Consider the following 72,089-nt stretch of genomic DNA (forward strand, 5'->3'; position numbering starts at 1 on the left):
CGAGGCCTGGAGGAGTTAACATCTCTGGCGTTTGTCATTCTCCAGTCTACGACGTTCCCGCTCAAAGTTCTGAAGAGCATTTGAGGTTGTTGAGCGCCAGCGACTGCGCTCTTCTGCTATGTTCGACCAGTTACTTGGATCGATGTTCAAGTTTTTTTTTAATTTTTCTTATACTGATTCTTATAGCGTTTAAGAGGGGCACCTCGCGGCCTTTTAGACGTGGAAGTCTGACATCTCTCATCCGCTGGACATGCCAAACCAATCTTAGTTGGTGCCCAATAATGAGAGCTTCTATACAATTCATTTTCGCTTTCTCAGGAACGGTGGTATTCGATATATAGTGATCCCATTTCATGTTCATGATCTATCTTAGCTTCTGTTGGTTAAAGCGCTCTAGTTTCTTCAGGTCGCGGCGATATAATGTCCAGGTTTCACATCCGTAGAGCAACCTTGAGATAACAACAGCTTTATACACCACCAGTTTGGTGTATAGTGTTAGGTCTTTAATCAGGAAGACGCGTTTTCTGAGAGGACCAAAAGCATCATGGGCAGCACGTATTCAGTTATCCACGTCTTTTTCAGATGAGCAATTATTTGATAATATGCTTCCTAGATAAAGGAAATGGTCCACTTGTTCCAACGGTGTGTCAGAGATGGATATGCTGAAATCGGGAAGGGAAGAGCCAGGAGCTGGCTGTGGAGCACCTCTGTCTTTTGAATATTGATGGTAAGACCAAATCGTTTGCATGCCTTTCTGATACAAGTAACAGACTCCTGCATCTCTGCAGGTGAATGAGCTGGAGAGGCATTGTCGTCAGCATACAGCAGCTCTGTCACACGAGTGGTACTTGGAGTCTGTATTGGTTAAATAATCCTCCATCGAACCTGTGCTTTAGTTCTAACTCAGCGTTGTTCACAGATGGTTTCTACGCTGGAGTTAAAGAGCTTTATTGACTGATACAAGACATAGTTAAATAACACAGACTTTTCTTATGCAAATAAAGATGACGAATCACCAACTAACATCTTTAGCGGTAACACATACTAAAGTAGACAATTGCAAAGCCTCATCTGACCACGACGAACTACAATTATAGTACATTCTTCAAACGCATGCTAATGTTTTTGACAATATTCCGGGAACCATTAGCGGATTTCCCTTCGAATTTCAAGTGAAACCGCACAATACTTTTTTAGAAATACACTAGCTGACCCGGCGAACTTCGTACCGCCTAACAGTCAATGAATGTCGTGTTACCTTTTAGCTGAACTAATTTAGGCTTTGATGAACGTAATACAATGATACAAAATAATATTAATATAGATAGAAATATAAAAGTATTTTATTTTGATGAATGATGATGAATACATACAGAATGAGAATAAAAATTAAAAAAATAATAATAATTAAGTATTTCAAACACATGTCAGAAAAAAATCATTGAAAACTATGTTGTGCAGGTTGGGATACACTCTGATTAATTCATTAATCGGATTTTCATTCAAGCACCTTGTGGTAACCGACATTCTTTGTTTTTTGGTCAGGCGCAAGAACAAATAATGCGGATGGTTTGCCGACACGTGAGCATGCCACGTACAATTGACCACGAGAAAAACACGCATTTTCTAGATTGAGGCCACAAATAGTCAAGGATTGGCCCTGTGATTTGTTGATCGTCATGGCGAAGGCAAGACGAATCTGGAATTGAATTCGTTTAAACTCAATGGGCATATCTGTTGGGATCATCTGAATCCTTGGAATAAGAACTTCCTCATCTTTAAATTTTCCTTTAAGTATCGACGCGTGAATCACATTGCTCATCAGTTTTCTTATCACCAAACGCGTTCCATTGCACAGTTTTGGTTGGTTTAAATTTCTAGGCATGATGACTACCGAGCCAACCTTCAGTTGTAAATTGTGCGGTGGTAAACCAGGCACATCCAACGAGTTCAAAAACTCAGTTGGATAATTAGTGGCTTCTTCTTCGTTTGTTACACAGTCGATAGATTTGAATGAATACAGAGTACCTACGATTTGATTTTGAATTATAAAATTGAGGTCATCTACATCTTTATTTTTAGCCGCCAAAATTGCTCGCTCACTTGACCATTTAGTATTTTTGTGCTTAGCAATGATATCCGGAAATACTTTGTTGATAAGCTCGTCTTTTGATGAGACGAAATTGCAAAAATTTGGAGGAAATGAAATCAAACCTCTCGATTCGTCAACAGGAACACGGCCATTACCGATAGTCAGCAATTGCTTCGAGAAATCATCAGCAGATAGATCGTTCAACAATGCAACTCTCATATTTACAGACAGTTGAAGTTTGTTTACATATCGCCACAGATTTGATGCTTTGAGGCAAGCGTTTATTTCGTCGGCAGCAGTAGATCTTAGAATTACTGGTAGTGTTTGTCGGAAATCGCCAGATAATAAAATCATTGAACCACCAAAACATCTCGAGTCATTGCGCAGATCTTTTAATGTTCGGTCTAGTGCTTCCAATGCGCGTTTGTGCGCCATTGTGCATTCATCCCATATGATGATTTTTGATGCTACTAAAACTTTGGCCATTGCGGAGTGTTTCGAAATGTTACATGTCGGTTGTTCAGTAGTTTGAAGGTTTAATGGCAATTTTAACGCTGAGTGAGCCGTACGGCATCCGTCTAACAATGTGGCCGCTATTCCAGAAGAAGCAATTGCTACCGCAATTTCGGATCTCGCACGTACAGTGGCCAAAATCAATGTCATGAGGAATGTCTTCCCAGTTCCACCGGGGGCATAAAAAAAAAAAAAAAAAAAAAAATAAGCCACCATTTCCATCATCAATTGCATTAATCAGTGTATCATAGACTTCATTCTGCTTAGGATTCAACAGTGGTACATTCGTTTGAACTGATTGGATTTAGTTCATGTGGATCATATTCACGTTCACGTTCCAATTCTCTATTAAATGCGTCATTCATTCCGTGATCTGGCGCTGGCTTTCCTAACCTAACTAACAAACTGCCGCACATGAGGTAACACATATCTTCGATCAAGAGCAAAGCCTGGTTATGCATCTCCTCATTCGCCTCAAGATCGGGATTTCTTGAGCTGACACGAATTCGATATAAAATGTCTTCTGAGATGTTATCTTTGTATTTGTTCCACAGGTCACGTGGGTTCGATGGGAAGCATGTCGAAATGATGATAGCAAATAATGTGCGTATCTGACTTGGAGATGCAGAAATAATTGCTTCAGTGATTGTCGTGTCCCAATGAGTATCGTTTTCAAGCAAATTCAGCTCTTGACATGCTGCACGAAATGTGGGGCACACTATACCATTAACAGTTCGTAGTGATTCAAATGATGTTGGCCCTCGAACATGTACCAGCAACAACCGCAAATAGAAACATTCATCATTCTTCGGATGAACTGTGTAAATACGACCAAGAGCATCAGCAGAACGCATATCTGGATGACCAGGAACTGCATCGCCTTTCTTCCGACGTTGAAATTTCTTCGATTTAGCGTTCCAAGTGTAATAACGTGGCATTTCCGAGTAAAGCAACGTTCGTGCGAACGGATCGTTTTGACAAATCGCAAAGAAACTGGTCAGTGTTGTCGCTGGAGGTGTTTCGGCACGTTGAGCAGCATTCGACGCTGTGAAATATACTCTCTGACCGTTCTCTAGATGCACCCCCAAATGTACAACAGTGGGATAACGTTCGTGAATAGGGAATGAGAATATACGCCAAATTGCTTCATTGCAGTTCACATATCTACCAACTTGATAGCGCCTGATTTCATCGTTGATATTGGATGTTTGGATACCAAAAACCGCCATGTCGCTCCCTTTCGTGACATATTTGCAAATGTATTTAATAGATTTGACCGAATTGCAATACTCAACATTACAATGTGCCTTGAATGTTTTGGAAAGAAGTGGCGAATATGGAACAATCCAACTGTTGTCAACTATGAAATCGTTTCCTTTCACTTTAGTTGTGATAGTTCTACCATTATCATCGGGCGATCGACGCCGATACAATGGATAACCATCGTTGCCTGTAATGGTCTCTGCCGTGAATTTTCGCGGATACCGTTTGGAACACTTGCCGTCGACCATGCACGGTGATTGGCGGTTGATAGTGCCACATGGTCCATGAATCATATTCGTGATTACAACATCATGTAGGTCTGGATCGGTTTCAGGAGCAGGAATCTCCGCACATATGTTGTCATCTATGTATTTGATCTGGCCGAATTCTGTCTACTAACCAAATTAGAATGTGAGCATGCGGTAGGCCTCGTTTTTGCCATTCGACTGAATACATCCAGCATCGAGTAATCCCAAAGACGTGTTGCTTAACAATGTAATTTATTAGTGACCGAATTCTTTGCTTGAAAACCCGTGCGGTGATGTCGTGTCGATCACTTGATGTTTGTCCGGGAAGCAGCAATTGAATAATTTCCATCCATTTCGGATTACATGTAAATGTAATCAATAGATCTGGCCGACCATAATGACGAACATATGTCATTGCATCTTGCGCATATTCATGCGTATGACGCGGGCTACCTGTGTATGTCGCTGGTAAAATAGTCAATCGACCAACATTTTCTGAATCTCCTTCTGTGCTTATTGCATCGCGTAAATGAATATACTCTTCCGAACGCAATTTAGCTTGATTCAACCGGATGCAAGTCAGGCGCTCCGTTTCGATTTTAACGTACATGTCAACGCAGTATTGTTGAAGCAGTCGACGAAATCGCAACAAATAATTGTCAGAATTTTCACGAATCATCAAACGATATGCGTAATAATTCATCGAACTAACCTTCTTGGTAGTTTCCTCACCTGAAACAAATACAGTAAAAATTGTATTTTAGAACCCCTAATAGGTTAACGACTCTTACAGCTACTCTCTACTAAATTAGGAGTGACAACTTTTTTTGTGTGCCAAAAGCAAACAGAATAAAATGTATATCAAGTTAAAATGAAAACAATGATATTGATCTTACCATTCAATGGATTAATCATTTTGATATTAAAGTGATATCCATCGTCTCCTTGCCAAAACATCAGCGGGTATTGTAACGCGTCATATGAACGGTGTGTTTCGTATATTCTTTGTAGTTGCCCAGTATTGCGTCCTGTAAGCACAATATCACGTGTTTCCAAGTTTTCACCAACAATCAGGATTGCCACTTCATCGATTGTTGGAGCATTAAATGTGCGTTCATGTGTTCCAGCTGGTCTTTTATCTGCTCTGATTACAACTTTATAGTCATCACTTGGCATGCGCTCTAAAGCAGTCTTGAACAGCCTGACCATTGCATGATGTTCATGAAGCATTTGCTGCAAATCTTGGAGAATTGCTCTTTTTGTAGCTGTGTTGATCCCTTGACGCCGGTCAAGTTGTTCTTCCATATTGCCCATGAAGTATATTTGCAAGAATTTGTGCCGTGCACCTTCAATAGGTTGCAATGATCCAATGCGATGGCAAATCTGGCTTTGAATCTGTAAATTCAAAGCCATAGTTATAGTTAGATTTACAAACACTTTTTTTTTCAAATAATAACATACTATTTTTATTTTAGAGACAAATACAGAAACCTAACAAACTACATTCCAAATTTTTTTTTACAATCATAGAAAATAAAGTTTTTAACGTAAATTACCTTAAATGTCGGATTATATCCGTGTTCTTCGATAATTTCCGCCCCAAATGAAGTCATTTGGAAACAGACATTGTATTTTTGAGTGTTCGCTAGAAAATGTCGTGATTCTAGTGTTTCGCCATAAAGCAGGGAACGCAATGGCTCTGGTGGCGGGACCACTAATGGCAATGTCACTTTACCACTAAGGCAGCACAAACCAGGCGTTTCACCAGCAAACTTCAATGCGCCACAATGCTGGCAAACAACGTCCATTGGACCAATGCAAACTAATGCAAGCTGTAGTCGATGGTGCAATCATATCGAAACGCTGCTCGATTCAAATCAATACTTGAACCATTTCTTCTTGCACTTCGAAGATTATTCCTCTGTTCATCTGTACGATAAGCTCGACGATTTCTCGTTTCTAATCTAGCCGTTTCACGGGCTGCCTCTCTTTGCTCTTGTGTTTGAGAAACACGAATTAAGGCCCTTCTTTGCTCCATCCTAACGCGGCGCTCTTCTCGGGCAATTTCTCGTTCTTCGTCAGATAATTGACTCGCGATATTCCGTTGCCTAATTGCATTACGGCTCCGCTGGGAAAGATTAGATCTTCTAGGACGCGGCATTTTTATTAATAGTAATACTGAATATGCACTCGCACAAAACCACATAAAACAATCGAGACATAGATAATAGCTTATCAAGAAAAATCATAGACAACCTATGAAAAGACATTTACACTTTTGTTAACCTGTACAATAAATCTTTAATTAATTTAATAAATAATTTACACAAATTAATGTCTAAAAGAAACAAATATAACAGTACCTACCTGAACTTTCGAGACATTTACACAAAATAAATTTCTGAACGCACACATAAATAGTTGTTACAGTATTTGACAGGATTGGACAACAAATGTTTGACATGTAATAAACAAATGAGCATGTATTTAAATGATTAAGTATTCGTTACACATTTCTGAACGCACGCGTAATATTTTTCTATCTTTTTTTAAAAAAAATACACATAATAGTTTATTCATCCATTTTAAATAGTTTATGAACGCATGCATAAATGTCAATCATTACTTACAGATTTTGACAAAAAAATTTGACAGCTCCGAAACTAAAGAACTTTTAGGGAAAATAACGCATTTTTCAAGTATTCGTCAATTTTTCATTATTTTTAAGATGTATTCTGCTATTCGGGGCGGAGACAAATCGAACAAATCAAAAACCATGAAAATTTTTATTCGTTAATTTTTCATTATTTTTAAGATGTATTCTGCTATTCGGGGCGGAGACAAATCCAACAAATCAAAAACCATGAAAATTGGTCCAGCAGATCTCGAGTTATAAGTGTTGTAACAAACCCGACTTTGTTTTAAATATATAGATTACACTATTACATTCATTTATAGAGATAAAGTAAAACAGGAGACAGAATCCATGCTTCAGCAGGGCTTCCTTGAAACACCAGCTAGCCCTTACAACAGTCCATTACATGTCGTAGCGAAGAAAGACATATTTCTCAAACTTGTTTTCAATTCGATGCAAACAAATGACAACATTTTATCAGAAACAGACACACCACAAACCTTAGACGAACTGTTACAGAAATTTCATTATATTATCGTATTTCCCACTCTCTATTTGAAGTTCAGTTTTTGGCACTCAGAACTGCATCCCTCCCGTCTCATATACACAGCGTTTCTAAGCTTTAGAAAAACTCCGTTTCGGCATGAATATTTCAGGAGTATTTATCAGAGGATTAAATTTCATCACACCTAAAGAACTGAGGAACAGAATCAGTACATACGTCGATGACATTACAGAAAAACCGTGGCACAAACACAACAGCAGTTTAAGACTCACTGTTAGATTTTTTTTTGAAAACATGGGCTTACATTCATTCTGAACAAATTTGAATTTGGAAAGACTTCAATGAAACTTTTAGGACATATTATTTCAGCTTGTGAGGTTAAACCCGATCCACACGAACTTCAGGCCATTCGAGATATTGTTACACCAACATCTAAAAGCCAATTGACAAGTTTCCGTGCCCTCATAAATTTCTTTTGTCGTTTCATTTATTACAAGGCTCTTGACATTCCATGGTTATGTCAGCTTAATTGTAAAAATACAAACTGGTTCTGAGACGAACGTGTTCAGAAATAGGATGAGATTTTCACTCTGCAGCCGAGTGTGCGCTGATATGAAACTTCATGGTAGATTAAAACTGTGTGCCGGACCAAGACTAGAACTCGGGACCTTTGCCTTTCGCGGGCAAATGCTCTACCGACTTTCCCGCGAAAGGAAAAGGTCCCAAGTTCGAGTCTCGGTCCGGCACACAGTTTTAATATGCCAGGAAGTTTCATGTTCAGAAATAAATTGACACTTTAAATAATACACCATTATTTTCACATCCGACCTTTCTTACGAATTTTGTTTCGCTACTGACAGTTCAAATACGCCCAATTGGTGTATGTCTGTTCCAAGAGAGTGATGAAGATGGTGTAGTTGTTGCTGTAGTCTACAGTTCGCTGAATCGGTATGATGCGGTTCTCCATGCTTCTCTATCCTCTGGGAGCATCTTCGTCCTTGAGTAACTGCTGCAACCTACAACCTTGTGAATCTGCATCTTGTATTCATCTGTTGCTCTCCCTCTACAACTTTTACTTCCTACACTTCCCTCCAACACTAAGTTGGTGAGCCCTTGATGCCACAGTACGTGTCCAATCAACCAACCCCTTCTTGTGGTCAAGTTGTACCATAAATTTCTTCTCTCCCCAATTCTGTTCAGCACCTCCTCATTAGTTACGTGATCTACCCATCTAATCTTCAACATTCTTCTGTACTACTACATCTCGAGAGCTTGTATTCCTTTTTGGTCTAATCTGTTTATCGCCCGTGTTTCACCTCCCTATATGGCTACACTCGAGACAAATACTTCCGGAAAAGATTCCCGAACACTTATATCTATATTCGATGTCAATGAACTTCTCTTTTTCAGACATACTTTTCTTGCCATTGCTACCCTACATTTTATACCATCTCTACTTCGACCATCATCAATTATTGTGCTGCTCAAGTAGCAAAACTCATCTATTGCTTTAAGTGTCTCTTTTCTCAATCTAATTCCATTAGCATCACCTGAGTTAATGCAAAAACTTTGTATTATACTTGTTTTGTTTTTGTTGATGTTCATCTTATGTCCTCCTTTCAAGACACTGCCCAATCCGTTCAACTGCTCTTCCAAGTCCTTTGCTGTCTCTGACAGAATTACAATGTTATCGGCATACCTAAAAGATTTTAATACTTTCCCTGAACCTTAACTCGTACTCCAAATTTTCTTTGTTTTCCTTTGATGCTCGTTCAGTACAGAGACTGAATAACATCTGGAACAGGCTACAACACTGTCTCACTTCCTTCTCAACCACTGCTTTCCTTTTATGCCCCTCGACTCTTATTAATGCCATCTGGTTTCTGTACAAGCTACAAATAGCCTTTCTATCTCTCCATTTTTCCCTGCTACCTTCAGAATGTGAAGGACAGTGTTCCACTCAATAATGGAAAAAATTTTCGCTATGTCTACAAATGCTATAAGCGTAGGTTCGCATTTTCTTAACTTATATTCTAAGATAAGTCTAGGGAATCCGAACTGATCTTCCCAGAGGTCAGCTTCTATCAGTCCTTCCATTCTTCTGCAAAAAATTCATGTTAGTATTTTGCAACCATGACTTATTAAACCGACAGTTCGCTAAGTTTCACACCTGTCAGCACCTGTTTTCTTTGGAGTTGAGATTATTTCATTCTTCTTGAAGTCTGAGGGTGTTTCGCCTATGTCATTCGTCTTGCACACCAAATCGTAGAGTTTTGTTATGGCCGGCTGTCCCGAGCCTATCAGCAGTTCTGGAGGAATATCGTCTACTCCTGGGGCCTTGTATCTACTTAAATCTTTCAGAACTCTCTAAATTCTTCTCGCAGTATCGTATTTCCCACCTCGTCTTCATCTATCTTCATTTCCCTTTCTATAATAATGCCTTTAACTGTATCTCCATTCTAAAATGTTCCATATACTACTTCCACCTTTCAGCTTTCCCTTCTTTGCTCAGGAAGGTGCTTCTCTATTCTCCAAAGGCCTCTTTAATTTTCCTTTAGGCACTATCTATCTTTCCCGTAATGAAATATGCGTTTAAATCATTACATTTTTCTAGCCATTCCTGCCTAGCCACTTTGTACTTAGTGTCAATCAGATTTTTTAAACGTTTGTATTCCTTTTCGCTTACTTTATTTGTGCATTTTTATATCTTCTTCTTTCATCAGCTAAAGTCATATCTCTTGTATTATCCAATAATTTCTAAATGGTCTTGCGTTTTTACCTATTTCATCCTCTGCTGCCTTCAATATTTCTTCTCCTAAAGCTACTCATTCTTCTTCTTCTGAATTCCTTTCCACTGTTCTAATATTCATTTCCTAAGGCTCCATCTGAAACCTTAGCAACCTCCGGTTGTTTCAGCTTATTCAGGTATCATTTACTTAATTTTCTACCTTTCACCAATTTCTTCAGCTTTAATGTACAGTTCATAACCAATAAAAAATTGGTGTCAGAGTCCACAAAGGCCCCCGGAAATGTTTTGCAGTTTAAATGGTTCAAATGGCTTTGAGCACTATGGGACTTAACATCTGAGGTCATCAGTCCCCTAGAACTTAGAACTACTTAAACCGAACTAACCTAAGGAAATCACACACATCCAAGCCCGAGGCAGGATTCGAACCTGCGACCGTAGCGGTGGCGCGGTTCCTGACTGTAGCGCCTAGAACCGCTCGGCCACCCCGGCCGGCTGCAGTTTAAAACCTGGTTTCTAAATTTCTGACTAACAATTATAGAATCAATCTGAGTATATTATCCTCGTGTACAGACTTCTTTTATGATTCTCAAACCAAATGTTACCGATGATTAAATTATGCACTTTGCAGATCTCTACAAGGTGAATACCTCTTTCGTTCCTTTCCCGCAGGCTATGTTCACGTACTGTTTTTCCTTTCCTTTCTCTTACTACTGTCGAACTCCAATCCACTATCATTGTTAAATTTTACCTTCCTTTACTGGCTGAGTAATTTATTTTATAGAGTAGTACATTCCATGAATCTCTTCAGCATCTGCGGAGCCATAACATGTACTACAGTGGTGGGTGTGGACTTCGTGTACAACCTAACAATAACAATACGTTCACTATGCAATTCGTAGCAGCTTACTCGCATTCCTATTTTCTTATTCATTATTAAACCTATTCCTGCATTACCCCTATTTGGTTCTGCACTTAGAACAGTGTATTCACCTGACCAGAAGCGCTATTTCTTCTGCTACAGAACTTCACTAATTCCCATTATATCTAACTTAAGTGGATCGATGTCCGTTTTTAAATTTTCTAACCTGTTTGCCCAATTAAGGATGTAACATTCCACGCTCCGCTCTGTAGAATTTCAGTTTTGTTTCTGCTGTTGATGACATCCCTCTGATCAGTCACCGCCCAGAGATCGGAATGGGGGACTATTTACCCTCTGGAATATTTTCCCCAAAGGGATGCCATCATCCTTTAACTTTGCTGTAGAGTTCCATGCGCTAAAATTACTGCTGTAGTACATGGGGTTATTATTCAAAAAAGTATCGCATTTGCAAATCGAGTATTACCACCTTCCAGCAAGGTTATTCATACATTTTTGCAGCTGTAGGTCTTACATCAAAATTCGTTCCGTTCGCACCATTGAGGAAAGCCACTGTCAAAACTGTCTCAGCGGCATTTGTTATGTCAGTGTGTGGGTGTTACGTTGACAAGTTGTGCAACGGATTGATCTCACAAGTAACCGTTGGCTCTTGCAAGAAGCAATTTCCACCCCACACTACTACAGAAGTCAGACAGACACTCCTAATGTACCAGAAAGAATTGCCTGAAAAACGTTCAGCAATAAATATCTTCTGGAGTCTTCCGCTGTAAGGATAAGACACAAAAATATTCTATTTTCTTACGTAACTAGTGGGATACTTGGGTACTGGAATATTACTAGTTAGTGTAAGAAAAACATTAAGCGAACGGAAAATATTATTTATTGTAAAATTTTAGTAAATCAAGTGTAACTTTTATTTATAAACTGATACACAAATTTCCTGGTTCTTTTCGGATAAGGAGGTTACCTCTTATGGATAGGAATCCTGTTAATGACATTTATATACAAAGTGGGGGAAAGCAAAAATCCCTTTACTCGGCAGAATGGCTGAGAGCCACGCCTACTCAACTTGAATAATTATACGACTGAATTTTTCTAAGTACGGTCAAGGCTGTCACGTGAGAAATGTAATGGAGTGATATGAATGAAGTATGTTATTTCTAATAGAGGAAAGATGGAGCTCGCCTACGATGTATCAGACAATACCGTGACCTGTGATGACTGCTGCCTGCGTCGTTTGCTGCTGAAAAATAACAAATGGCTCTGAGCACTATGGGACTTAAATTCTGAGGTCATCAGACCTCTAGAACTTAGAACTACTTAAACCTAACTAACCTATCACACACATCCATGCCCGAGGCAGGCTTCGAAACTGCGACCGTGGCGGTCGCGCGGTTCCAGACTGTAGCGCCTAGAACCGCTCGGCCGTCCGGCTGGCGAAAAATAACAAAACTATCTCTTTCTCTCTGGAATGACCTTCGCCAATGGAACTCTCACTATGCCTTGATGAATTCAAGGACTCTTATCTGCCCCTAGTCTAACTATTGGCGTAGTACACCTGTCAGATAACCAGTCCACCACAATGGCACTCAATTTTCGCTCGCAGATGCTAACTAATACTCTGTGTTCACACCGCACATTAAGTGTCGTGGCCAACACTGTGAACAAACGCTTAATCACGAGTCACTGACTATATATTATCACTCCGGTTCGCTAGCGACAGAGGCGCTCTCTCAGTACTGTACTGAGTAGAATCTCTGTTCCTCGCTCTCTGCACGCACGAGTACACTCGCTCCGACTACGTGTTCCCTCTACAAGAGCGTCAACGTAACGACTACCCTCCACGCAAAATGTGAAAGAGTATATCATCTGCTGTCTTTCCCTCTGGCTCATTGTGTCAGAAATAGGCCACCCATCAGCGTTACTCTTACAAACGGGAGAATGGATAAGCCAACCAATCCGGGAATATATAGCATCCGTCACAGGCGTTTACTGTCCACTTGTGAGAACTCAGAAACTGCACACTAGGTCCGTCAAAAAAATTTGTATGCTGGGGCTGTCCCAAACAATACAGCGGGTTTTGCTTTTAAGGTGAACTCGCAGGCCATTGTCTCTTTTCTCTGGCATAAACTGTTTTGGTCCGTGGGCAATTGGCTGACCTCTGCAGCTGTGTGCTAACCCACTCTCCTATGGACTTTCCAGCGGGCTGGTTGCCTCCACTGAACAAAAACTCCTGTGCCCGTCTTGTCTTGAATGTTTGTGTGTGCCAGCCTCTACTTTTTAATCTCGGTGCACACTTGCGATTTTTTATTAGATTTGCATAGCGATTAAATGGAAATATGTAAAATTGACTCTACCCTGTCGAGTTTGGGCTCGAATGAAACGTCTTGAAATGAAGGTCATGAGACCACACCACCTTACATATCCCCCCCCCTCCCGTTGTGACAAAATTTTTGTCTTGGGTTTGTCAATTCTGAGGAAAACATTGACAAAGTCAGGCAAAAATTGTTCTTTCAAAATTTTCCAATCAACTTTCTGAGCCATTCTTAACCATTTTTGTAAATATTTTTTATAGTTATTGTTTCTGGTTTCTAATTATACAATTTGTGTTTTGTTGCTAGGCAGAAATGGACTTTACAAAAATTGGTTTTCTTTGCTGATGCCATTATGTGTCTCTGTTTTTCTTTTTCATTTTCAAAACTTGTTGTACAATCCTTTCTTTATCTAAACTCTTTAGTGTACAGTGTATTATGTCTTGGTGTGGTTATCGCTTTTCTTTAGTTAGTCTTTGCATAAATGTTCGCAATGACTCTGCTGTGTAACTTTGTTTTATTAATTTAGGCATTATCTTTTTCTTTTATATGTCACTGTTTTTTTGTGTAAGAATGAAGAAGCGTTTCCTGTTAATTCTATCCTTGGTATTAATATTATTACCCCCAAAAGGTGTTTTTGAGTATTACATAAAGTAGAAAAATCTTGCATAAAACCTTTTCTAATTTTACCTATATGAGAAATAAACAGACTTTCCATGAGTTTGTGAGATTACATAATGATACTAACTAAGTTCCTTTAAAAAGGTTTTAAGGTATCTATAAACTATGGACTTTACATATATAATAAAAATAATTACTTTTACAAAGAAAGAGACGGAAAATATCATATTACAAATGTGTATAATTTTCATTAATCTACACTTCTTTTAGTATAGCGAAAATTTGTTTCTTTATTTATATTTCTTTTAAATAGTCTTTTCGTTTTGTGCTGCTTTGTCAGTTTCTGTGCTCAACGATCCCCATTGTAGTACTAGAAGGCGTCATTTATATGGGTGTCACAAATCATGTGAGAAGTGCTATAGCATGCGATACGGGGCTTATTTGTTGATGTTGTCATCATGAAGTGGTACTTCTAACCAATGGTTGTTGATGACTGTGGTTTACTGAATATACAGTAATGTCCTTGTACTCCCTTACTATCACAGCTGGTGCAGTATGGCAGTTCGATGATTGTAGTAAGTTGATGATTGCCGATGACTGTCACCCATTATATGTGCAGTGTCATCTTAGTACTCCACACCTGGTTCGGTATGGAAGTTTGGTGATGTTGTATGGAGAATGATATTCACTTAGCTTAATCCATTTCTTGATGATGTTTTCTGGGACAAGATGAATATGCTGTTTGGTGTTTGTTCGCTTTCTTTTGACTATGCAAGATTTATATTTTGAGAGATGGCTATAGTGGTTACCATGCCTCAAAGTTTATGGAAAGACATTTGTAATAATTTTTTAGGATAGAAGAGAAAGGTGTCTTGCTCTCTTATACCTTCTTCATCTTGCATCTTCTGGTTTTCTCTTCTTTCTCGCATGCTCCTGTTCTTCTTGGGCTAGGAATACGAGAATTTTAATGTAGGAGAGATATAAGATTTGTAGGACTGATGGCATTTGCCAAATATTATTTGACGAGTGTGTAGATCTTAGTATTTCTTTTACCATCGTTGTAGTCGCGTCATATCATGATTCTCCACAAGCTCGTCCATTGAGTAGCAATGTGGTGACATATGAAATGCCCAGGCTGCATGTTGTCCTCCTGAAGTCCAACCTGGTTGCAACCTGCATTTCCAGTATTGCGTTGGTCTTCATATTGTTATCATTGCTGTAAGTGCTTTCTCAACATGTCTGTACCCTCTCCGCCGATATCTCCAAGCATCTGGTGTTGAAGTAGCTGGCGCTTCATGTTGGTGGCCATGTCCCTCTAATGTGTACATTTTTATCTTGGTTTTACAGACGTTTATTGTTGATATTTGCAAAAACTTATGACTCTACATAACGCAAAAAATTTTTGACAGTTGCAAAATGATAATCTAATTAAAGCATATATATATATATATATATATAAATATATGTTTTTTATAGCCTACCACTCCTTCATTCTTTTATTAGTTGTGTATCATTTATTGTTGGTGTGCATGTTGCAGTGTACTCAATAATACAAGAAAATTTTTAGTATGTTTTCTATCAATCTTTCTTTCTTTTAGTTCATGTGTTAATTTGTTGACTATTTAATTATCTTTTATTTAGTGATTAGTGTAAGATATGAGATTTCTTTTGCCACTTCGTGTCTTTTCTTTTCTTTTACTGTTTCTTTCACGTGGTAGATGCCAATACACTTACCTGTTTTTGGGTTCGTTAGTTCTACGGCATTTTCGTGAGCGATTCTGGAAATTATCATCGGCCCTTTATAGACTGCAAAAAATTCATGGCATTTATTTCGGCTCTTGTGTGAAAGGTAATGAGTGTTTACGAATACTTTCTGGCCCAAGATGAAGCGTTTCTTTGTGTCAGACTTGTCTTGGGTGATATTACATCTCATTGCTGCTGAGTGAATGTTCCATAAGGCGGTAGCGACGACTTATCTGAGTTGCTTTCGGGGAATCATTGGAAATTTAATGATTTCTTTTATTTTTTCTGGTGGATCTATATTTTTTAATACCGTAATTTGTGGATAGGTTGTGGTACTATGCAGTGTCTCATCAATTACATCTTGAAAGTCTAGTAGATATAGGTCTCAAGTACAATGGTTATTTCTACAAAATAGTCTACAAAGTGTTCTCAAATCTTTCATAGTACGTCCAGCAGGATTCCCACTTGGTTGTATTTAGAAATAAAGGGAGTTTTCATTTTGAATTTGTATAACGTGTTTTCCCAATGCACTGATCTGTATTGAGGTCCATTATCTGAAATGATTCCTTTCACTCTCCCAACCTGATGTATGAAATCCTTTTGAGATGATTTACTAATTGTAAATCCAATTGCTTTCTTTAATGCTGTAAGTATGGTGTACTTTGATGCTAGTTCAATTACAACAAATATATAGGTGAGCCTTTTCTTGTTCGTGGGACTGGACTATAGATATCTGTTGCTGCAATCTGTCTTAATTTATCAGGAATAATTGGATACTTTGGTGGTCTGATATGTTACACGTCTTTACTCTATGCGTTTTTTACAACTTTTAAGAACGCGTCGAATATGTCGCTCCATGTTTGGGAAGTGTGCTTTATCTTTCATTTTTAGATACCATTTCTTGGGACCAAAATGTCCACTGCTGAAGTGGGTGTACCAAATGTATTTATTAACACGTTCGTCTGGGATGCATGCTAACCATTGTGCAGTATCACCATTAGTTTTAAAAAATAGAATATTGTCTTTTACCATGTAATTTGTTCTAATTTCTGCGTTTGTTGTGTCAGTAAGTTTGTGTTTAATCGTGAGGAGGGCCTGATATTTGTTTTGCTCAAGAGAAAATTTTTTTAAGGCATGTGTGATAAAATTTTTAAATGGTACATTTTTTTAATAATGGATAGTTCGTTCTTCTTCTTCAATGTCGATTTTCTGGTCCTCTGCGATTCCTTGAGGTAAACGAGACAATGCATCGGCCAGAATATTTTCAGGTCCGGGTATGTATGTGATTGAAAAGTCATACTCCTGCAATACTTGCATCCATCTTGCAAAACGTCCGTGTGTTAATTTAGAAGAGTAGAAGAGATTAAAGACTCTAATGCTTTATGGTCTGTGTATACTCGTGTTTTTCTGCCAAATAGAAAATGTCGGAATTTTTGAAATGCCCATATTATGGCTAGGGCTTCTAACTCTGTTACAGAATAATTATTTTCTGCTTTTGATAATACTCTACTTGCAAAGGCTATTGTTTTATGTACTTTCTTTCCATTCTCTTCAACTTGTTGAAGTAGTACCACACCTAGCCCGGTCTCTACACTACCTGTGACCAGACAGAACTTCTGACGTAAATCTGGATGTGACAAAATCGGAGCGGAAACAACTTGGGCAGAACATAATTATGTACTGGATAATTTGCTACAAATTAAGAAAAAGCATGGCGTCACTATTAACATAACCAAATCGCATTTTGATAAGTCAAAAATTAAATTTTTATGGTGTCTCTCCTCCTCTACGTTTGGATAAAATATAGTACTACATCATGCATTGTTACAAAGCCATGGGGTATGCAAATGTGAACCTTATGCTCATTAATGAAATCTACACCGATTATCATATCAGCGCCATGGGGTATGCAAATGTGAACCTTACGCTCATTAATGAAATCTACACCGATTATCATATCAGCTGTACGTTTTGGGACGATTACAAAATTGTTTTCCAACTCGTGAATTTGGCAACTGAATGAAAGACGTGTTTCGTACTTCACTTCCATTGTATTTTTTTCGAACTCTCCAAAAACTCTTATCTTTCTTGTCCTTAAAGTCGGTAACTCTTTCTCTCTATTGCACCTCTCAAATAGGCTTTCTGAAATGGTAGTCACTTGACTTCCACTATCTATAATTGCTTGTGTCGTAATTTCACCAATATTTACCTTTAACAAGGGTTGTATAATCGTGGATCTTACGACTTCCTTTTCTTGCATCAAGTCCTCTGCTATAGATTCATAGCTTAACCTGTGAATACTTGTACCTTCCTTCTGTGTTTGTGTTTGCTTTTGAGTTAACTCAGTGAGCAAAACCTTTTGTGACCTATCTACCTCCTTACGTTTGATTTCGAGCTCCTGTCTCTCTTTTTCTTTCATTTCCAAACATTCCCGGGTGTATTCTCTCTCTGTCTCCTCATAGTCACCCATATTGTTACACGTTGCGCGTCTTTTGTGTTCGTAGTGTCTGTGTTTTGTTTACATTTTGGATACTCTGCTCTGTTCCATCACGTTCTTTTACTTGATTCTCGTCAAATATATCGCTATGTCCCGTCAACAGATGATTCATCGCGCAATTCTTCGGCACAAGTAAGTGGTGGCAGTTCATCCCCACTTTCAGAATTTTCCCATTCTATGCTGTTTTCCCAAGCTATGGAGCGTGATTCTAGTGTATCTGGTGCTGACTCTTTATCAGAAATTTTCGGAAGTCCCTATTTATCTTAATTGTGGTTATTGTCAGTTTTTTCTGATTTTGATTTATCTGCTTCGAAGAAACGAATGTTCTGTTTTGATTGTGTTATTGGGTGGACGTTAGTTTGCCTAACGTCTTCCGTATTTTCCCGTCAGTCTTTACGTTTTTCAGGATTCGGTGGCCTAACTTCTACTTCTGGTTTCCCTTTGCTGTGTTGTGCTTGTCTCTGTGTACCATGATTTCCTTTGTAATTATTCGCGCCCTGGTCTCGCCAGTTGCTGTTTCTGGCATCGTGACCTGTTTCAAAGTACCCTCGACCGTTGGCATTTTGATTCCTAAACCCATATCCACCACTGTATGAGTGTCCATTACCATTCCTATTTCGGTACCAATTATTCTGGTTCCCGTTTCTATGCCACTTACCTCCATTATGCCACTATCATGAGCTGTTAAATTGCCTGAAATTGTTACTATTAGGATTACGATTATTATTATTAGAATATTCGTTCCTAGTCCTCTCCTTTTGCTGTTCCCTTTCCTTCCTTTTTTCTTTCGCCTCGTTTTCTTTAAACATGAATTCGAACTCCAGTAAGACCTGTTTGAATTCCTTGGTATTTTCATTTTTTCCTGCGGTCACTTGATGATACTTTACCGGTAACTTCATTCTACATAGACGTATCAGCTCTTCGTTACAGCATGATTTATCTAAGGATTGATTCTCTTTGTCCATTGTGTCAAAACATTTTACAACGCTTTTCTCCCCTTTTTTCATATGGTGTCTTCTGAAGTAACTCGTATTTAATTTTGTTTTGCGCCTCCTTAGACCAATATCTTTCGAGAAATGTGGTTCTGAACTGTAGGTAAGACGTACAGGCAGCAGCGATCTTTTGCATCACCTCCGCTACTGTCCCTGACATATGTGCACAAATAAAGTCAAATGTGTGAGCCAAGCTCCAATGATTTGGCAAGCCACCTGGAAATGATCGATGAATGCGCGTGCATGCAAGCTACTGCCTTCTTCCTTGAAATGTTGGAGTTTTCTAACTGTAAAAAAGTGATCTGTATCGTATCTACTAATAAATCCGGGTTGTTTCTGCTTCATATACTCAAATAATCTGCCACTGCTTGTGTTGTCTTGCCTATTCTCTAGTAATTCCCTGCCTGTCTGCATATTCTCAATTTCCTGATCCATATTCGCATCATATCGTAACATTGGTGAACAAAAGTGTTGTTCGTTTGTCTCTACTCTCGTCGTTCGCGGTACTATACCTGTGCTACTGTTATATTGTGTCATTGGGTTTACTGATTCAGTCGCCTGTCTTTCCATTGGTATCGGCTGACTGTACGTGTCCCGTTTTTCTAGACACTGTGCTTGGTTCTGTGGCGTGTCATGTGTCACTTTAGTCGGGCCTTCTGTTTCGACTTCTGCGCAAGTGTTACTTCTGGTCTTTGTTCTACATGAACTTTCTTAGACGGCGCGTGTTCATGTACTGAATTATTGACGTATCAGTTGTTTCGCTACAAGTGCAATCGGTTTCGATCTTTTCTTCGATAGTTTGTATCAACTCCATTCGAAGCTTGTCAAACTAATCTTTGTTTTTAAGTTCTATTTTATTGATCCGCTGGTCATATTTTTTCAGTGCTACTTTTGCGACCTGGCTTCGAATCGCTTGTTCTTCCGAAATTTGTATTGCTGTTCGAGTGGCCTTTTTCGTAAAACGTTCCACTTCTTTGTCAACGTTTACGATGTCCATTTGGACCTTCTCCACGTCAGTGCGTAATTGTAGTTGAAGTTGTGTTACTACCTGAATTCTTTCCCTATATTCTTTCGCGTCTTTATTTATCTGAGTGATCTGACTGTCAGTTCTGGCGATGCCTCCTTCCATCTGGATTTTAACTTGTTTAATCTGTGTCTTAATCTATTGTCTCAATTCCTGACTATCCTGTTTCAATTCCTGATACTGTTTCGTCATCTGTGTATTTTGTTTCGTTATCTCTGTATTAATATCCTGACCCTCTTTCACTATTTGTGCCGTTCTGTCGTTCATTTTTTGTAATATCTCAATGATCGCGTCCTGTCCTCTAACACTACCTTCTGCTGAACTGTGCGTTTTCGATCTATTGTTTTCTACTAGGTCACTTACGGCGTTTACTGGACTGTTTTGTGACGTTTCTAAGTTCGATAACTGCATTAATCCGTGCTGTCTTCCGTTCTCCCTGTGTTGCTCTTTATGTTGAGGACTAGTTGCGTTTATCATTGAACAATTTCGTGGCGTACACTGCCCTCTATGTTGTGTATGTCTTATGTTTACAGGTAAACTTGCGTCTGTTAGGGTACCTTTTCAAGGCGCTGGTAACTCCACAGAATCCTGTGCCTGTTGCTGAGGCATATTTAGAATGTGTACAAGAGGTTCGACGTATTCTAAATGTTCCCCCTCTTCCTCACTGTCTACTTCTCTTTGAACGTTAGCTAACTGCCGGTTCATTGACTGTACTGACGCGTATTCTGTCTCTGAATATGCGGCAAATAAATGAGTCTGCTGAGCTCGTTTGGCTGCTACTTTTTGCCATCTCCTGCGTGGGCTGTCTATTTATGGCTCAGAATATGCCCTACACGGAATTTCGTATTCCGAAAATTCGGTGTTCTCGACCCTTCGATTCCCATCTGTCTGACCTGTCTCAATTCTATCCAATTCTACCTGAGCCTGCTGATTCTGCAGCACACCGACTGTCCTATCCTCTGGTTCACCGTCTGTTCTATTCTCAGCGAGCTCGTTTACTTGCTATTTATCTGGTTGATTCTACCCCATCCTGTCTACTTGCTGTCAATCACGTAACCTTTTGGCTTGCACTCTTGTTAACATGGAAGTTCTTTCAATACACCAAAACCCTATCTACAAAACTGTACGATCGCTTACCAGTTGGCTGAACCAACAACAACAACGTCGTGAATTCTCGGCTACTGCTCTGTCTGCTCTGCTACAGTCACCAGTCTCCACCTGTGCGCTTGCAAAGGAAGTAAAAATGTTACTTCTTAATTCTAACTCATTTGATACTGCGTCACTGCATCTCTACGTCACTCTGCGTCTGTGCCTATCATCTGAAAATCCTTTGCCCTAAAAACTACTCAAAAATCGTAAAAAATACAACAATTTTATAACACAATAACATAGGCTATATTTACTTCAATTCTGCTTTCCTCGCTACTTGTATCTATTCTAATCCTAAATCTTTGCAAATGACTCTTTACGACATTTTTCAAAGTGATAATGCACGCTAACATAAAATTTTTCTCCAATTGACTAAAATTCTTTTTTTCAAAAAAATTACATTTATTTGCTCCTTGCTTAACTTAACATTGCATAAATATAAACATACTTTCTGTAACACTCAAAAAAATTATTTTCTTACTAAGATTGCGACCTGCCGTACCTCACTATGATGTATCACCTATTCTGGCACGGTCCTATCTTGGCAACCTACCTATCTTACCTATCCTGGCAGGGTCGCCATTTTCTTTCAGTGTGTTAGTGTTATGTCGACGAGTTGCACAACAGATTGATCTCACCCTTTGGCTCTTGCAAGAAGCAATTTCCACCCCACAGTACTACAGAAGTCCGACAGACACTCCTAATGTACCAGAAAGAATTGCCTGAAAAACTTTCAGCAATAAATATCTTCTGGAGTCGTCTGCTGTAAGGAAAAGACACAAAAATATTCTATTTTCTTACTTAACTAGTGGGGTACTGCAGTATTGCTAGTTAGTGTAAGAAAAACATTAAACCAACAGAAAATTTATGTATTGCAAAATTTTACAAAATCAATTGTAACGTTTATTTATAACTGATACACAAATTTGAGGCTTCTTTCCAGAATAGGAGGCTACCTCTTATGGATAGGAATCCTGTTAATGACAATTATATACAAAGTGGGGGAAAGCTTATTTGTCCCTTTTCTTTAACAATGTTACTTTTTTTGGCAGAATGGCTGAGAGCCACGTCTACTGAACTTGAATAATTATCTGACTGAATTTTTCTAGGTACAGTCAAGGCTGTTGCATGAGAAATGTAATGGAGTGACATGAATGAAGTATGTTATTTCTAATGGAAGAAAGATGGGGCTCGCCTACTCTGTAGCAGACAATACCATGAGCTGCGACGACTGCTGCCTGCGTCGTTTGCTGCTGAAAAATCACAAAACCATCTCTTTCTCTCTGGACTGACTTTCGCCAATCGTTGGCATGGGGCACCGATCAGGTAACCAGTCCACCACAGTGCCACTCAATGTTCGCTCGCAGGTGCTAACTAATACTCTGTCTGTGTTCACACCACACATTAAGTGTTGTGACAAACACAGTGAACAAACGCTTAATCGCGAGCGACTCAATATAGAGTATCACTACGGTTCACTAGCGACAGAGGTGTTCTCTTAGTCCAGTACTGAGTGGACACTGTGTTCCTTGCTGTCTGCGTACACACACGAGTTCACTCGCTCCCACTACGTGTTCCTGCTACAGGAGCGTCACCAGAACGACTTCCCTTCGTGCAAAAAGGGAAAGGTTATATAATCCACTGTCTTTCCCTCACTCCTCCAACTCATAGCGACAGAAATAGTCCACCAGTCAGCGTTACTCTTACAAATGGGAGAATGGCTAAGCCGACCAATCCGAAAATATATAGCATTTGCGTTAGGCGTTTACTGTCCACTTGTGAGAACTCTGAAACTGCACACTAGATCCATAAAAAAAATCGTATTCTGGGGCTCTCCCAAACAATACAGCAGGTTTTGCTTTTAAGGTGAACACGCAGGCCACTATCCCTTTCCTCTGGCAAAAACTGTTTTGGTCCATGGGCGGTCGGCCAGTATGCACAGCTGCATGCTAACCCACCCTTCTACAGACTTTCCAGCAGGGCCTCTGCCGAACAAAAACTCCTGTGGCCAAGGTGTCTTGAAGTTTTGTGAACGTCAGCCTCGACATTTTAATCTCAGTGCACACTTGCGATTTATTTATTAGATTTGCATATCGATTAAAATGGAAATTTGTAAAATTGACTTTAACCTATCGAGTTTAAGCTCAAATAAAACGTCTTGATACGCAGAATACGATGGTGAGGTCGGAAAATGTAAGAAATGAAGGTCAGGATACAACGCCACTTTACAGTTAATAACTTCCTTGAAGAAGTGATAAATTTTGCCAAAGTTTTCTCCGACAGACAACTTTAATTTAGATCCAGTTTTTTGATTGGCACAATTCGAAGATAAGGCCAACTTTCGTATTCTGCACCATGCCATCCAATCCAGCTGCAAGAATCACGAAGAAAGTTGTGAAATAATGCAGACTTTACTGTCAGAAGAATTACAGAGGTTGGGACAAATACATTAAAAGTTTTCAGGATATCATAAATTCTTTACCAAATGATTCTACGTTACTTCACCCTTCTTTAGTGCTCAAAAAGCAAACTGTCACCAGGCGTATTTAAAGAAATTGTATCAATTCCTGACCCACGATTCTTACGACATCACCAAATAGTGGACATTGCGCTAGCAAACATCAAGTAAGGAGGAGTAAAGAGAAAACGACTGCAAAAGACAAAAGGCGCAGACAGAAATTCCCAGGTAGGTGAAAAGTCTTGGTTCGTTCACGCTGATTATCAGACAAAGGTAAATTCACCTTCAGCAAATTCCTTTTGACTTACAGCGGTCCTTATCGCATTCGTCAAATTTGTCTTTCCATTGTTTATGAGGTAGAATCATTACGGACTAAACGCAGCCTTGGCATACACCACATTTCCAACGTCAGGGAGTTTCACAAATAATACCTACTTTTATACTTTTGATACTGTCCATAAACATTGATGGAGATGGAATACAACCAGCAAGAAAGTTTTTCTATTTTTTGTAATTACCTAGAATTAAGGCAAACTCTTGTTTCAAACTTTATACGAGCGTAAGTCAATCATTATCCGCTAAGTAGTTATAAAATTTTATTGTACTCAAGTAGGAAAGTTACAAGAACACCATTTTTCGGCATAGTCTCCTTGCATTTCAACGCACTTGGTCCATCGTTCTACAAGCGTTCTGATGCCCTCATAAAACAAGGTTCTCGGTTGTTTTTCGAGACAGGAATGCACCGCTTCTTTCAGTGCCTCGTCCGAGGCAAATGGACGGCCTCTTAATGCCTGTTTGAGTGGACCAAAGAAGTGATAGTCAGAAGGGGCAAGATCGGGACTATATGGAGGATGATCCGGTACTTCAAATTTGAGTTTCTGGAGCGTTTCAACAGTGTGGGCAACAGTATGAAGACTGGCATCGTCATGCAATTACAAAACATCTTTTAACAGCAAGCCTCGGCGTTTGTTTCGAATTGCACGCTTTAGCTTGGCAGTAAGCACCTCACTATACCTTACACTGTTTATTTACGTGTCCCTTTCCCCATAATATTCCAGAACTCGACCTTGTGCGTCCCAAAAAACCGTAAGCATGTTTTCCTGCGGACGTTTGGGTCTTGAACTTTTTCTTGCACGGCGAATTTGGATGTTTCCGTTCCATGCTCTGCTGTTTACTCTCCGGCAGATGGAACCATCTTTTCTCACCAGTAATTTCCTGTCTAAGAAGTTGTTCCCTTCGTTACCATAGCGATCCAAATATTTTTTTCATATGTTCAAGCGCGTTTGTTTATGCAACTATGTGAGTTGTTTTGGGACCCATCTTGCACAAACGTTATGAGACCTTGTTGTGGATTATTTTGTAGGCAGAACCGTCACTAATTTGCACACTATGTGCTACTTCGTCACTAGTTAATCGTCTGTCTAAGTCAATCATTTCACGTGAACGCTCAATGGTTTCTTCATTTGTTGCGGCAAACTGTCATCCGGCGCCTTCACAGTGCGTAACAGTTGTGCGACCATTTAGGAATTTTTCAATCCATAGTCAGAAGGGGCAAGATCGGGACTATATGGAGGATGATGCGGTACTTCAAATTTGAGGTTCTGGATCGTTTCAACAGTGTGGGCAACAGTATGAGGACTGGCATCCGTTGTGGCAAAACACTGTTCCCGTAGTCTACCGGAAGTCTTCGATGAATTTCGGAATCTGATACGCCCTCCGACCACAAAAAACCGATCACTGAACGTTGCTCTTCTTTGGTGCAAATAGACAGCGGAGCAGCCATGATTAACAGCACGACAACGATAATGGAACTAACCTAGCAGCTTGAAAATTGCAAAGATATAACAACAAATAAACAAAGTATGCGTCATCAACGTACAGTATTACGAAAATAAACAAAAATACAAATAATTTGCGGATACTAATTGACTTAGCCTCGTATATGCATCTTATCATTTATCTTGTTAGATGTAAGTGGAAGCCTTAGAGATTAGATTTTGACATTGTTTTTACGTTGCAAAGCGAACAGTTTCTTGTATTTCTGCGTCACATGCATGTCTTGATACAATTTACTTCGCTGTTGCACATTATACTGCACACATTATGCCTCATGCAATTTATTTTAAAGAGATATAAGCAGAAGAACACAAAAAAAGGAAACGAAACGGAGATGAAACAAATGAAGAGCACAAAAAAAAGGTTTCGCAGCTATGAGAACAAGTTAATAGATTTTGTTACAGGGAGACATTTCCATACATTGGAATTTACAGGTAAAGCTAAATGAGGTTGGACACTTGTGCAGAACAGGTAACATTTCCTTGAAGAAGTTGTTAGAATGTTGGAAGATTTCGCTATTTCCAGCAAAGACTGCTGAGTCGAATTATGGCAAAGGCAGCATTTATGAGTAACATCACAAAATTTTTTAGGTACTTTTATGTTTCTGTGAAGATGAGTGGCGACGAACTGCAGGAATTCCAGTAGTGGATATGACATGGTATTTTACAGATTTTGATACTGTTTAGTAGGTACATGTGATATACTTTTAAGCGATGTGTTGATGATGTATAGGAAAATGTGATTATGGTTAGGGAACATGTGACTTGCTTACTACGCACGCTTTGTAATTTTTGGGATTTAGTAACTTTTACGTAAAAGGAGATTTCATACACATTCAAAAGAAGGTTGTTGATAAGACTGTGGAGAGGATACTACATCTGATTTGTCACGATGTTCCAAATGAATTTTTTTTATGTTGCCTGTAGACAAGTGTTTGTTCACTCTGCTTATGAGAGAGTTACTGAATTTACCCTAATTTCAAATTTGTTTTTCGCAGCAGGTCAACAACACTTCGTTTCACATGATTTCCGTTTATTCCATGAGGTTTTGTAGTAATCTTCGTACATCAACTCTTTATTCTTTACATTCTACCTGACATACATTTGGAGTACATTAAGCAGATGCTTCTTAGATACGACTGCTTCGTCAGCACAAACGTAGATTAGATACCCTTGCGGCCACATATTTTACTTATGTTATGTTTGGCAGACTGATGTCTGACTCTGTAACAACGCGTTTCTAACAATGGGAACAAACAGCATCTTGTGCACAAAAAAATGAACCATTTTTCTCCTTTTTCATCTACTTCCCTTCCCAGTAGCTAGACGATTTCGTAAAATTCTGCAGAAAGTAACATTTATTAGATACAGTTATTGTAAATGTGTTTCACAGATAGTTTTAAGCAGAAAACCATTAATTCATGACTGCATAATGCAGATACATTCATTTGTAACTGAGATTTTTCACATGGTTTTTAAATGATGATGACATTTCATGTCAATGCTTATTTACTGAAACTATTTTGTTTTACTGATAAGGAATGAAATTACTTTTTTTTAATGAGAATGGGATATCGAATTGTGTCCTTTGTTTAGCATTAGGACGTGTAAAACTCTGACTAAGCACTGTTGATTGGTTCTACTTTTATGCATGTAATACGCTACAACATTTCCCTGCACGTATTATTGAGACTTATGCTTGATCATTTGCAATGTGGTAGGCCAAAGCAATAAATGTACGATTTCACGGCAGAGACAGCATATCTCTCTACAGCTGCACTGAAAAAATATTTTTGTGTCAAATATGGAACTTCACGCTCAGCAGCACGGTTGTTAGATATCTTGGTCTTTGCGTTTTCAGCAGAGGATTTAATAGACTGATACAGTTTCTCTGAGTGTACGCCTTGTCTACTCACACACGACCACATCTGCTAGTGCTACGGTTTTGATGTCAGTGAAATGAAAACAATCTATACCGTACGCTGAGTCTTCAACAATGATCAATTCAAGAACGATTCTACAAAACTTTGGTGCTGTAATGTGTACAGCTATGTTATTGCCGAATTCAGCTCAGTTGCATATATTTCACCGACTCTAGATACTACTAAACATGTGCAGTGCAAATCTAATATTTGTGATGAAGCTATTTCTTTTTTTTTTTTTTTTTTTTTTTTTTTTTGCACGAAATTTCACAGAATATGTGTAGTGCGTTTTCGTGTCGCAACTAATGTTATTGTAGTGGACTGACAAGGCAGCCAGTCCACAGAGACGGGTGGCCGAAAGGGCACACGTACACACACGCCGACTGGCGCGAAGTCTGGAACAGGATACGTGATGAATGTGATAAAGAAAAGAACGTAGCTACTAGAACACTTAACTTTTATATCGTCCTTTGGTATACAGCATTCTTGATGATACAAGTGAGACTCTTTAGATCATGAAGTAACTAATGGCGCCTTGCTAGGTCGTAGCCATGGACTTAGCTGAAGGCTATTCTAACTGTCTCTCGGCAAATGAGAGAAAGGCTTCGTCAGTGTAGTCGCTAGCAACGTCGTCCGTACAACTGGGGCGAGTGCTAGTCCGTCTCTCGAGACCTGCCGTGTGGTGGCGCTCCATCTGCGATCCCGACACGCGGGTCCGACATGTACTAATGGACCGCGGCCGATTTAAGCTACCACCTAGCAAGTGTGGTGTCTGGCGGTGACACCACAGTTATGATAACAAACTAGCAAGAATTTATACACAAGAAAAGATAAAACAGGAACCCTGGCATTTCTATGTCATAAAGACTTCCACATTTGTTAACTTTTATCTTACGGACACTGATTTCTACGAATATGATTGTGTGCCTGTGGGCAGCGATTTGTTCCTTTTGTAATCACTGTTGTGTATTGTTTGGACTTACGTACTTTTTTATCGTTGTTGTGGTGCTTAGTCAGAAAATTCTCATTTCGTTACGGAATCTTGCAGATTAACCTTTTTCAGTTACAAATCTCCCTCCGCAAAATACTGGCCGGAGAGGCCGAGGGGTTGTCGTAGGTGCTGTAGATAATTTCAAGAAAATTTCTCTAATATCTGTATGTCATTAACGCGTGTGCTGCTTGGTACTATTTGAAATTATATGAGCGTAGTGTCATCGGAGGTGTTGTGTCACCTGCAGGCTTGCTTGGACCATCTGCGCTTTGCAAGATCCGCGGGAGATGATGCGCATTGTTAATCCTGAGATGAGGAGATGTAGTAGCCGGCAGTGGTGTGTTATCAGTAGCAGTACTGCGTAGGTCGAGTGGTACGGTTGCAGTTGCACTTCTGAGGAAGTGGAACATGTTCAAATGGCTCAATTGGCTCCGAGCACTATGGGACTTAACATCTGTGGTCATCAGTCCCCTAGAACTTAGAACTACTTAAACCTAACTAACCTAAGGACATCACACACATCCATGCCTGAGGCAGGATTCGAACCTGCGACCGTAGCAGTCGCGCGGTTCCGGACTGAGCGCCTAGAACCGCTAGACCACCGCGGCCGGCGGTGGAACATGTTGATTTACTAATTAATTATTTGAGATGAGAAAAGAGATTGAAGCATTTTGAGAAGAATATTTTATTATGATTAGTTTGATGAGCACAAGGAGGCGATTTAATATATGGTAACTGATTTCAGATTTTGTACTATATTGCGGCAGCTTGTAATTACAGATTCTTGGTTCAAACAGCCAGAAATCTGAGTATACGGAAAGCTAAGCAGCCATCCATAATTATTAATTTGAATTTGGCGTAGGAATAACTGCTAAAAAGGTAATGCCATTTTAATGACTATCCTTTTGGAAAAGATCTTATTAAAGAGTACTAACGTTTGTCGATTTGAGAATTGTATTTTTTTGTCCATCAATGTTTGTGAAGCAATGAAAGATATAAATTTTAATATAGAAATATTCTAATCATAGAACTAATTACATTTGAAGCTATAATTGATCTCAAGTCATTGTTCGCATCCAAATTCTATTCCAATATATGAGTTACCATTTTTACTTTTTCTTAGGAGAGTACATCTCTGCAAGACAAGGGCAGTGTCTCGGCGTTTCTCTTGTGCAGCAGATACGCCAAAATTAAATAATAACAAAAGCTAACAATGAAGTTTCCAGGGCCAGTAATCAGTTTGAAGGTTTAATCATTCACGGCGTTGAATTCAACAGTATTCTTGCCATTACGAAAGTTTAAACAGACAGGGGCAAATAGGCACTATCAAGTTCCTTTCTCGCATTCATATTTTGCAACACATTCTCACATCGAATTCTGATGTTCAAAGTTTACAATTTCTTATGTTGAAAATTTGTGTACGCTTACAGGTAGCTTAAAATGCCTGCAATAAAAATTATCGGTTAGTTCAGATCATTTAATGCTGTAACATCTGCAGTTATTTCATTCGCATCGATTCATTCATTTCGTTTCATGACTATTAATTAATTTCAAAACATGCTTTTACTTAGGTTGCGGCCCTGAGTGCATGGAATAATACGGGACGCAAAAATGGGGCAATTTAACTTCGACACAGAGCATGAAGCAAACAAAGGTAGAATTTGCCAAAAGTTTTTGTGGTTTTGCTACATACGAGAAAGCCCAAAGTAATGTGAGGTCTTGAACTAGTTCGCAAAGACTGACTGATCATAAGTCATGAGCAGTATATTTTATAAGGGTCTTCCTGAAAAATGTTTCTAGACGACAGTTCTGCCGGCTGGAGTGGCCGAGCGCTTCTAGGCGCTACAGTCTGGATCCACGTGACCGCTGCAGTCGCAGGTTCGAATCCTGCCTCGGGCATGGATGTGTGTGATGTCCTTAGGTTAGTTAGGCTTAAGAAGTTCTAAGTTCTAGGGTACTGATGATCTCAGAAGTAAAGTCGGCTCAGAGCCATTTGAACCATTTTTAACTACAGTTTTATAAGAAAAACTTGAAAAAGAAAAGAAAATGAAAGCATTGAAAGACTGATGATAAACAGTATGTTCCCATGGTGACGGAACAAGCGTACATTGGTGAGGAGAGTGGCATATGTATGAAGCTGAGGTAGGGCAGCCCATTTCAGAAACGTCGGAATCGAAGTTATTAAACCAAACGTGTTATGGGATAATACGTCAATATCACACCACAACTAACGAGTCGTATTTTGTCCAGTGTAATAAACTAATTACGTGCATATTTGCTAACATTTTAAGGCAAACACACTCAATTAGCGTGTAGGCATGCGCTATGAGGGATGGGGTCAGTAAACTTCATACAGGGTGTTTCAAAAATGACCGGTATATTTGAAACGGCAATAAAAACTAAACGAGCAGCGATAGAAATACACCGTTTGTTGCAATATGCTTGGGACAACAGTACATTTTCAGGCGGACAAACTTTCGAAATTACAGTAGTTACAATTTTCAACAACAGATGGCGCTGCAAGTGATGTGAAAGATATAGAAGACAACGCAGTCTGTGGGTGCGCCATTCTGTACGTCGTCTTTCTGCTGTAAGCGTGTGCTGTTCACAACGTGCAAGTGTGCTGTAGACAACATGGTTTATTCCTTAGAACAGAGGATTCTTCTGGTGTTGGAATTCCACCGCCTAGAACACAGTGTTGTTGCAACAAGACGAAGTTTTCAACAGAGGTTTAATGTAACCAAAGGACCGAAAAGCGATACAATAAAGGATCTGTTTGAAAAATTTCAACGGACTGGGAACGTGACGGATGAACGTGCTGGAAAGGTAGGGCGACCGCGTACGGCAACCACAGAGGGCAACGCCCAGCTAGTGCAGCAGGTGATCCAACAGCGGCCTCGGGTTTCCGTTCGCCGTGTTGCAGCTGCGGTCCAAATGACGCCAACGTCCACGTATCGTCTCATGCGCTAGAGTTTACACCTCTATCCATACAAAATTCAAACACGGCAACCCCTCAGCGCCGCTACCATTGCTGCACGAGAGACATTCGCTAACGATATAGTGCACAGGATTGATGACGGCGATATGCATGTGGGCAGCATTTGGTTTACTGACGAAGCTTATTTTTACCCGGACGGCTTCGTCAATAAACAGAACGGGCGCATATGGGGAACCGAAAAGCCCCATGTTGCAGTCCCATCGTCCCTGCATCCTCAAAAAGTACTGGTCTGGGCCGCCATTTCTTCCAAAGGAATCGTTGGCCCATTTTTCAGATCCGAAACGATTACTGCATCACGCTATCTGGACATTCTTCGTGAATTTGTGGCGGTACAAACTGCCTTAGACGACACTGCGAACACCTCGTGGTTTATGCAAGATGGTGCCCGGCCACATCGCACGGCCGACGTCTTTAATTTCCTGAATGAATATTTCGATGATCGTGTGCTTGCTTTGGGCTATCCGAAACATACAGGAGGCGGCGTGGATTGGCCTCCCTATTCGCCAGATATGAACCCCTGTGACTTCTTTCTGTGGGGACACTTGAAAGACCAGGTGTACCGCCAGAATCCAGAAACAATTGAACAGCTAAAGCAGTACATCTCATCTGCATGTGAAGCCATTCCGCCAGACACGTTGTCAAAGGTTTCGGGTAATTTGATTCAGAGACTACGCCATATTATTGCTACGCATGGTGGATATGTGGAAAATATCGTACTATAGAGTTTCCCAGACCGCAGCGCCATCTGTTGTTGAAAATTGTAACTACTGTAATTTCGAAAGTTTGTCTGCCTGAAAATGTACTGTTGTCCCAAGCATATTGCAACAAACGGTGTATTTCTATCGCTGCTCGTTTAGTTTTTATTGCCGTTTCAAATATACCGGTCATTTTTGAAACACCCTGTAAATACTTTGCAGATACTGTGATGAGTAGACCGACACTGTCTCCTGTGACTGTTGACACCACGTACTACATAGCACGCGAAACTGGTGTTTCAGTTTATCAAGGTGGTTGCGCAAGTAAGGAGTGACACAACTGAATCAACGTTAGCACATTTTTTTACGAGTAGAATAAATAGTCCTAACTCTTATGAAGAGTATCGACGTAAAACACCCAAGTCCACTAATGACCACTTAATCACATAGCCCCAAACAACCTGTTTACTCGTTCCCGATTATAAGTCTATTCAAGGAACACTGTTTTGCACGCTATTTTCCAGCAAGCAGACATTTGTATACACCTCGTGGAGTAGCCGCTAATATCTCGGAGGCACTCGAAAAAACCTCACTATTGTTGGGCCGTGCGGCTCCCTAAATACTTAACGAGAGTGCAGGTGATAGGAGCTGTAATGCAGTGCAGCCACTTTGCCGCCATCTGGAGGAGTCGATGCCATCCATGAGCTACACCTGAACAACACTGCACAACAAAATTAAATGATCACTTTTTCGAATTCCTGTACATGTCTCCCATTCCAACGCCTAATTTTCAAATTTGACTCAAAGTTGCGTACGACCTTCCTCTGTAACGATGCAAAAGCGTAGCGTCCTGCGACGCTTTCAAAACGACGTTTACGGTAGAGGACTGCAGCACCATTCCCCCTTTCAGTTATCGAACAAATACAAGGATGACTGACATCGTGTTTAGTGTATCTGCGATTGTAAAACAGTTAAGATCCGTAGACGCCAGGAAGGCATCTGGCCCAGACGGTATACCCGTAAGATTTTATGTTGACTGTGCTACAAATATAGCATCATTCTTATCCATCATCTATCAGAGATCATTGAAACAGCGGAATGTCCCATGGGACTGGTAGAAGGCCGAGGTCATATCAATATATAAAAACGGTAGAAAATCGGATGCACATAATTACCAGCCAATTTAACTGACGTCGATTTGCTGTAGAATCATGGAACATATTTTGTGTTCAGACATAATGACCTTTCTAGACTCTGAGAAGCTCATTTGCAGAAACCAGCACGGTTTTAGGAAACAGCGGTCATGCGAGACTCAGCTGGCCCTCTTTGTGCATGATATACAACAGGCTCTAGATACCGGCTCCCAGGTTGATGCCATACTCCACGACTTTCGAAAGGAGTTCGACTCAGTGTCGCTTGCTCCAAAAAGTGCCCGCTCACGGTCTACCCGATGACATATGCGGTTGAATAGAAAGTTGTCTAACAGACAGAGATCAGTATGTCGTCCTGAATGGGGAGACTTCAACAGAAAGTAGAGTAACATCATGTGTGCCCCAGGGCAGCATAATAGGTCCGCTGCTTTTTACGATTTACATAAACGATCTGGTTGATGCTATTGACAGCGGCATTGTTTGCCGATGATACTGTAGTCTACAGTAAAGTAGTATCACACGAAAGTTGTGAACAAATCAGTGAGGATTTGCAGAAAATAAATACGTGGTGTAATGACTGGCAATTATCTCTCAATATTAGTAAGTGTAACCTACTGCGTATAACAAAGTGAAAATTCCCATTGATGTATGAGTACAAAATAAATGCCCAGTCTCTGGAAGCGGTAACATCCGTCAAGTGTCTGGGTGTGACTATTCAAAATGATCTCAAATGGAACGATCAGTTTACACAGGTAACGGGTAAGGTGAACTCTAGATTGTGGTTTATTGGTAGCGACGCAGTACTTCAAGAAAGGAAGTTGCTTACAATTCCGTGCTTCATCCAGTCTTACTGTTCGTCTTTATGGGATCCTTACCAGTTGGGTCTGATTCAAGAGATTGAGAGGGTCCATAGAAGAGCGGCAAAATTCGTTGCTGGTACATTTAGCCATCGCAAGAGCGTTACAAATCTCTTAGAAAGTTTGAAGTGGGACACACTTGCAGAAAGACGACGCCCTAAACTGAAAGGGCTGCTCACTATATTCCGAAATCCGATCTTCGCCGAGAATGTAGACCATATATTATCACCACCAACTTTCAAATCGCGCAATGATCACCATTCGAAGATAAGGCAAATTACAACTAGTATTCAGGCGTTCAGACAGTTGTTTTTCCCTCGTGCGACCAGCGAGTGGAACAGAGGGGGGGGGGGGGGGGGGAATATGACTTTGGCTCGAATAGTGCCCTCCGCCAGACACCACTTGGTGGTTAGCGGAGTATACATGTAGATGTAAATGTAGACGTCACCCTCGGACTTATTTCGTGTTCGTCCGTGTATGAGTCTGTCAAAGTGTAAAGTGACAGTAACAGCGTGGAATGTTGTCAAAAAGTCGTCCTGATGCTCATTACACTACAAACTGTTTACGACAGCGAAGTGTGTGGAAATGAAAGCTCCAAGGAAAGGGGTGGTTTCATCGACGCCCTTTATGCCACTTCTTCAGGCCTTCTGGTGTCGATTCTGAAAGGTAGTGAGCATGAAATGATTCCCTCTGCCACCCACAAGAAAAGAACGTGATTTCAACGCTAGGTGCCGCGATTCTGACCTCAATTACAGAGGCGACAAATGTGGGGGTTCGGTGTGTGTAACCGGGTGTGTGACGACCCTGTAATAGTGTGACACGTCCATGGTGGCTTTGGCAGAGTTGTGGTGATATTTGGTGCCAATGTGGCATCATTAACCCACCTTAAAGCTCACGTGAACTATTGAGCTGTGGCCTTTTTTCACATTTGTCGACATCTTGCTACTTGAAGCGTCGCTGAGGCCGGGATAACGTCACAGGGCGCCTCGAGTTTGCAACACTACAGTGGCAGGTTGAAGGTACCTTTGAGCCAAGCTTCAAACTCGCACATCTGAATGGGAATCAATTACGGGGTTTCGAAAAAGTGACCCTCTAATTTTGTTGTTGTTGTTGTTGTTGTGGTCATCAGTCCTGAGACTGGTTTGATGCAGCTCTCCATGCTACTCTATCCTGTGCAAGCTTCTTCATCTCCCAGTACCTACTGCAACCTACATCCTTCTGAATCTGCTTAGTGTATTCATCTCTTGGTCTCCCCCTACGATTTTTACCCTCCGCGCTGCCCTCCAATACTAAATTGGTGATCCCTTGATGCCTCAGAACATGTCCTACCAACCGATCCCTTCTTCTGGTCAAGTTGTGCCACAAACTCCTCTTCTCCCCAATCCTATTCAGTACCTCCTCATTAGTTATGTGATCTACCCATCTAATCTTCAGCATTCTTCTGTAGCACCACATTTCGAAAGCTTCTATTCTCTTCTTGTCCAAACTATTTACCGTCCATGTTTCACTTCCATACATGGCTACACCCCATACAAATACTTTCAGAAACGACTTCCTGACACTTAAATCTATACTCGATGTTAACAAATTTCTCTTCTTCAGAAACGATTTCCTTGCCATTGCCAGTCTACATTTTATATCCTCTCTACTTCGACCATCATCAGTTATTTTTCTCCCTAAATAGCAAAACTCCTTTACTACTTTAAGTGTCTCATTTCCTAATCTAATCCCCTCAGCATCACCCGATTTAATTTGACTACATTCCATTATCCTCGTTTTGTTTTTGTTGATGTTCATCTTATATCCTCCTTTCAAGACACTGTCCATTCCGTTCAACTGCTCTTCCAAGTCCTTTGCTGTCTCTGACAGAATTACAATGTCATCGGTGAACCTCAAAGTTTTTACTTCTTCTCCATGAATTTTAATACCTACTCCGAATTTTTCTTTTGTTTCCTTTACTGCTTGCTCAATATACAGATTGAATAACATCGGGGAGAGGATACAACCCTGTCTCACTCCCTTCCCAACCACTGCTTCCCTTTCATGCCCCTCGACTCTTATAACTGCCATCTGGTTTCTGTACAAATTGTAAATAGCCTTTCGCTCCCTGTATTTTACCCCTGCCACCTTCAGAATTTGAAAGAGAGTGTTCCAGTTAACGTTGTCAAAAGCTTTCTCTAAGTCTACAAATGCTAGAAACGTAGGTTTGCCTTTCCTTAATCTTTCTTCTAAGGTAAGTCGTAAGGTTAGTATTGTCTCACGTGTTCCAACATTTCTACGGAATCCAAACTGATCTTCCCCGAGGTCCGCTTCTACCAGTTTTTCCATTCGTCTATAAAGAATTCGCGTTAGTATTTTGCAGCTGTGACTTATTAAACTGATAGTTCGGTAATTTTCACATCTGTCAACACCTGTTTTCTTTGGTATTGGAATTATTATATTCTTCTTGAAGTCTGTGGGTATTTCGCCTGTCTCATACATCTTGCTCACCAGATGGTAGAGTTTTGTCATGACTGGCTCTCCCAAGGCCATCAGTAGTTCTAATGGAATGTTGTCTACTCCCGGGGCCTTGTTTCGACTCAGGTCTTTCAGTGCTCTGTCAAACTCTTCACGCAGTATCTTATCTCCCATTTCATCTTCATCTACATCCTCTTCCATTTCCATAATACTGTCCTCAAGTACATCGCCCTTGTATAAACCCTCTATATACTCCTTCCATCTTTCTGCCTTCCCATCTTTGCTTAGAACTGGGTTGCCATCTGAGCTCTTGATATTCATACAAGTGGTTCTCTTCTCTCCAAAGGTCTCTTTAATTTTCCTGTAGGCAGTATCTATCTTACCCCTAGTGAGACAAGCCTCTACATCCTTACATTTGTCCTCTAGCCATCCCTGCTTAGCCATTCTGCACTTTCTGTCGATCTCATTTTTGAGACGTTTGTATTCCCTTTTGCCTGCTTCATTTACTGCATTTTTATATTTTCTCCTTTCATCAATTAAATTCAATATTTCTTCTGTTACCCAAGGATTTCTATTAGCCCTCGTCTTTTTACCTACTTGATCCTCTGCTGCCTTCACTACTTCATCCCTCAGAGCTACCCATTCTTCTTCTACTGTATTTCTTTCCCCCATTCCTGTCAATTGTTCCCTTATGCTCTCCCTGAAACTCTCTACAACCTCTGGTTTTTCAGTTTATCCAGGTCCCATCTCCTTAAATTCCCACCTTTTTGCAGTTTCTTCAGTTTCAATCTGCAGTTCATAATCAATAGATTGTGGTCAGAATCCACATCTGCCCCTGGAAAGTCTTACAATTTAAAACCTGGTTCCTAAATCTCTGTCTTACCATTATATAATCTATCTGATACCTATTAGTATCTCCAGGATTCTTCCAGGTATACAACCTTCTTTTATGATTCTTGAACCAAGTGTTAGCTATGATTAAGTTATGCTCTGTGCAAAATTCTACAAGGCGGCTTCCTCTTTCATTTCTTCCCCCCAATCCATATTCACCTACTATGTTTCCTTCTCTCCCTTTTCCTACTGACGAATTCCAGTCACCCATGACTATTAAATTTTCGTCTCCCTTCACTACCTGAATAATTTCTTTTATCTCGTCATACATTTCATCAATTTCTTCATCATCTGCAGAGCTAGTTGGCATATAAACTTGTACTACTGTAGTAGGCATGGGCTTTGTGTCTATCTTGGCCACAATAATGCGTTCACTATGCTGTTTGTAGTAGCTAACCCGCACTCCTATTTTTTAATTCATTATTAAACCTACTCCTGCATTACCCCTATTTGATTTTGTATTTATAACCCTGTAATCACCTGACCAAAAGTCTTGTTCCTCCTGCCACCGAACTTCACTAATTCCCACTATATCTAACTTTAACCTATCCATTTCCCTTTTCAAATTTTCTAACCTACCTGCCCGATTAAGGGATCTGACATTCCACGCTCCGATCCGTAGAATGCCAGTTTTCTTTCTCCTGATAACGACGTCCTCTTGAGTAGTCCCCGCCCGGAGATCCGAATGGGGTACTATTTTACCTCCGGAATATTTTACCCAAGAGAACGCCATCATCATTTAATCATACAGTAAAGCTGCATGTCCTCGGGAAAAATTACGGCTGTAGTTTCCCCTTGCTTTCAGCCGTTCGCAGTACCAGCACAGCAAGGCCGTTTTGGTTAATGTTACAAGGCCAGATCAGTCAATCATCCAGACTGTTGCCCCTGCAACTACTGAAAAGGCTGCTGCCCCTCATCAGGAACCACATGTTTGTCTGGCCTCTCAACAGATACCCCTCCGTTGTGGTTGCACCTACGGTACGGCCATCTGTATCGCTGAGGCACGCAAGCCTCCCCACCAACGGCAAGGTCCATGGTTCATGGGGGAAGCTAGTTACGCAGTGTATTTCGTGTTTATGCTGTTTACGTCTGACGAGCAGGCAACCCCGCACGCACTATTGTATCGCGGCTGGTCGCAGTTCTCCTGCGATACCGTGAAAGAGGTATTGTTTTCTGGTAAGTGGGCAAGTAAGACCGCGGCTGTGTTCAGTGCTTGAAGTGTACACACAGACGTAGTGACCATCTTATACAGACAAGCTAAAAGAAATTTTAGACAAGTTGACACGTTGGAGCATTTAACATCGTCTATGCAGGAGACATCTGACATAAATCATGTTTTCAAGACAATTCCAGTGATTAAGGGAGACAGGGAAAATGATACCACAACATAAGGACTGAAGTGAGCAATGAACTGTGCGGACTACCTAATTGGGAAACAAGTGCTTCCTCACATACCTTCAATCAGTACTCCGCCAAGCTGGACGTGAAATGAGTGTCGCGCACAGCACCGCGTGGAACAGCAACTACATTCCCCTACCCCTCTAGTTCACTGAACGTTGTTTTGAAAATTCCTGATAACTTCACACCCAGCACTATATCGTGCGATGACTTCAGCAGAGCTGTATGTACCCAGTGTTTCTGAGAATCATACTCCACACATTTCTGAAAATATGGAATTTGATCGTCCTGCATGTTTGTGACTGATGCTGATGCCCCTGTCGGATGTGATTGTAGGGGTGACCCCTCTTCCCTTCCCATCTTCCTTTTATCTTTTAAGTCCTTTTTACTACTGCCTGTGTATGTAACAAGGATTATTTATTGGTCCCGTATTTATTTTCTTAGTTAAATTATTTTTGTACTACAGTTCCTGTACGTGTAGATCATTACGTCTCTGTCGAATTAACCTTTACTAATTGTGATTATGCACCCTGTTACAGATCTGCAAAGCAACAGTTATTAAAAGGATCCAGATAAATGGAATGAGGAAAAACGGTGTTTTGAACCCTGTCAGTTGAGAATACGAGTAAAATGTGAACTGTCGTAACCACTGCCCCATCTAGCTCGGTATAGTTTGTGTAAAAGAGAGAGAGAGGGAGAGAGAGAGAGAGAGAGAGAAACGCACACACACACACACACACACACACACACACACACACACACACAGAGAGAGAGAGAGAGAGAGAGAGAGAGAGGGAGGGATCGTACGACTCTGGTCGTAGTGGATCTTGGCAGTGGAAATGTGGAAGGAGTTACATTTGCAGATTCTTCCGCAGATAGGGCCACATAAATCGTTTTCCTCATTTTATGTGAGAAAGGAAACCGCGGTCGCTGGCGACGGAGATTTGCGGCGGAGAGATGCAAGATATTTATATCTTTTGCAGAATATTGCAACCCAAGAAAAATTAGGACGTAATGTGAGACACATAAAGAAGTTGCCGTAAGAAAACTTACGCTAGAAAATATGACGCTATGGGATTTTATATGCGGTGTGTTGTATGCTCTGGTGGGAATAATAAATAGCTGCAAGCACCTCGGCCGGCCGTCGGTGGACCTACTGTATCCTAAGTTCAAGGACGGAGAACACTCTGTAAATTCGAGAACACATTACTGTAACTATTCGCCACTGGAATACAACTAGAATAATAATATGATGTTGAAGAGATAAGAGAAGATTTCTTCCATATGAGCAATGTGACTTCTGGATGCAGATCACATAATGCAGTTTAGCTGTGGGACACTGAAAATGTACAAACGCTGAAACGTCGTAATGCTTGGAATGCTGACAAAATTGTTCGGTAAACGATCCATTGTATTATAAAAAATTCTCAAACTTAGATATTAACATGAGCGTACATTTTACGTAACTACCGCTTGTGGTGACGAACTTTATCGCTACATATCGACATCTGGTAGACACAATGAGAGCAAGAATGCCAATCTGCAAAACAGATTCGACAAGTATCCTTTTTGCTACTCTCTTGATTAGTTGTAGGTTCGCAGGTGCATTATTAAAAAATTATTTGATGAATCTGAAGTGTCCCTATGTAAAACTGGAAAGGTTAGTTTTGTATATACTATGGATTTACTTTACAAATAAACAAACATACCTCACAACGAAGCTTTACCAAAATTCTTGACAAGCATGCTGCAAAATTACATATTTTAGACCGTGCAGTAGTAATCTCGGCATAAAATACTGTTTTTGTCTGAAGTACATCAAACTAAGAGAGCACAAACTGAGTCATCATCTACAAGACCAAAGATATGTGAATGGACACTATTTTTGCCTGAAAGATTGTTCTGGTATGGAATCATTATTAATAATTATTCATTAGAATTAATTTTCTTACAAGAACTTAAGATGGTTTTTTATGTATATATAAAAATAATTACTTCTCCTCCAATATCTGAAACGATTAAAATACATGTGATTCAGTAGCATTTTCTGTATAAAGGTTGTATATGCCATTAAAATCTACATGTGATGAATATTCATTTGATTAATTCATGTGGTAATCAAAATAACGCTTTTCAAAGTATTCAAATAATTATATATTAGAATTGATAATAAATGCTAATTCGCTGGTTCCTCATAGATCCAATTATCTTATCGTCGGCAATGCGTTCTTCTGTCTTGAATAAATATTGGCATGATTTGATACGCATACAAAACAGAGAACTGGAAGTATCCAGTCCATTTAATCAAAGATCACCTTTAGTATAAATATATCTAAAGTGTGAGGTACCAAAATGTTTAGAAAACTGCCGGCAGTTTTCTGTAGTCATAAACGTGAGCTGTATGGAGTTGTTAAATAACTTAAATACCTTCCACAATAGTATTACCAGCCAAAGACATTCCAGTCTGCATGTGTCTATCAATTATCCGTGTTCTGTGAGAAGTGTAACTGGTGGATGTCTTCACTGAACTCGAACTACTAAAGCTATTCGGAAAGTAAGTGCCGATTGTTCGCGAAATGGAAACCACTTTGAAAATGAGAATTGTTTTATCTGCAGCAGTTAGCTACAGCTTCCAGCCACTGCTTTACATAATCACCAATCCGACCTAAACATTTTTCGTAGCTTTGTACCAACTTTCCAATACCCTCGACATGTAAGGCAGCCGCCTGTACTTCCCGCCAATTCTCTACGCTCAACTATAGCACGCTGTCTGTGCGAAAATGTTGTCTTTACAGCCAGTAGCTAATGTGAGCTGAGATGAAACCCAGAGGGAGCCAATTACCGGCTGTAGTGCGGGTGATCAAACACTTCCCATCTAAAACGCTGCATGAACCCTTTCATTGCCCCTGCAAATTGCGACCGAGAATTGTCACAAAGTAGGAACCGTATGACAGTTCTGTAATGTGGGCTGCATAACATCAGGCGAAATCTCTCACCAGGACCTCATACTTGGCGGTAGACACTTTTTTCTACGCATGTTTATGTGCTCACCATGTGCTAAAAACTGAAAAGAGCGAAGTGATTTAAGCGACACTCATACTAGATACACTGTCGAACACATATGTGCAAAGCTGTATTAGATGTTCTGATGAGGGATCGGAACTTACTTTCCGAATATCAATCGTATATAACAAAGGACAAGTCGTAACGTATAATCCATGTGAATTTGGATTCCACTGAGACTGCATATTTTTTCGTTTACTCCCACTAATAGCAGGTAAGTTAACGAACCAGCAACATCTTAAGGTTTTCTGTGTGGACCTTGTTGTACTACCACGTCTTGGCGTCAATGTCGTGATTCTAAAGAACAAAAGCGTGATGTCACGACCACATTCACTAAAGTTGCTGGTTTGGCTGAGCGATAATCCATTATAAAACTATTTTCTCTTTAATACTGCGACAGAACTTTACTAACCGGATTTCCTCTGCCTTCGATGCTGTGCCAAATACAACACCGTGAAGTGTGGTTTTCAACGGTGCCAATGGAAACGGACACACGTGAACAAGCATTCGTAGACAATGCGCAAGTCTTCACTGTCACTCTCTCGTATCTATGAACGAACGTCCATATTATAGGGAATGGAACACGTGATAGCAAACATGGCCTTTTAATGTTGTGATTTGGTTCTTTGGTGCTAATAACTGGCAGCGAGGCAGGTTGCAGAAATTTAATATTCAGAGAGGATCATTTTGCAAGCCGAGAGCTTTATTCTTGACAACGTAAGAAAGACGGCCAAGGAAAAGAAAATTTGTGTGTAAGTTTGAAACACAGGTAGATAGTGACCTTAACATGGAAATTCAGCTCCATCTTTCCATTGCATTATTTCAAAACAATGAACATATGTAGCTTGACGATTTACCCTGGAATTTCATTACAACTGGAGAGGTAATTTGAAAGCTGAACACAGATTACGGACTGGAAACCTAACGTGACGAAATGCTAGCAGAGACACTCTGGGTACTAGTAACTATATCCCTTTGCATTAGTGACAGTTTCGCATTTCAGTATCTGCTTCATCTCAGAAAGTTCTGATGTCTGCAGCGACCTGCGCGAAACACTTCAAAGACTTTATTAAAGAACTTAAAACGAAAGTAATGTCAGTAAAATATAGTAAATGAAATACACATGCGACCTGTCACATGGGCTGCGTGACAGAAGCTGCTTCGAACGATGACAATAAATGACAAGCACCCAGAAGCGGTGGAGGAAACGTAATGAAAACACTGAGAGGGTATGTGATGGTATTTCAGTGATTACAACAGCGAGTCAAATTTACAAAGAACTTTGCACTCTGATCCCACTTTTCCAGTATGCAACATCTCCGGCCCGGATGCGTGCACTTATTGAGTTGATAAATGTATCATAAAGCGGCAGTAATCTTCTTCCGAGACAAGATGGCCCACTCATGTTGTTACTGGTCCATGATACCCCGGAGAAGCGGCCATTGTGGCCGAGCGGTTCTAGGCGCTTCAGTGTGGAATCGCACAGACGCTACGGTCGCAGGTTCGAATCCCGCCTCGGGCATGGATGTGTGTGATGTCCTTAGGTTAATTAGGTTCAAGTAGTTCTAAGTCTAGGGGACTGAAGACCTCGGATGTTAGGTCCCGTAGTGCTCAGAGCCATTTGAACCATTTTCTATCCAGGATACTGGCACTGGTAAACAGTTATGTACGAGCTGGTCTCACATACACTGCCGGAAAAGAAATTAGTGGACCCTTTTAGAGGTTTCCAATTTACATCTACATCTACACCTGCATCTACATCTGCATCTACATACATAGTCCGCAATCCACCATACGGTGCGAGGCAGAGGGTACCTCGTACCACAACTAGCATCTTCTCTCCCTGTTCCACTCGCAAACAGAACGAGGGAAAAATGACTGCCTATATGCCTCTGTACGAGCCCTAATTCGTGATGACTGGGTGTTGTGTGATGTCCTTAGGTTAGTTAGGTTTAAGTAGTTCTAAGTTCTAGGGGACTGATGACCATAGATGTTAAGTCCCATAGTGCTCAGAGCCATTTGAACCCTTTTTCGAGCCCTAATCTCTCTTATCTTTGTGGTCTTTCCACGAAATGTAAATTGGCGGCAGTAAAATGGTACTGCAGTCCGCCTCAAATGCTGGTTCTCTAAATTTCCTCAGTAGCGATTCACGAAAAGAACGGCTCCTTTCCTCTAGAGACTCCCACCCGAGTTCCTGAAGCATTTCCGTAACACTCGCGTTATGATCAAACCTACCAGTAACAAATCTAGCAGCCCGCCTCTGAATTGCTTCTATGTCCTCCCTCAATCCGACCTGATAGGGATCCCAAACGCTCGAGCAGTACTCAAGAATAGGTCGTATTAGTGTTTTATAAGCGGTCTCCTTTACAGATAAACCACATCTTCCCAAAATTCTACCAATGAACCGAAGACGACTATCTGCCTTCCTCACAACTGCCATTACATACTTGTCCCACTTCATATCGCTCTGCAATGTTACGCCCAAATATTTAATCGACGTGACTGTGTCAAGCGCTATACTACTAATGGAGTATTCAAACATTACAAGATTCTTTTTCCTATTCATCTGCATTAATTTACATTTATCAATATTTAGAGTTAGCTGCCATTCTTTACACTAATCACAAATCCTGTCCAAGTCATCTTGTATCCTTCTACAGTCACTCAACGACGACAGCTTCCCGTACACCACAGCATCATCAGCAAACAGCCGCACATTGCTATCCACCCTATCCAAAAGATCATTTATGTAGATAGAAAACAATAGCGGACCTACCACACACTTCCCTGGGGCACTGCAGATGATACCCTCACCTCCGATGAACACTCACCATTTACTCAAGATTTATTGCCGCAACTGTGCATATGGAGCATATGAAATGATTACGCTTACAGATCAATAGCACAAGCGGTCCTGAGGTACCAAGGTACTCATATTAGCCTCCTTGGGTGGCAACGCAGGCGTTGACTTTCGCATCCAGTCGATCGTACAGATGGCGAATACTGTGCTGAGATGCGTTGTGACACGCCTGCTCGACCTGTTCATGTACTCGTAGTTTTGTATTAGTTGCTGGAGGACATGTCGCACGAGTTACTTCTCGTTCCATCACATCCCATATAATCTCGATAGGAGGACACAAGTCTGGATATTGCACTGGCCAAGGAAGTTATTGCACGTCTTGCAGAGCACGTTTAACTTCAAGGATTATCCTGTCGCAACCGCATATCTCCGTGCTGTTGGAAGAACGGCAAAAGAATGGGTCTAACCACATTGTGCACGTACCGAACGTTGGTTAACATTCCCTCCAGAAACACCAAAGGTATGCCATCTTTGTAGCTTATCGGAACCCAGGCCAAAAGGCCTGTGGTTAGAGCCAGTGTGTCTTGAACGACAGAACTCTGAGAGACAGTGCTCACCAGCTCTCTATCGTACTCGCAAAAGACCATCACCTGCATGGAGGCAGAATCTGCTTTCATCGCTGAAGACCGCAGCACACCATACCAATTTCCAAGTGGTCCTCGGATGAGACCGTGCATGCCGATGCCGTGGCGTAAGTGGAAGATTAGCTAGAGGTGTGCGTTCCCTCAGTCCCACTTCTAATAACAGGTTCACAACGGTTCGAGTTGATACATCTGGGCTCAGAAGATCTTACCTCTGATATGGTAGCTATACCATCTGCCACTGCTCCTCCTGCAGTACGACGAAAGTTGTGGGCGTCAGTTGTTGCCTCGACGACCAGAAATTTATCTGCGGGTATGAAAATGTTCCCGTGACCACTGATACCAGCACGTCGAACTGGGGTGGCAATTCTCCTAAAGCACTATCCCGCCACACCGATGGCCACAATTTCACCCCATTCAGACTCGCTCAGTTAGCAGTAGGAAGCACTAGTGCATCTCAGTGGCAAGGCTGTCTGCTTGCTTCATGCGTTTGCAATACATTGAGCCTTCTGGCTAAAGGAATTCTCTATTAACGGATAGACACGGATGGCGCTCTGGTGGCTATGTCACTACGCTGTTGGCAAGCGACGTTGAAACGGTTATCGGCACTGCGGTTATTCCCCAGGTGGCACATACCGTCATAGGATCAAGATCGACGTCGTTTTCCAGGTGTACATGTTTTTTTTTCGACAATATATTGAGCAGTGGTAAAAATTGTTGTTTTGAAGAACGCACCGCAGCGCGTAGTGTGAAACTGTCGCCCTCGGTTTCTGGCGGTGGCGCCGTTGTGGCAATCGCAGCTTTGGTATCTCCCTCTGGCGGGAAAGGGGAAAGGTTGCCTGTTCACGTGCATTTAAGGGGCGTTATGAGCTCGCCAGTCGGTCCATCTGGGTCTGTCTCTAGTCCGCAACTGTTATGCAGTTAGTGTCTGTCTGCCGTTCGGAGTGCTAGTATGTCTGTCGTTCGGCTCAAACTTTAAGGCCGGCAAAATGAGAGTCTTTCCACTCCGCCAGTAAGAGAACTCAGCGAGTGGTCGCCCGGTCGAGGCTTAGTACCTGCATCTGAGTCTGCGCGTTAGGCCGCCAGTCTGCTCGAGTTTGCTCAGGCAATGGTCATTGGCGGTTGGATCGATCGGTTGGCCGGTCGCGCACTGAGACACAAGATGACTTGTCCGTCTTGAGCGTCGGCGCATGTGAGGTCGCCACGTGAGTCCAGTGGGCGGCGGCGTATAGCGAGGGGTAGTGACTTCGCGGTCGACAGGAGAGCAACAGGAGTCAACCGACGACATTAGTCTGGCCGGTGCGAGCTGCGACGCCGAGAAACGGGAGATCGGCGTGCCTTCCTGCGTCCATTGAAGCGGCTGGCAACAGACGGTTCGGGAGAGCGATTTGAGGGTGCTGCGCCAGGTCTTCTCGAGAAATCGCAGTGATTGGTGACATCTTGTTTGATTTACTCTTGTTAAATTCTACTTGTTTTCTTGGTGAGGTCACCAGCCGTTTTGCTTTGGGATCGTCCCACCATTCTTCTCTGTTTGCCCATCCGCGGGAAGGTGGTTGTTTATAAATTGGGTGGTCCGTTTTTCCCTTGTGGAGTAGGGGCGGGTTATAGCAACCTGCGGTTCCGGTTGTTCAGTAATCTCCCTATCAATCTACCGTACGTTAGCAGCTACCTCTGTCATGTTTGTCGGATTTGGTGTGTTAACGAATTTATTGCTTGGAGTGTAACGGCCAAATACCTGAAATATGTTTTGATCTTGGGAAACTTTGATATTATTGCCTATGATCTTGAGAGGCGGTATCTGTGGAGTGTAGAGCATTTTGCTGGCCACGAGAGTACCTCAACATCACGCGTAGACACCCATGCCGTGCGTGGACGAGCATATTTACGTTGAAAAGTGCCATCACAACACTGCCGCATTTAAGATAACACATGAAGACGCAAGATATCTGTGAATTATCGTTGTGTAGTCGTAGTTGTGACAGTCACTACGAACCGTGAACTGAAGTTATACCGTTGGCTGACTCCATCAGAAACACCACTGTGTCACCCAAAAATATTGGAAGAATGGGATCTTTTCCGAGGTCCGCGTTTTAATCGCCGACGATAGTCATCTCGGTCGTGCTGAATCATGATTCATTGCTGAAACCAAAGGGACACTATTCATCAGCAGACCATAACTCCTACTTACGATATCAGTCCAAACGCTGCCGTTTGTCTGTTGGTGTTAATGGCAGACTACGTATGGGACGGTAATTCCTCAGTCCGGCTGCTACACGTCTCCGAGCAACGGAACGAGATGAACAGAATGTTAAGGGGAATCCATTGCTTGTTCTCGAGTGAGAGGCGTTGATATGAAAGGGGTTACGATGTGCTTGGTTCGCAATAAGGTGATCCTCCCTCGTGGTGGTATTACATCGTCGATTGGAAACTTGACGGCGAGTTTGCCTGCCCTTCCATTCCCATTCAGCCTAAATTCTGGCCACTGTCATATCCGAACTCCCGACATTTCTCGACAATTTACTACTCGACCAGCGAGCCAGGTTCACAGTGAAGCTCCATTCAAACTTTGTCTGGAGCTGATAGCGCTGCCTCATATGGGTACACCGCATATCTGCGTCATTCAAAGTGATAACTGTTCACGCCTCTTAATGCTCTAACAGGCCTGATGATAACACTAAATCAGAAGAACATTAACGCACTCTGGTAGTCGTCTACCTGAAAACAGAGTATTGCAGCTGTAATTACACTACTGGCCATTAAAATTGCTAAACCACGTAGATGACGTGCTACAGACCCGAAATTTAGCCGACTGGAAGAAGATACTGTGATATGCAAATTATTAGCTTTTCAGAGCATTCACACAAGGTTGGCGCCGCTGGCGACACCAACGACGTCCTGGCATGAGGAAAGTTTCCAATCGATTTCTCATACACAAACAGCAGTTGACCGGCGTTGCCTGGTGAAACGTTGTGATGCCACGTGTAAGGACAAGAAATGCGTACCATCACGTTTCCGACTTTGATAAAGGTCGGATTGTTGCCTATCGCGATTGCGGTTTATGGTATCGCGACATTGCTGCTCGCTTTGGTCGAGGTCCAATGACTGTCAGCAGAATATGGAAGCGGTGGGTTCAGGAGGGTAATACGGACCGCCGTGCTGGATCCCAACGACTTCGTGTCACTAGCAGTCGAGATGACAGGCATCTTATCCGCATGGTTGTAACGGATCGTGCAGCCACGTCCCGATCCCTGAGGCAACAGAAGGGGACGTTTGCAAGACAACAACCATCTGCACGAACAGTTCGACGACGTTTGCAGCAGCATGAACTATCAGCTCGTAGACCACGGATGCGGTTACCCTTCACGCTGCATCACAGACAGAAGCGCCTGCGATGGTGTACTCAACGACGAACCTGGATGCACGAATGGCAAAACGTCATTTTTCGGATGACTCCTGGTTCTGTTTACAACATCATGATGGCCGCATCCATGTTTGGCGACGTCACGGTAAACGCACATTGGAAGCGTGTATTCGTCACCGCCATACTGGTGTATCATCCGGCGTGATGGTACGGGGTACCATTGGTTAGACGTCTCGGTCGCCTCTTGTTTGCATTGGCTGCACGTTGAACACTGGACGTTACATTTCAGTTGTGTTACGACCCGTGGCTCTACTCCTCATTCGATCCCTACGAAACCCTACATTTCAGCCGGGTAATGCACTACCGCATGTTGCCGGTCCCGTACGGGCCTTTCTGGATACAGAAAATATTCGACTGCTGCGCTGGCCAGCACATTCTCCAGATCTCATAGCAATTGAAAACGTCCGGTCAATGGTGGCCGAGCAACTGGCTCGTCACAATACGCCAATCACTACTCTTGATGAACTGTGGTATCGTGTTGAAGCTGGATGGGCAACTGTACCTTTACACGCCATTCAAGCTCTGTTTGACTCAATACTAAGGCGTATGAAGGACGTTATTACGGCCAGAGGTGGTTGTTCTGGGTGCTGATTTCTCAGGATCTATGCACCCAAATTGCGTGAAAATGCAATCACATGTCAGTTCTAGTATAATATATTTGTCGAATGAATAACCATTTATCATCTGCATTTCTTCTTGGTGTAGCAATTTTAATGCCAGTAGTGTATTTATATACCCACCAATGTGTGTCTGTGTGTGAGGTCCAGCCCAGTCGTCTCGTATAGGGTGCCTAAGGGATGCAGGGCTTCTCGGAATGCTATACAACAACTCAATCAAATCGCAGTAATAGTTTTCATTACAAATAAGAATATTGACAATACTTAACTTAGAATTTACAACGGTGTCGCAAGCGATGGACAACATGCAAATAATCAAAGCCCTTGGCTGTGTAGAGAGTCCATATAAGAAATTGATATGGATCATACGTAGCTGCTGTCGTAGTTCTCTCCTAGTACTGTCCGAATACCGTCCGCGAGACTGGCGGGAGCGGCCCTTATCTTCGCTTCTTGTAGAGGCGGCTCCTGTCGTGGTGCGGTCCTAGTCAGCGGACTATTGACTGACGTCGCCTCACCGCCTTCTTTGCTCTTGCAGCCTTCGTCTTCGTGCGGGCGCTTGTCGATACGCCGGAACATATGTGTACGAAGTTGCATTGACATCCGAATGTCCTCTGGGTTCCTCACGTTTTTTGTCAGGCAATGTAGTTTGTAGCCTTATATCGGGCAAACAATTTGTATTTGCTATCGAATCGAACGTAGTAGTGATACATCACCTACGTAACCACTACTATCATGAACGTAAACAATAATAACAATCAGGTGTTCTTTATATTTTTGACGGCCGGAGTGGCCGTGCGGCTCTAGGCGCTACAGTCTGGAACCGAGCGACCACTATGGTCGCGGGTTCGAATCCTGCCTCGGGCGTGGATGTGTGTGATGTCCTTAGATTAGTTTGGTTTAATTAGTTTTAAGTTCTAGGCGACTGATGACCTCAGAAGTTAAGTCGCAAAGTGCTCAGAGCCATTTTTTTCTTTATATTTTTTTTATCAACATAATACACAAATATTTTCACTGGCCTCAGTTTCAGGCAAATTTAATGTGTTTTTCTTTTTTTTTTTTTTTTTGCATTATATGAACTACTGAAGATGTGTTTCTTCACTCTATTCCCGCCTAGCCCAAGCATCTCATGAATTTATTATCTTTCTCACGTCCCCAGTAGGACGTTTGTGTACTTCCGCAATTTTCTACCACTCATATTTCTCTTTCGTCGGCGTCGGTGCTATTAATCTCTTCGATCCCTAAAGCACCTACAATACCTATACTCTTTTACCCTTCTATCTGCAACATTACATTTTCTTCGCACCACTTAACCGCACTGCTAATACAACTCATCTCAGGAACAGCGTGAGACAAGAGAGCAAACCGCTGAACACGATCTAATGCATTTCGTCCATGTTCGCCTATTTTTTTAATCAGAGAGATTCTCGTTCACTGATGGTAGTTCGCTTGTGTTCATTCCGGTGTGAACCAGGCTGAACACTAACATTAGCGTAACTCAAATTTTTTTAACATGCAAGAAGTCTTTCTTTCAAAAACCTTTTAATTTCCTCTATCGTGCAAGTATATAAATATTAAAATATGCTGAATGGACTAGCTTCAGTTGTGAATGCAACTGTTCTCAGATCAGGGAACAAGCATAAAAGACAGCAAATCTCCTCGACTCGGCATTTGGCGCTGCATCTGTCAATTAGCAAAGGAAGTGTCGATGCAATTGGATATTCAAAAGTGTGTGGAAATGGGTCCCACTGTGTCTAACGGTGGATCACAAATCGCACAGAAGGAAAAATGTATCTCGATTTGTTGAAACGTTTTGAAGCTGTCGGGGAGGCCGTTTTGGCCCGGAATATGACAGGTGATGAACCTGGGTTCACTATTTCGAGTCCGAAACAACACGACAGTCGATGGAATGGCGCCATTCCCACTCCCCACAGAAGAAATAATTCTTATCAACAGTTTCCGCCGGTAAGGTCATGATCACCGTGTACTGGAACTGTAAAGGTGTGTGATTCTCACCGATGGGGTCCCAAGGGCGGTACCATTAATTCCCAACCGCATGTCAACACATTAACAAAACTCAAGACGCGCTTCCGGCGACTTCGGCACAGCAACCCAGGAGATGTTCTATTGCAGCACGATAACGCTCAGCTCCTCAAAGGTCTGAGGATTGGTGAACACATCGCAAAACAGGGTTGGACAGTGTTCCCCATTGACCCTACAGCCCTGACCTAGCCCCTAGTACTTCCATTTGTTTTGGCCATTAAAGGACGCTATTCGTTAAAAACATTTTGAGGACAATGGCGAGGTAATTCACACAGTGAAGCACTGGCTCCACCACCAGGAAAAGGAATGGTACCGACAGGGCATACAAGCCCGTGTTTCGAGCTGCAGGAAGGCCATAGAACGGGACAGATATTATGTGAAAAAATAGGGTGTGTAGATGAAACACTATTCTTTCGTGTGTGTAATTCTCGTTGTGTTCAATAAAGAATCGTTGAAGAAAAAAATTACTTTCCGGGCATACTGGAAATAAGCAAGACATCGAAGCTAATAACAGTTTTTACACGCAGTAGTACATATGAGAAAACGAAAAAGAAGTTCCATATAACATTTTAGAAAACAGCGGTTGGGCTAGGTGCGACACCAGAAAATACAACGGACGATTGCATGGGTATAGAAATATGTAGTGAACACCAGGACACTAACACTTCGTGCTGTGACCTCCAGCGCCGCGATAAACAAACCGTGATCGGAGTGTTTCAAATCTAGACGAGTTTTCCTCGCTCTTCCTGGGAATATACACAGTTTTGGATGCGAAAAAGAAGGTTAGAGGAGAAAGAGAAGAAATCAGAATGCCCAGCAAGGAGACGATAGGACATTTTTGAAATCTAATGATCTTTCGGCCTCTTCTCGTTCCTCCTTCCCCTTCCTCTTCGACGAGGGAACCGCACTCGTGAACGAGCGGGGATGCAGACCTCAGAGCATAGCTTCAAACGAGGGTGGAAAAATTACGACAGGATGGAGAAAGTCTGTTGGTCATTTCCAAATTTAAAGCACTTACATCACCCCCCCCCCTCCCACGCTTTATCAACCTCCAAGCTAATGACCTTGGAATGACCTCCCTGCGCGAGTGCTGAAGCGGCACTGAGGTGGTGAAGACCAGGTGCGTCTAGTTGCCGCGTAGGGGCGACTCTGGAAGAACTTGTGCTTTTCTTGGATGGACGAAGTAAAGCCATGCTAAGTCGTCATCCTTTCGGGTTCGGTTTTCCTTATTTGGCTCAGGTAAGCCAGGGACACGTTAGGTGTCGTTGTCAGTTACACACTAGGTCATAAAGTTTCCTCGCTTTGCCACAAGTGTTCGTAATAATGTATGGTAGTTACCGAAGGAGCATGTTTCGTAGGTGTCTGCAACGTATGCGAATAGTGTGTTTCGTCTTCATACGAATGCATTTCCGAAGTCATTTACAAAGTCGTTGTGTTTGGGGGAACATCCCATGTCATGTAACATACTAAAAACCATTAAAAGTTTGATAACCTGTGTTGGTGCATTACAAGTGCGTTCAACAAGTTCATTATGTGCCAGGAAATAAAGATCATTTGCAACTAATACGAATTTCCCATAACTGATGCAAAAGGAAATCACTAGTCTCCACCAGGTCACCTTCCGCCACCCACTAACTGGAAGTCGTTTCCACTGTGTGAGAGAAGATAATTATTACATGGGCCACAATTTGATCACTCGTCGTAATTACCAAAGCCGCAGGTAAGGCAGCGGATGTGGAGGAGATTGCAGAGGCAATGAGCCAATTCTTAGATTAATTTGAGTGTCTATTTGGCTCCTCCTGTTTTAGTAACGAAAGCACTTTGAAAACGAAAAGGCTAGTGGCTCCTTTTAGCTAATACCTTCCTGCCAGAATCAGTATTAAATCGAACAGTAACGTTTCACTTAGTCTACCCCACTACAACCTATCTGAAACTGTAAGTAGGCTGTTTAGGTTTTTATATTGGTAACGCCACGTAGCGCTCTGTATGAAAATCACTGGCTGTGCTGTGTGCAGTCTGTGGCTGGGTGGCATTGTTGGAATAGTCGCTATTGTAGTGTTGGGTAGTTGGATGTGAATAGCGCGTAGCGTTGCGCAGTTGGAGGTGAGCCGCCAGCAGTGGTGGATGTGGGGAGAGAAATGGCGGGGTTTTGAGAGCGGATGATCTGGACATGTGTCCATCAGAGACAGTAAATTTGTAAGACTGGATGTCATGAACTGATATTTATTATGACTTTTGAACACTATTAAGGTAAATACATTGTTTGTTATCTATCAAAATCTTTCATTTGCTAACTATGCCTATCAGTAGTTAGTGCCTTCAGTAGTTAGAATCTTTTATTTAGCTGGCAGTATTGGCGCTCGCTGCATTGCAGTAGTTCGAGTAACGAAGATTTTTGTGAGGTAAGTGATTCATGAAATGTATAGGTTATTGTTAGTCAGGGCCATTCTTTTGTTGGGATTATTAAAAGTCACATTGCGTTGCGCTAAAAATATTGTGTCTCAGTTAAGTGTTGATCAGAATAAGTAAAGAGAGTAATGTCTGAGTACGTTCAGTTTTGCTCAGCTGTTTGAAAATCAAATAACGTAGAGATTTATCAGCACAGTAATTCATTAACTTTTTTAAGGGGACGTTTCATATGTCGACCCTTTAGCCGAGGATACCTCACTGGAACCTTATGTTCTGTTTTGTTCTTGTAGTTTGTGTAATGAGTGTAGTTATTGTTTAATGCTAGTGCATAATTATAGAGAGAATTTCCTTTGTAGTTGTAATTTTTCATTGTTGTACAGTAAAACAGTTGTGGCATGCATGTAGATTTGCACCAAGTATTTCGCAGCTGCGCTTGCAATTAACGAGATATTATTTTCAGTGGTATGCTAACGTGTTTTCTTGTTTTTGCTCTTCAAATTGCGCTTTTATTGTTATCGTGTGAAATACGTGATAATTATGGCGTGTGAAAAACGTAACACTAGGCTCCAAAGTAAATTAAGAAATAACAGTGAAGACGAGAGTAGTGTGTTAGCACCACTGTGTAATGAATTAACAAATATTCAGAATAGTAATTTGGTAAATGTGCATAGGGAAATGGACCAGGCAACAAATAATGGTGTAAACAGTTAAACAATTAGTGAACAGGGAAGCATTATCGATCGATCGGTCGGCAACAGCTCACCTCAGGAATCCGAAAAGACGGGACACAATCTTGCAAATACTGTAGATTCGGGTTTTGCGTCCTCACCGTTTTCTCAAATAAGTCAAGACACATTTTCTGCTTTTCAGAATGCGAATACTACCGGTTCAAATGCACTGGCGAATAGCACTGAGGAACATGTTTCAGACACCAATGCATTGTTATTACAGTTAGTGCAACAAATGGGACAAAGGCTACAAAAATTAGACAGTCACAGCAACAAATGGAACAAAATCAGAAACAAATTAAAGAAACACTTCAACAAACACGTGAAGATTTAACTGATGAGTTATATAACATCGAATTGAAATGTCAAAAAGTCTGTAATGACGTAAAAACGCAAATCTGTGAGCACTTACAACCTATTTTTTTGCGGCATAAAAATGCATTACAGAATCACGAAGCAGCCATAAAAGAACTGCATGAAATCACTTCATGAAATCGCGAGACCTAGCGGGCTACAATTGACTGAGTTGCATCTACCGATTCGGTTACACAACTTGCAAAAACTCAGGGAAACTTAAAGGACACAGTAGATACTCTGAAAATTGGTTCAGAAAGACATATGGAGGAAATTAGAGAAAGTAGTCGACTTTCGGATTAGCTAAATAATTATCTACGAAGGTAGATGATACTCTGAATGACACAAGACTGGTAGTCTTTAATGACACAGTGTGAACAAATTAGAAACTTCAAACAAAATCAGAATCAAATTAATACACAGAACAAAAGAGAAATCCGGGAAGTACAAGATCAGTTAGCACAAGTAATACAAGAATTACATATTTCAGAGGACACTCGCGCTCCAATACGGGAAGAGGGACATAGAAATACGGAACAGCCACAAAATAATAACACAGAGCACTTCGGAAATTATGAAAGAAATTGGCAAGGTACACCAAATTTTGAGATGGAGCCGCCGAAACGACGTAACAACGACCGACATGGGACTCGCATACATGATGATTTTGATTATAAGCTGTTTATTACTACACGTAAATTCAAAACATTTAAGAATTCCGACAACGACATTCATCCACACGCGTGGCTTCACCAATTCTCTCATTGTTTTCCTCCCAACTGGTCACTAGAGCACAGATTAGAATTTATGTGTGGCTATTTAGAGAATGAACCAGTTGTAAGATTGCGATCGGTCATTCACGATTGCCACAGTGAAGGAGAATTTTATCATGCCTTCCTCTCATCATATTGGTCTCAAGCTACACTAGGCCGAGTAAAACGTAGCATCATAATGATGAAACATTTCGAAAAATCTGAACTTTCCAGTCTTGTGAAATATTTTGAAGACATGTTGCATAAGAATACCTGTCTAACCCACACAGCCCCTCAGAACTCATCCACATTAGCTTAATCAAATTGTCGGAACATTTACGACACATAATTTTGGCAGGACGTTGCAAAGACGACATTGAAGCTTTTCAGGGACTCTTACAAGAATTGGAAATTGACACTGACAATCGCGGGACGCAAAAACAGGAACACAAGAGTTACAGATCACATCCATCACAATTCCGCGATGACAGAAATAATAACTGGACACGGCAAGGCAATTCTTACAACGTAAATCGTGACCAAAACAGACACCAGCCGTATGACAACCGTTGGCAGAGTAATAATTACAGGGAAAGATCACTTCTCCGCGGTAATGACTATCACAGAGAGAAACAGACATTATGGGAACCAAAATAATTATTGTCAAGGGATACAGAATAACTTCAGACGCAGCGGTCCACCACGCAGTAACGATTCTGGGAGAAATTCTCCACCACATGACCGACAAACAAGAATCTATGTAAACTACCGACAAAATGACAGACCTGAATTTCATCGGAACTGGTGGGATTCAAACAGGGCAGGGCCCTCTCGACAAGGTGAATTAGTAGAAGTAAGAACTCCAAATCCCAATAACGACGCACGTCAACAAAGAGACAGACAATGACTCGCACCGCAGGCAGCCACGTACGCCGGCTAGCTCAGCGAAAAATAACATAGACGCTAACCTTGAGAAAAATTTTAGCATTCCTTACCGACGTATACAACATGATAATTACTTTGAAGTTGAAACTCTGTGCACTAGGAAGGGTAAAGGTTTACACCACATTTCACATGTAAAACCGTTTCTTGAAAGATAATCTGCTTTTTAACTTAGTCTTGCCATAAAATTTTTCACTTCACGCTACTAGTATGCTTTGTCACACTTAGAAACTGTTAACATACAACAATGGTTTGAAGTTAACTATCCAGTCTAGAACCTAGGATACATATTTAGACAGTAATTACGAATGCATTGTTATAATGAACAGACGACATAGTGTTGTTATTTGTACATTCTTGCTTGTTAGTTGCACGATTACGTAACGAATATACGGCTTACATACTTAGAACATATACTGCTAATGAGATTTTAATGCAGCATTTTGGTTTACTTGAAAAGATATTCTTTATTTGAAGTACATTCTGTGAGATTAAAGATGACTTAGTATTTGGTTTCTTTGACAGCTACACAATTATATCACGACGCTACTAATGTGGGACACAATTTACATTGTTGCTTTAGCGCTGTATCTGTGTTATACCTGCACAGTTTTTCTGAATTCTTCTGGAAAGTAAAACATGTTTTAGTAGTAACTTTCGTGGTATAGCTACAATGAGACAGCCTTTTCGGTAGCACAACAATACGTTACAGTGTAGTACTTTCTTGATCACGGCAATAAGCGTAATAACTAACATATCTATACGCAAAGCATTCCACTTTTGTTTATTACGACGTAATCACATTGACTTCTGCAAAACTTTGCTTACAGAGGACGATAACTACGACACTTCGGCAGAATTATCTTACAAGACGCACAGTTTAGCGCTACATTAGACGTATTTGAGTGATTAATTTTGTACTTAAAACATTTATTTTTAAAGATTTTTGAATTACAAAGATACAAAGGTTTTCCATGATACATTTCATTCCATTGCTGTAATCTGTAACACCTGAGGCTGCAATTACATTAATCCTCAGGAGGGTGCACGCTTACTTTGTGTACCATGTGTTTGGCAATCAGAAGGAGCCCTAGCTAATATGGTATTTGCTTATACAACTTTATGCATCAGTACCATATTTCTCTAACACAGAGTTTCACAGCTATCTGATTATTTAACAGAGAAACAACCAATTTTTTACTACATCAGTGACGGATGTTTACGTAATTACACAGTTGGATAACTTCACACATATGAAATTGTATTTTGTCTGTACTTTGTGAACTGTTCATATTTTTTCGGAACCATTGTCATACTATGAGAGCTTTGAATGATATATTTGGTATGGGATCATGATTTTTAAAGTACGTTTGAGGTAGATGACAATATTGAAATGAGGAGAGAATTTCTTTTAGGTTTTAAAATTATTGAAAGAAGCTGCGACGATTTTGAGACTTGACTGAGGTGTTATGGTATTATTATTACGACGACGATGTGTATTATGCTGTTGAGGTATGTTTATGATCAATAAGCTGATGCTATAGGAGGAATCTGATAATGCTATGTTTTATTATGATGAAATATTGAAGAAGTGTCGACGAATATGTATATGTGTAATAAGGTAAGGAGTAATGAGTAGTGGTTAGGGACGCTGATTTGTGAAAAAGGATGTTGGAAACCAACAATCGTACTTTAAGATTTATGAAATGTATGTGAATGCATGAATGTATCACAATGCAGCCAAAAATTTTTTGAACTCTGTTATATTTATAGGATTTTGTTTCTACACATTTGTAACGCAAATTCTCGACTTGTGAAATTTTATTTGTATCAAACTGTCACTGTAGCGGAAACTTCTGTTGCAAATTTCGGTAAGAAAGGTAAGTGACCTTCACGTAATGAGTCGTGGGCGCCCAGCTGTGCCACATCCCTGGAGAAAAAGCCATTAGGTGGAGAAAAAAAGAGACCATTAACCTCGCTACTGAAATTCCTTTGTAGAAAGCATCGTAAATACCTCACGCTCATTACTTGGAAACATATCGTACTTTGTGCTACTTACTGAAATGCTTATGAATTGATGGGAAATATCCTTACATCTGCACACCTGATTATGACAAGTGTCTTTCTACGAGAATTGAGAGAATTTCTATTGGCTTATGGAATGCCACATGACTATTGAATGATATTTTTATGATTTGCTTTACGTAGTTGCTTATTTCATTTGATATCTGGTTTCCAGCTGTGTTGCAGCATTGGTTTTATAAAATAAAATTAAATGCATTTGCTAATGTGAACACTTTCTGTCAACAGATCTGTTAAATAATAATTTTATGATCCACATTCTTCGAAAAAGGAGCACTTGGAAAGGACAGAACAATAAAAAGGGGCTAATTACAGTAACTGCATACATAATTTTCTTTTAAAGTACTTGGTAATTTCTTTTGTAAAATAAGTTGTGGTGCACCACTTTAATTACATGTACATTAAGATGTGAATAGACATTTCCCTTATCTGCACTGTTGTCTTTAGTGTACTATTTTTTCTGCTTTAGCTTTGTCATGTTTAGATATAAGTTATATCATTTGCTGCTGCTGTTTGCCAGGCACAGTGCTACTGAATTTCACTTTGTATTACTCCGTTAAGCCAGTTTTACTACTGATTTATTTTTATTCTTTGCTGCACAGGGCCTGATATTAGTTGTAATATTGCAATTTCTTTGCTAATTTAGATACACTGTTGCTTGCTTTGCCAATTTGCATTTTTTGTCATTGCTGTTTGTGTTAATTGTTTTGTACTGCTGCACTGCCTCGTCCCCTAGTTTATGCATCTGAGCTCAGTAGATTTAAGTTAGCTTAAGAGGGGGTAGGCTATATAAGAGAATGAGTTGCGATGAATTGGAAGAAATGCATTGAGAAGTTATATGAAAAATATTTGAACCAAAATGAGTATTGTACAATGAAGAATAATTATTTTTAAATATGATATGAACACAACAGTAGGGTTTAGGGACAAGAGGTGTAGATAGGACTTTTTAGGAAAAATGATGAACGAAGGGAGATCTACAAGAAGTAAAGAAAGTTTTGTTTGCAAAATACTGCAGTAAAACAAACCCTGTCCTTTCCTTTTGTGTTATTCCGCTATATGTTTGCGTATGCTTGTGTATTTGTGTTCTTCCTGTCTTTATGTGTTTATCTGATAAGAGTTATGTTGTAGCATTTTTCTAATAATATGTTATTCGCTTTGCAAAGACGTTTAGACATTATTTATTCTCTTTTGTTTTAATGCTCATGTATGAAATTAATGTTTAGAAAACTATTCTCATTAGTTTATTTATTTACTTATGTCATAATTCCTGTAACACTGATTTATACGTTTATTTCTATTCTTTTATAAAGCCTGTGCTACTGCAAATGTTATCTGTAGTGTTATGTTCTTTAATGATGTACTTTGTACATTTGTAATTTTACCTTTATATTGTAAATTTATAATTGTATAGACACCAATTCTTCAAATTACGTTTCATTTCACTGCACACATTTCTGTTGGTTATAGTATATGCACAATATGTGAAAAAAAAGGACTGTTAAGGCTTGCACGTGTGTTGATAATTCAGCAAGGGACTAGTTAACGGCATTGCTGGTTCTAAGGACATTCCAAAAAGTTTTGTGATTGCACAAGTGGCAGTTCATGGACTTGCTATATTGTGTGCAATACTCTTCGATGGTGATTGTGCACCTGCACGGTCGCAACAGATGGCTGCTGGCCATCTCTACAAGGACTACGGTGGGTCTGCATCTTTGATGGCCCACGAATTCCATTATTTCTACAAGGACTGCAGTGGGTCTGTACCTGTGGTGGCCCACCAATACCATCATCTCTACCAGGACTACAGTAGGTCTACACTGTGATGACCTACCTACCAGTATTCTTCAAATTTCGACTGACTCTGCTGTGGGTTTGCTCTGTTGTGGCCCATTATCTGCCTGCATATCAAGTATCAGCATTGTCTTTCCGTTGGAAGGACAACACTACTTCTTCAGGATTGCATGGAAATCCACTACTTCCGTGTGCATTTTCTTTTACTGCTCAGACTTTGAGAAAAAAAAAACACTGCAACTTTACTGTGATGAATGATCAGGACTGTCTTTATGGACTGTGAGAAAATTTTAGCTTTTGACCAACATTGTATCAATAAGTGTGTGCATTCGATATCTTTGTTATTGTAATTATGAAAATTTTTTTCAAATCTGTATTGGCCACTGCCCAAAACAATTTGTAAATTTTTTTGTGGGGAGCATGGGGGCTATGTAAGGAGGCTCTTTAGGTTTTTATATTGGTAACGCCACGTAGCGCTCTGTATGAAAATCACTGGCTGTGCTGTGTGCAGTCTGTGGCTAGTTTGCATTGTTGTCTGCCATTGTAGTGCTGGGCAGTTGGATATGAACAGCGCATAGCATTGCGCAGTTGGAGGTGAGCCGCCAGCAGTGGTGGATGTGGGGAAAGAAATGGCGGAGTTTTGAGAGCGGATGATCTGGACGTGTGTCCACCAGACAGTAAATTTGTAAGACTGGATGTCTTGAACTGCTATATATATTATGACTTTTGAACACTATCAAGGTTAATACATTGTTTGTTATCTATCAAAATCTTTCATTTGCTAACTATGCCTATAAGTAGTTAGTGCCTTCAGTAGTTAGAATCTTTTATTTAGCTGGCAGTATTGACGCTCGCTGCATTGCAGTAGTTCGAGTAACGAACATTTTTGTGAGGTAAGTGATTCGTGAAATGTATAGGTTACCGTTAGTCAAGGCCATTCTTTTGTAGGGATTATTAAAAGTCAGATTACGTTGCGCTAAAAATATTGTGTGTCAGTTTAAGCACAGTCATTTATAATTTTTCTAAGGGGACGTTTCAAAACGTCACTGATAATCGACATACTAACTTTCATACAGCGTTTTCTACCAGGATAGAGCAATACACTTTCACAAATAGTTCAAAGTGCACTATTAGTTATATTCCTAACTATCTAAAATTTTGCTAAGTGATTTCTTGTACATAGTAATTATACCTTTTACAGACTCATTTATCCTCTTTTTAATACCAATTCTTTCATTTTCAATGTCAAGAATGGGTTTGTATGGTGCATACTGTTAAGTAACCATCACCCATGTATTGTTACCATTATTCTAGGCTGTGGGTTATGCAATTTATGTGATTTTAAGTCTGGACAAACCAAAATACTGAATATATTTACCAAATGTGTTAATTATCTACTCAAAAGTTTTGTGTATTACTGCCAACGCTTTGAAATCATAATGCACTGCTGAAAACATTCAGGAGAATATGACTTTGGGCGTCTGCCACACTCCAATGGGCATTAGATGAGTACTGGGTATGTTACCAAATATATCTTTGACTTTCACAATTGAGTACACAGAGAAACATCATTACATTTTTGATCGTTTACGTAAAAAGAACAGAAATGTCCTACAGATATTGAATACGAAGTGGAAAGAATCATTCGTCACGTCATCCTCGGTGCTTTTCATTGGGCTTTGAGAGCATCGATAACCGGTGTGCCATCCATGAGCGTTTACCACTGTCTGGCATCTTCATTTCCTGCTCCGCGTAAGTCTACGGAAGCCTGTGGTACCCATTCCCATTCTTCAATGAGAACCTATGACAGTTCTTGGAAAGTCTGTGATGAAACGGGCCAACCACGAACGCGTCTGTCAAGCATGTCCCACATACGCCCGAGGGGGCTTAGGTATGGATTGACAGCCTACTACTAAACTACTTCAATGTGCAGGCTTCGCAAGACATTCTCGCTGTCGCCCGCCCCATAGGTCCTGGCATTACAAGGAATTCTTGGCCACCACTGTATGCAGCAGCCATCACATGATCCAACAGAACCTATTCGATGTTGTGTCTGGCAGTGAGGCGACCATGGAGAACAACAAGATCCGTATGGCTGTCAACGCTGAAGCCTCACCACAACATTACAGAATCTTGGAAGTCTGCCGAGTTCCTGGACAACATTCGGTAGGTACCGCTCATCGCAGGTCTCACCACACGAACGCAGCGATCACCTTGCGTCAGAGCGTATCTGCAATTGTCTGTGAATAACACATTTAGGCAGTGACAAAGTCGCCAGTTGACGTAGAAACAACAGAACTGTAGGTGAGTTGCAAGATGTTATCGTATCAAATGGAGTACTCGAGCAGGACGTCTGGGTCGTAAGATACTTTCTGGTAACCCGTTCTTTAAGGTATGATCTGACTTAACGGCTGCAGTGATGCTTCTGAAATCATTTCAGTGCTCTAGCCATAAGGTCTTCAAGTGGGGTTTTAATGCTATCGCTACCTTCTCCAACTCACCTTGAGTACTGACCTGTCTCCCTGCAACGTGTCCAGATGACACATGGAGACATATTGGCATCTTCAGCAACACGCCCGTAAGTCAGGAAACCCTTGCAATCAGCACTGCATTAATGTGACATAGCACGTCCTTGGTTGAATACAACGTCCACAAATGGCGACTGCTATCTGTGTACCTCTGTACAAAATACTGGGACACCAGTACTCGTTTCCTTTGGAGAGTCACTTGACACTGTAACGCATAACACAGCAAATAGATGGCTAATGACGTAAATGGAATCGCCTGTATCCAAACAGATTTAACGTATCAGACGTTGATACATGTATTCCATTAATACTTTTGAACATTGTATATAAGATCGAAATATACGAATGTATCGGATTCTCATTATATCGAATAGATGAACCTAAATCGATTACATTTGTCAGACGCCAAGTGAGGTAGCAAGACTTTTGGCTCCTGTAATTACCTGCCCCAGGTGAGTCGACTGGGGGACAGACCGTTCCCCAATGAACTCAGTACGGGAATGAATGAGTCGTGCAACAGATAGAACGATAAACAGAATGACCCTCGTAAATGAGTTCCAGGTATTACTTATTGCAAAAACCGTTAAACGTTTAATTAACTGTAAGGGAGCTCGTATTAATTCTAATTAAAAGTCTTGGCCGATGCTGACACCAATTGATTACAATAATTCCCCCCAAGCTCATATCTAAAAAGCAATAAATTAAACATTAACATAATTAGCAAAATACAAAAACGAGAAAAACTGCCAAATAAGAAGATTGAAACAAATGTAAACCAGAGCTAGGTTGATTTCACAAAGACGACAAGGAACAAATGAGGTTGTATTGACCACCGTCTCGGTTGGAAATTGTAAAAGCATTTCCGCAGACGAGTGTGTACTGATTGTCACGACGGTTCCAGAGAGACGGAGGAAATCCAGATTTGAATGACAAACCTTGAGCGGTGATCGATGAGCCATCGAATGCCCATGAAGAATATTCACTAGTCGGCCGAAATTTGACATGGACAATAATGAATTACTTCTTGATGCAATAATTTACCAACAGCCGAATGATTTGTAGAAGTTTATTTTATTTTATGAACTTCTATGTGCTACCATTTTCGGCATTACATTGATGCCATCTTCAGGACCCACTAGTCATAGTCGTAAAATCACTATACACGGAAGGAGCCATATAACTGGATCCGTGAATCAATCGGCCTGCAACAGCTCTTGGTGGCCAGGCGACAAGAGCTGTTGCACATCGATTGATTCACGGATCCAGTTATATGGCTCCTTCCGTGTATAGACTGTTGCTGGCTCCTTGCGTGTGTAGCGATTTTACGACTATGATGAGTGGGGTCTGGAGATGGCATCAATGTAATGCCGAAACTGGTAGCACATAGAAGTTCATAAAATAAAATAAACTTCTACAAATCATACGACTGTTGGTAAATTATTGCATCAAGAAGATCATGCCAGCCGTCTTCCCACGATCTATAATGGATCAACGAAGAATAATTAATTAAGTGAACAGCAGTTGTACATGAGACGTATCAGTCCACCACTTGACCGTCACGTTTCACATTTCGCTTGCTTGAAACACATGACAAGATGCTTCACTGATTAGTCGCTTGACTGCCGAAGATGGCATGTCACGAAATAAATATTACACACCACGAGCTACAGTGATTCAAAAATTTCCTTCTTTAAATACTTTGTGGATATGTAGCACTGTCTAATGACGTCGTTGTCGACAGAATATTAAATCCTAATGTTCACTATTTTTCCCTTCACCTCTGCCGTTCCCAAGTTATCCTTTGCCCATGAAGGCCTTACAACATTGCAGCAGAGGAGCCGGCTTCATACCTCATGCATAGGGTGTCATCAGTTAATTTTAAAATAGTAAACCTTATTACTTTAATCTTTTACGATGATTACTGCGTATCGTGTAGATACTTTTGGCTGAAGAGCGACAAATGTACCTCTCCCAGTCCTCCGACGCCTTTCAGGATAAAGAAATAAAAAAAATATGAAATTCCTTTTTGCTTCTGAAAGTTTCTGAGTAATTCTATGGCAATATCTTTAGAAATATTAATGTTTCGCTCTCCCTGTTTCTTCTGGAGCTCCCAAATTACCACAGGTTTTGTTTTCTTAAAAAACTTGAGGCAATTTTCGCTAGAAACAACGAACTAAGCGATGTCGTAAATTTGTTTCAGTGTGAACACACAGTAGTTTAGCAGATGTGAATGTCTGATGACTTAAGGCTTCACTACCATGTTAACCATATGTGACAGCTTATTATACTGTAGTCGCACTTCGATGCTTATGTATTAGCTAGTGCAAGAACGAACAATGAATCCGTATTGTGAACGTTGTCCGCTGATGGGGTTTTCCATATCCTGAAGAAACAAATGCAGCATTAGAAAAATACCAGTACCCGTAATTATAACAAATACTGTCTGTTCGCCAAGCAAGCCATATCCGAAACAAGTCCTTCTCGAGACGTGAAGCTCGATAGCAATTTGTCATCGAATTCCGATCGACTAGCGCGTGAAACAATTCGGCACGGCAGCCTGCTACGGGAATTTTTATACGCCACTGGTCGACGCACGTCTTCGATACATTAATCACTCTCGATAGAGCTATTCGTCTTGAGAGCGACCACCGATGTCGCCTATAAATCTCCTACATCTGTTCTTCGATCAGCGCTTTCCAATAACCAGAGCATTTCTCTTCGAGGCATATATTCCAGTCCATTCTCGCCTCTGCTCTGAAACGCAGGCGTTCCTACTTCTCCTACCGTTGCATTCCAATTCCGGTGACAGCCGATTCTCGCGTTATTGCAGTACCTCTTACACAGCACAGAATTTGATTCCCCCTTCATCTCTTTAACCATGCTGCTTATTTGCTCTTCAGGGCTGGAATGAGTGTGCTTTATACCTGCAAGTAACAACTTACGCTATTTAACTAAATGGATTTTGAAATACAGCCATCTTGCATTATAACCGTAACTCTTATAATATCGCTCGCAGTACTGAGGTCTACAGGTAACAATTCCTATATTTGTTTACTAATCGATGTGTTTGTGTCTAGCACGTAACTAGTCTTCTCAGAAGGAGTCTATTGAGGATCTCAAACAGCTGGGGTTTGGGGTAGGGAGTGGGGGGGGGGGGGGAGGGCTAATGAGTTCATACGTGATTTTTAGATATTGTTTTACATTTAGCATTCAGTTACATGAGAATACTATCCGTATTCCCACTGCACCGAGATTTGAAATTGGGTGGTAACAACAGAAAAAGACGACAGTTGAAGGTACGACGCTACTAGTTACTTTAAGAACCTAGAATCGCCTGTCATTTCATTTGCAAGAAGGAATAGAAGCTAGTGATGATACAGGTGTTTCTATGCACATTTGTTGCTACCAGACACTATCCAGTCGCGAAGATGTACTTCCTTGCTTCCCACTTCTCCTAGTTCACTGTCAAGTTTGTCCTCTATTACTATATTAGATTATAAAAGGTAGTCAAATGAAAACTATACAGATCGAAAAAAGTAAGCAACTGTGTATTGCTTCAGAAGTAATCGCCATAGCTGTTAATACATTTATTCCATTGTGGGTCTGCCCACATGTGCTCAGGGTTGTTTCAGATACACTGACGAAGTTTCTCTGATTCGCCCTTACAAATCCTCCATACAGTTCCGATCATTCCCCATTCAATTTTCATATTTTTGGAGCCCTGAAGAAAGACATTCGTCAAATTCTATTTGCTTCGGACGAAGAGGTGCATTCCTGCGTACAATCATGGTGCCACAGGGACATGTAAACATATTTCCATGAATGCACTGACAGCCTGGCTTCATCGTTGGATAAATCTACATCTACATCCATCTACACCCATACTTCGCAAGCCACCTGAGGGTGTGCGGCGGAGGTACCTTGAGCACCTCTATCGGTTCTCCCTTCTATCCCAGTCTCGTACTGTTCGAGGAAAGAAAGATTGTCGGTATGCCTCTGTGTGGGCTCTAATCTGTCTGATTGTAAACTCATCGTCACTTCGCGAGATGTACGTAGGAGGGTGCAATATACTGCTTGACTCCTCCGTGAAGGTATGTTCTCGAAACTTCAACAAATGTTCGTACCGAGCTACTGACAGTCTCTCTTGCAGTCTTCCACTAGAGTTTATCTATCATCTCCGTCACGCTTTCGCGATTACTAAATGATCCTGTAACGAAGCGCGCTGCTGTCCGTTAGATCTTCTCTATCTCTTCTATCTGGTACGGATCCCACACCGGTGAGCAATATTTAAGCAGTGGGCGAACAAGCGTACTGTAACCTACTTCCTTTGTTTCCGGACTGCATTTCCTTAGGATTCTTCCAATGAATCTCATTCTGGCATCTGCTTTACGACGATTAATTTTAAATGGTCATTCCATTTTAAATTTATGGAATTAACTGCTTCCAGTTGCTGATCTGCTATATTGTAGCTAAATGATAAAGGATCTTTCTATGTATTCGCAGCACATTGCTCTTGTCTACATTGAGATTCAAATGCCATCCCTGCACCATGCGTCAATTCCTTGGAGATCCTCCTCCATTTCAGTACGATTTTCCATTGTTACAATCTCTCGATATACTACAGCATCATCCGCAAAAATCCCCAGTAAAATTCCGGTGTTATCCACAAGGTCATTTATATATATTGAGATTAGGAACGGTCCTAACGTGTTATCGTAATTACTTTTTACTTCGTCAGTCGATCTTCACATACTAATTATTCTAGGTCTATAAGTAAAGAAATGAGAACTGGATGGAGTCTGAAGATTTTGTGCGATTTAATAATTCAGCCTCGGACCTAATGTTCTCAAAGAGTCAAATGAGTATTTTCAGTGACGTGGAGTCCACTGCAACAATAGAATTGGTCGCTTACGATTTCTTTCATGTCTATCCTACAAGGTAATTTTTTGAATCGCGAAATGGGGACAAATGTATTTACTAGCTGAAAATTTATTAGGACAGAACGAACTGTTACATTATGATATTACACATGCTGGTCAAAATAAAACCAGGTTACAACTTTCTTATCTGGAGTGCATGATGTAAGTTGGGTTCCCTTTATTATGGTGCATGCAAAATTTGCTAGGCCGCGTATTACTTTTCTTATCCTTTATATACTGCCACACATTTTGAAAGGAAGTATGTCAGTGTGTGAGTGAATGGCTAAGGGTCAGAATACGACCTCAGTGGTATGCACTTCAACCATGTGTCAGTTCGAGGATTTTTTTCTCCAACTAATTGCTTCTTTCACGTCTTAATGTGAAAGATGGTATGTGGCACTGCGATTGGAGTCTGCGTTAAGACTTGGGGCCCTATAAAACTAGCTTCATAAGTCAGTAATAAGATGGGGCATACGACGCAAACCAATCTTCAAACTATAATTCAAATTAAGGCCGGGTTTACCTTTCTTTCACTTATAAAACAGGAACTTTCAGTGTTTCAGTACTTCTACTAACTAGATGCTGACCACTGTCTTTTCCAATTGTTGCGAATCATCGGGTGTCTACGTAAAATTTATACAAACCTTGGTTCACCTCTGCTAATTTTACCCTGCACCACTCCCTCCAGCGCCATGTTAACTATTCTTGGATACAATAACAAATTTCCATTATGCTGTCCCTATTTACACTACTGGCCATTAAAATTGCTACAACAAGAAGAAATGAAAATGGTAAATGGGTATTCATTGGAGAAATATATTATACTAGAACTGACATGTGATTACATTTTCACGCAATTTGGGTGCATAGATCCTGAGAAGTCAGTACTCAGAACAACCACCTCTGGCAGTAATAAAGGCTTTGATACGCCTGGGAATTGAGTCAAACAGAGCTTGGATGGTGTGTACAGGTACAGCTGCCCATGCAGCTTCAACACGATACCACAGTTCATCAAGAGTAGTGACGCGTATTGTGACGAGACAGTTGCTCGGCCACCATTGACCAGACGTTTTCAATTGGTGAGAGATCTGGAGAATGTGCTGGCCAGGGCAGAAATCGAACATTTTCTGTATGCAGAAAGGCCCGTACAGGACCTTTAACATGCGGTCGCGCATTATCCTGCTGAAATGTAGGGTTTCGCAGGGATCGAATGAAGGGTACAGTCACGGGTCGTAACATATCTGAAATGTAACGTCCACTGTTCAAAGTGCCGTCAATGCCAACAAGAGGTCACCGAGATGTGTAACCAATGGCACCCCATACCATCACGTCGGGTGATACGCCAGTTTGGCGACGACGAATACACGCTTCCAATGTGCGTTCACCGCGATGTCTCCAAACACGGATGTGACCATCATGATGCTGTAAACAGATCCTGGGTTCATCCGAAAAAATGACGTTTTGCCATTCGTGCACCCAGGTTAGTCGTTGAGTACACCATCGCAGGCGCTCCTGTCTGCGATGCAGCGTCAAGGGTAACCGCAGCCATGGTCTCCGAGCTGATAGTTCATGCTGCTGCAAACGTCGTCGAACTGTTAGTGCAGATGGTTGTAGTCTTGCAAAAATCCCCATCTGTTGACTCAGGGATCGAGACGTGGCTGCACGATCCGTTACAGCCATGCGGATAACATGCCTGTCATCTCGACTGCTAGTGATACGAGGCCGGTTGGATGCAGCACGGCGTTCCGTATTACCGTCGTGAACCCACCGATTCCATATTCTGCTAACAGTCATTGGATCTCGACCAACGCGAGCAGCAATGTCGCGATACGATAAATCGCAATCGCGATAGACTACAATCCGACCGTATTCAAAGTAGGAAACGTGATGGTACGCATTTCTCCTCCTTACACGAGGCATCACAACAACGTTTCAGCAAGCAACACTGGTCAACTGCTGTTTGTGTATGAGAAATCGGTTGGAAGCTTTCCTAATGTCAGCACATTGTAGGTGTCGCCAACGCTGCCAACCTTAAGCTAATCATTCGCATATCACAACACCTTCTTCCTGTCGGTTAAATTTCGCATCTGTAGCACGTCATCTTAGTGGTGTAGCAATTTTAATGGCCAGTAGCGTATAATTATGGGGTTTTGCATAAAGTTCTTTCCTCAACCAATACTCAAAGTACTCTTTAATATCGTACTTTATCTATTCATTTAATTTTCAACATTCTTCAGCACTACCAAATGTCAAATGCTTCCACTACATCTTCGCCAGATTTGCAATGGTCCACATTCCACTTGCGAACAGTGCCATGCTCCATCATTATCAGGAACTTCTTCCTTAATTCCATATGAATATATTTAGTCAACAGAGTTGTTTTATTAAAGGAAGTTTTCTTTACTTGTAGCCAATGGCCTTGCCGCAGTCATAACATCAGTTGCCATCAGATCGCTGAAGTTAAATACTGTCAGTCTTAGCTAACACTTTGATAGTTGGCCGTCTGTGTCTGCCGAACGCTGTTGGTAAGCAGTGTGCATTCAGTCCTTGTGACACCAATTGAGGAGCCACTTCATTGTAGGGGCTCTGGTCACGAAAACTGATAGTGCGCGGTAGAGCTATGTACTGACTAATGCCCCTCCACACCGCATCCAGTGGTGCCCAGTGCCTGAGAATGACACGGCGGTCGGTCGGTACCCTAGAACCTTCTGAAGCCGATTCGGACGGAATTCTTCGTTTGTGATGATCTGATAGTGATTTCTTGCTCGTTTTCTATCTTTGCCATTAGTGGAAAAAGGCGCATCGATGGCAGAGACGTCAGACGCAGTAGGTTGGGGACTCCACCCCAAGCGGCTGCAACTACGCCATGCAAACTGTAGAAGTGACACTAAAACTCACTGCAGAGCAAATGAGTTTTTCTTTCGGCAGCCATTTCAAGAGGACGCTACGTCACCGTCTCCTCACTACCACAGTCGCTTGTCTCCGTGTACTGCTACGGTGCTTCGCCAGCAGTGATCGACTGCAAATGATACAGCCTCTGCATTCTGTACGTGCGACCTCTGCATGTCGTGTGGAAATCTCTGAACCTGTTCTCATTATTGTCAAGGGTCAGTGACTGGATGCATTAGTAGACACTCAACTGCTGGAACATCAAGCGGCAGTTCATCCATTTCACTTATTTTCTTCCAAACTTTTGAATTTTCACGATTCAAAGATCTGTCGATTTATGATGTATTAATACTTGATGGCCATTAAGTGCACTACTGAAAAAAACGTGCTACACCGTCAATGTCTTTCAGTGGCACAAGACTATAATACGTGCACACTAAGGGTTAGTAATTTTAATGCGTTATTTGTCACGGAGATCAGAGAAGAGGTGGCGCTAACGTGGCTTGTCTGTGAACCCTCTGTTTCTGTAATTGTGCTGAGTTTCGGGGTTAACAATGATCGGAACATTTAGAGTACAGTTCATCACTGACAAGTATTTACTCATGTCCAATAACTACAGCCATTTGAATAGGATGGAATTGTGTGATTAGGTCCACCAGGGCGGACGCATCGACGAGTTGCTGCACATGCTGTGAACAACGTAACGTCAGTTTGTATCCACTTTCATCAGCATTCTGTACAATATTTCTACATCTGTAGACCATATTTTGGACGTCCGCATAGCATACATGCGCATCAGGACCGACGTATTGATCGAGCAGCGGTGGTCGACTTAACATCGTTCTGGGAGGAAATGTGGGCACATGTTTCACCGGCTGTGTCACCGACGACCATTCGAAACCGCTCCCTTCCAGCAAGACTATGATCACTTGCGCGTCTTGCCACGCATCCACCGGCACAAGAGCACCACCAAGTATGGCTGCTCTGGCGTCGTGAAAGAGTTGACTGGAGAGTAGAATGGTACTCTGCGTCTTTTAGTGATCAGACTAGTCTTTGAAACTTGAAACTTCCTGGCAGATTAGATAGAGCCATTGCCCGCGAAAGGTAAAGGTCCCGAGTTCGAGTCTCGGTCCGGCACACAGTTTTAATCTGCCAGGAAGTTTCATTTCAGCGCACACTCCGGTGTAGAGTGAAAATTTCATTCTAGACTAGTCTTTGTTTGTATGAGAGTGATGGA

The sequence above is a fragment of the Schistocerca nitens genome, chromosome 9 (genome assembly GCF_023898315.1).
Source record: "Schistocerca nitens isolate TAMUIC-IGC-003100 chromosome 9, iqSchNite1.1, whole genome shotgun sequence".
In the NCBI taxonomy this organism is placed as follows: domain Eukaryota; kingdom Metazoa; phylum Arthropoda; class Insecta; order Orthoptera; family Acrididae; genus Schistocerca; species Schistocerca nitens.